This window comes from Zalophus californianus, chromosome 8 (assembly GCF_009762305.2).
Source record: "Zalophus californianus isolate mZalCal1 chromosome 8, mZalCal1.pri.v2, whole genome shotgun sequence".
In the NCBI taxonomy this organism is placed as follows: Eukaryota; Metazoa; Chordata; class Mammalia; order Carnivora; family Otariidae; genus Zalophus; species Zalophus californianus.
This window is the reverse complement of record NC_045602.1, coordinates 135,068,217-135,139,581: the sequence shown is the minus strand read 5'-3', so window position 1 is coordinate 135,139,581 and position 71,365 is coordinate 135,068,217. Positions and strand designations below refer to the sequence as shown.

At 48.8% G+C, this 71,365-nt stretch overlaps 1 protein-coding gene and 1 long non-coding RNA gene across 3 annotated transcripts; one reads left to right on the top strand and one right to left on the bottom strand.

Moving 5' to 3' along the window:
* Positions 1-22,048: 22,048 nt before the first annotated feature.
* Positions 22,049-51,249, top strand: CTCFL (CCCTC-binding factor like). Of its 2 annotated transcripts, none has more exons than XM_027622546.1 (11): positions 22,049-22,173; positions 22,782-23,326; positions 23,754-23,979; positions 28,358-28,528; positions 28,837-28,970; positions 31,413-31,533; positions 32,851-33,000; positions 34,903-35,063; positions 37,371-37,553; positions 44,981-45,101; positions 49,723-51,249. In XM_027622546.1, the coding sequence occupies exons 2-11, from the start codon at positions 22,790-22,792 to the stop codon at positions 49,827-49,829; spliced, it is 1,911 nt and encodes a 636-aa protein (XP_027478347.1). In that variant the 5' UTR covers positions 22,049-22,173; positions 22,782-22,789; the 3' UTR covers positions 49,830-51,249. The 2 variants fall into 2 exon arrangements, with proteins under 2 accessions (XP_027478347.1, XP_027478346.1); XM_027622545.1 differs by having other exon boundaries at positions 49,720-51,249.
* Positions 51,250-63,969: 12,720 nt separating this feature from the next.
* On the bottom strand, positions 63,970-65,019 carry LOC113936975. Its single transcript, XR_003524437.2, has 3 exons — positions 64,687-65,019; positions 64,360-64,457; positions 63,970-64,108 (listed from the first exon to the last, which is right to left on the bottom strand). It is a non-coding gene; the product is annotated as an uncharacterized LOC113936975 (long non-coding RNA).
* Positions 65,020-71,365: the final 6,346 nt, after the last annotated feature.

Here is a 71,365-nt window from a genome sequence, read left to right as displayed (position 1 = left end):
AATGCCAAAGAAGATCAAGTGTTCAGAGCGGCCCCACCCATTTCCTTTTTAGGGACATGACCAATGGAATCAATGTCGTCCAAGTCTGGGGATCCATGAAAACCCCTCCCTTTGTCCGGGAACCACCCTCTGGTCCTCATAGGGAAAGGCAGGTTTAATCACTTGGTCTGTGGCTACAGAAGGATGCCCAGGGAGGGAGAGGTCAGGGAGGCGAGAAGCACAGAGTCCCTATTGTGTGAGCAAGCAAGCTGCCTCAGTGTCCCCCTCTGAAATAGAGGGATAAGAACAGTACCTGCTACCTACGGCCATGGTGGGAGACCACCCGCGGCAGCCAGCGCTGGATGTACAGAGGCCCTCCATCATGGTAGCCGTCTTGACCTTTATCTGCTCTTCCCTTTCCCAGGGGAGAAGCAAGGAGATCCAGCAAAACCTCAGGCATCACCCTGGTCCTGCACTTCACGGACACCTGCAAACTTTGGCAAGTCCTGACTGTCCCCAGGGCCGAGTTAGAGAGGGCAACCCACAGGACCCCACCACACCACTCTCACTGCCTCCCCCCCCAGGAGTGCCAATCTCAGACTCTCCGATCATGTTTCCAAATGAAAGTACACTTATAATTTGTCTGGCTTCTTCATTTCTCCTAAGACAGAGTGACAGCCTCCTCTGTTCTCCTGCTCTGTGTTGGCTTTTAGCCTTTCTCCCTCTGGTTTTCCATCTCGCCTGCTCTTCTCTGTTGCTCAGCCCCCGCTGTATTCAATTGTCACTTCAGTATTAGCCCACTGTCTGCCTGGCAACCCACTATTATGCACTTATTTTATTACTTGGTTTCCTACCCTGATCTTGTGATTCATTTCTAACCTTTACTGACTGTAACGTAACTCCTTTGCTGTTCTTTCTTTCCCCCTCACCAGCCCCCTCAGCTTTTAACTTTCGGATGACAGCTTCAGTGAAGGCCTGGAAAAACAGTCTTATCTGCATCTCCCAGCTGACAGTCTTGTTTTTCACTGAGCAATCAGTTTAATCAAATGAAGTGCTATACTTAATGTTTTCAAGTCCTTTTGAATAAGATCGGAAGAGATAAACAGGCATCGAGAAGGAAAATAAGGTGATCAATTGGTCCCACAGGCACATATTAGAACCAAGACAAAAGTCAAGACACTTCCTGCGTTTAGCCTGAACTTGCTCCATGGTGCATCCAGAAGGTCACGCAAGTGTAGGTCAACGGTTACCATCCCCATGGTCCCTGAGTGTGGTTTCTAACTATTTTTAGAATCGTATGTGACAGTTTAAGAAGAAAAAGGAATCTTATTGTTTTATGGATGCCCCACCCAAAGGACACCCAAAATATAAACCATCACAGTTACACAAGGCAGGGGGTTCTCTTCCTGTGGGTACCAGCAAGAAGGTGGCGGGTGGGATCTTCGGGGGGGGGGATTTCTAAGGAAGAAAGGACAGCAAGAGATCCTTGGAAGTCGACAGGCAGTAAGGGCTGGAAAGGAGCGCATGAATCATCTTCCCCAACTCCCCGATATTCAGACGAGGAAACAGGTCCTGGGAGGTTGAGAAACTTGTGTGAAGACTGGAGCCAGGCAGTTCTCCTGGCTCCAAAACCCAGACTCTTCCCAGCCACTCAGCACCTGGAAGCAGACATTCTCTTGATTTTCTTTCATTCCTGTCTCACATTTCTGTGATCATAACGTCCTACGACACTCACCTGCTTTGCTTTCTCTCATTTATTTGTCCATGGGTTGCCTCTCTCCTCTCCGCCCCCCCACTCTATGTGTAACAGCTTTGTTGAGATATAATTCACACACCCTGAAATTCATTAAAAGTATACAATTCGGTGGTTTTTAGTATATTCGTAGAGTTGTGCCACCGTCACCCCGATCACTTTTAGAACATTGCATCCCCCAAGAAGGAACCTCTTCCCCATTAGCAGTCACTCCCCAGTCCCACCTCCCCCCAGGTCCCTGGCAACCACCAATCCACTTTCCATCTCTATGGATTTGCCTATTCTGGAGATTTCCTGTCAATGGAATCCTACAATATGTGGTCTTTTGTGATTGGCTTCTTGCCCTCAGCATCATATTTTCCAGGTTCATCCATGTTGTCACATTAGCAGTACGGCATACTTTTTTATGACTGGATAGTATTCCATTGTATGGATGGACCACATTGTGCTTATCCATTCCTCTGCTGATGGACACTTGGGTGGCTTCCATATGGGGGCTATTATGGATCGTGCTGCTGACCAGTCCCTTTTTGTCTTTTAATGATACTCCATAAACTTACTTAGTAACTGCAGCTGGCCCAGCTTTCTCTTGATCTTGCTTGTCTGGCCCTAAGTAATGATTTGACCAGACACCAAATATCACTAGGCTGACCTACTCACCCCGCACCACCATGCTCCTTAGCAGGCGCTGCTTCTCCTGTCTTAAACTTGACATTATCTCTAAATGGCAACACGTTTTATGAAATGTCCCTGGTGACATTTCTGTTTTTCTCTACAGCTCCCTTTCTGTAAACTCGCTTAAAGATCGTTTTAAAATTCTGATATGCCAACCCATCCATTTTCACTTTGCAGATCTGTGAGACCCTGTTGACAGGGTTTTGTACGGAAAGTTTCTGCTTTCCGTCTTTGCATCCCCTTGCTTCCCAAATCCAATCTTCACAACTGTGAGAGGTAGGAGAATCAAAGATTGTGCAAAAATAATGAAGCTGAATATCGAAGACACTAACATAGCGTGTTAGAGACAAAACCTGAATCTGGCCTGTGTCTGTTGGTGTCCAGTCTGGCGAGCTTTCCAGTAGAACTCACGGTGACAAATTCAACTCACCAGGAACAGAGGGAGAGTTGGTGCATGTGAAGGAAAATAAAATTTCCTTTTAAAATGATTTCTTTTCCAGGGGTGCCTAGGTGACACAGTCAGTCAAACATCTGACTCCTGGTTTCAGTTCAGGTCATGATCTCAGGGTCCTGCGATTGAGCCCCATGTTGGGCTCAGAGTCTGCTTGAGTTTCTGTCTCTCCCTCTTCCTCTGCCCCTCCCACTCATGCACTCACTCTCTCTCTCTCTCTCTCTCCCTCAAATAAATAAATAAGTCTTTTAAAAAATTAATTTCTTTTCCAATGAAAAATCAATAGATAAAACAGGACACAAACACTGGGTACCCCAAACTAAATGATATGAAGCATCTATAAAAACGGTGTCAGGATCTGAACATTGCACAGCTCAGAAATGTGAAATGATTGCCCCAGCGAGCAGTGAGCTACCAAACCACCTCAGTTCTAGACCTCTACTAATAATTCTGACAGACGCTGGGTTAAAGTTTACCTCTTAAGATCTTTTAAGAAAGGCTTTGCTAAGCAAATTAACAGTGTCAACAAGATTTCTGTCGACTGTTGAAGCTACTTAAGACCACAAGCTGTTTCCAAACACATTAGGCAGAGCAGGGATCACATATGTGCTTATCTCTTGGTGCATATTGAAGCTGCACGTAAAATGAGGAATTGATATAGAGTTCACAAAATGAAGTTCTGAGTCATTCTTATCTGTTTACTTACTATTTCCCTAAAGAGTTTTATTGTCATGGTTTCCTAGACCAATTCCTGCTTGGTTTGCAAGTAATAAAATATCTTCTTTTAATTGGAAAATAATTTAAAATTTTACTCATTGAGCCGGGCCTTCTCAGACATTAATCCAAATTACAATGGGACAAACTATTCCAGTCATGATATAGAGATTTACAAACCACTGAGTTCCGCTGGTAAGGAACACTTTAAATTGGACAGTAATGCAGACAAATATAGGCATTGGGGTAATAGAAAAAAAAAATGAAGCTTAGACACATTAAGTCAAACTCTGTCCTTAAAAAAAACCATTTTGCGATAAATATCAAGAGGCCAGAAGAAGTGCCGCCGCAATTTAGAATAAGGTTATCATTGGACAGGAGAGAAAAGAGGTAGGAACCCATGGAATCTCAGCTAATCCTCTTGCAAGCACCCAAAGCAGAGATCAATCACTGTCCCCATTTCACACAGGAATCCGTGATCCAGCCTGGTTGACCCATGTCCCCGAGGTTATAACGCTAGGACCTATGGTGGGCATCTACACAAGGAAAAGGAAGAGCCCTCTAAAGAAGGGCATCCATGCAGAGAAGTTTTGTCGCTGTGGGGCACGGGGGTGTCCAGCTCAGGCTGCAGGGAGGCTCAGACAGCTGTGGTCTAGACTGCGGGGTCGTGGGGCACGTGAGCAGGGGCGGTGCTGACAGAAGCCGGTGGAGGTAGAAGGTCTGTGGGCATGAGGGCAGAGGCTGAGCCTGGTCCCCCGGTAGCTGATCCCCCGGATCCTTGGCTCATCATAGCCATTTGGAATTTGCCATAAAGTGGAGGACAAAGGAGAGCACGGGAGAACAGGAGAAGCAAAGCAAAACACCAGGCAGGTGGGAGTCTGGACAGGTGTGGGCGATGCAGTATGCCAGGGAGGACCACAGGCTTCTCCAGCCTCTGGGTGAAGTGGTCACCTAACCCAGTGCTTTTCAGGTGGGGTGACATTTGGCAGTGTCCAGAGACATCTTTGGTTGTCACAGCTGGGTGGTGCTGCTGACTTTGTGCAGGCAGAGGTGAGGGACGCTCTAAACCATCCACAATGTGCAGTACAGCCCCCCCCGCCCCCCCCGCAGGAGAGCCAACCAGCCCAAACATCAGTCGAGCCAGGGTTGGGAAGCTCTGCCCTGAACAGTCGGCCTCTCCATTCGATTTTGTTCTCACTGAGCGACCTTCATCTCTAGGCTGTTTTGCTTCTGTGGCTGGTTGGCGCTCCGTAGCTGCTACAATTTCTATCATCACAGCTACGAATGTTCCCAGTAACCGTGGCCACCATTCAAAGGAGCCCTCACCAGGTCCAGGTACCATGGTCACCAGGCTCCCTGCTTTCCACACGGTGTCTCATTCAGCGCATCAGCATGTCTGTGAGGTAGATCACATTCTGATCCTGACGTCTAGATGAGGACACAGAACCTCAGAAATGGGAAGCAGCTGATTCCAGGTGACCGCAGCTGGGCTAGGAATCCATACACTGGCTCCGGAGTCTTGCTCGTCACCACGGCATTGGGCTGTCTCGTTAAAACCATTCCTGGTTTCTTCCTGGACCCAAACTTGAACATGTATTCTCCCTTAATCTCCCTTCCCACCTGCCCCGAAAGTGGGAAGCATGTGGTTACCTTACAACTAAGGAAACTGAGGCTCACAAAGGTTCTAGCTCTTCCGGGGCCCTCAGTGAAGCTGGGATTCTGGACCAGGTCTCTCCCCAACCCTATCATGGCTGTCCCTGCTCACAGTAGCTGTGAGGAACGATGCACCCTGGACGGTAGAAGTGGGGTCTGTCCCCCTAGAAAGGGAGCGTTTATTGCAAATAAAGACCTTGGTACCCTGGTCCACACACCAATACCTTCTGAGTCTGGGTTATTCCATCATGGAGTCCTGACAATCAAATTTCTGGGCATTCAAGGCTAGACGTCAGGCCCTGAGCCTACACGACAGCTCCGGGATGACCCCCCCATCACCCTGTGCCTTCGGTCACCCCGGGACTTCAACCCACATGACAAAACACAGCAATTAACAAATCCAAATGTCCCACAAACAGCTGCAGAGAAAACACAAATGCCACCTTATGGATATCAGCGCGTCTACGTTTGACATTTTTGTGGATAGCAACTGTACAGAAAAGCTTCCCCTCACAGATGAAAGCCCCGTGGTGTCTTCAGGCGTGATGACCTAGAGCAGGTCTCAATAGCTACCGCGTCCTTAACGTCTGTGCTGACGATTCCGACTCAGAGGCGTTCCATCAAGTGAGATGAACATTTCGAGTCTGCTCAGAGCACGTACGTCCTTGAAACTGGCTCCTTTCATCAGTTCTGCTAGCTTAACTTCCACGCCTGGCCCTGTTTGAACTCCACTCTCAAGCAGTCAAACCCTGCCCGGCACTGTCCCGCATGAGCGAAAGAAGCAGAAAGCTAATTGGTTTTTAAGCTGCTGATTCCCTGCATTCATCACTAAGACACAACAGCCAGCTCCTGCTGGCGCGAGGGCCCATCCGTGCCGAGGCAGACTCAGCAGTCTTTTGTCTCTGTTGCTTTGACCACTGCTGGTAATTGGAAAATCACCTCGGAATTCATCTTGCAAAAACAACGGAAGTCCAGTCTCATTGCTGAAGGGTGCTTAGTCTATAATTTCCCGGCAGATTGCTGGAGATGGGCCAGAGACAACTCTCGGGAAGAAAACAGGCCTCGAGCACGGAAGCAGAAGGACCAAAGGCGTGTGGGTACACTTACCTATGGGGTCCTGCACCCCGATCTCTGGAACGCTGCATGTCAGAGAGGGCTCGTTCTCAAGAGTTAAAGGCATGTACGGGGATAACAATGGGGAAGAGTGAGCTGGGCGAGTTAGACTACTGTCAAGGTCAAGAACATCACCTGTGCCTTGACTCCAGCTCACTGCAGGAACTCGGGGTTTGAAAGCACGTTGGTATTTGGACTCTTCCAGTTCATTCAGCAGATGAATGCCAGGCATTGTTCAAGGCTCTGGGGAACCGAGCTGAACAAGAGGGCCCTGCTCTCCTGGGGCTACATCCTAAACGGAAACCAAGAGTAAGCAGGCAAACAGGTAAACAAGGATTCAGATGAAGGAGATTTAAAAGCACGGGGTGTGCTAGAAATCCAGTGCTGGGGAGGGAGTGTTCTGGTTAGCAGCTACACTGGGAAAACTATGGCGGTGATGAGAGGAGCCACCACGCTTACATCCTAGGGAGGAGGCCTCCAAAGTCCAAAGTGGGCACGGGTTGGCATGGAGGAAGCACGAGGCCAGAGCCTGGCCACGCTGGGGCCGAGGGCGAGCTGGTGTGAGGTCGAAGTTACTGGCGGGAGCTGGGGCAGGGAGATGCTGCAAGCCAGGGTGGAACGTGCAGTCCGAAAAGAAGGAGCCAACATCTTGGCCTCCTTCTAGATCAAATGTTCAAGGTCAGCAAACCAAAGACGAATATCCTTACGCTTCAGCCCGGGCTGTTTAAAATTGTCAAGACTAAATAGGTCCCCAGTGAGCACCTCCGTAAATGGTAACCCGATGGGAAAGCAATCACAGCTCCCTCAGAACTGCAGACGTGGACAGTGACCAGTCCGGCTGTCACCCTCCACAGAGTGGCCCTTCTGCCATCCGCTGTCCCTGAAAGCAAATGGAAGTACGACAGACGTCCCCATCCGCTGTCCCTGAAAGCAGATGGAAGTACGACAGACGTTCCCATCTGCAAGGATTGCAGTTACCATGATGAAGTCTAAAGCACTGTACTGGGCTCTCCAGAGGGGACAGCCATGAGACCAGACTTAAAGGGAGAAAAGGACTTTCTAAAATGTAAATCGGCTCGTGTCACGCCCCCCCCCGGCTTGAACCCCCCACTCCATGGCTTCCTAGCGAACCCAAATAGAGCCCAACTCCTGCCCGTGGTCTATGCACGCAGCCCTGCAGGAGCCGCCCTCCCTCCTCCCTGCCCACTCAGGGGTTCTGACAGCAGGGAGGGGGAGGAGGAGAGGCTCAGAGGCGCCTGGCAGCCCCGGGCCAGACTCAGAAGGAGGCTGCTTCGGAGTTGGGCTCGCCAAGAGATGGGGCACGTGAGCAAATACGCAGGGAGTGCCTGTGTGTCCCTGTGGGTGCATGTGTGCGTGAGCTGGGGGAATGGCTCCGACCAGGTTGGTTTGAGGGCGCTGAGAAAATTTGGTTATAGGGGAGCGATGGGGCTTGGGCTCTGCACACAGTTGAAATGGTCGACTCTAAATTCCGTAGGAAAGTCCCTCAAGAAGTTGCAATAGCCTCCATCTCCATTCTAGAGGGCGAGCATAGTCAGCTCTTCCTCCCGAGTGGGAAAGCTCATCGTGTCTTCGGTTAGCCCCTCTGAAGTAGCAGTCGTGCAGCTGGGGGCTCGGGGGCAGGGGGGGCCTGGGCGCCCCGCACCACCCTGGCTCCGTGCACCCACCTCCCAGCCCTGTGCCCTCGGGGCAAGCTCTCCGCACCCCGGCCCCCAGGGGGTGATTCCAAGACATGGCTTTGGTGAGCCATAGAGCCCGATACAAACGTTCATTATTGTCATTCCAGAACTCTCATTTGGGAAAAACAATGACTTAATGAGTTAATCAATTGCTTCCCAGTGCTACCAAGGCGCCAACCACCCAAGTCGCCCTTCTGTGTTTTTCTCGTTCTGTGACTGAATACTGAGAACCAGCGGGAAAATGTCCCAGAGTCGGGGGCACCAGCTGGCTTGGGCCAAATCTGGTTCCAGCATCTATTTTGTTTGGTTGACAAGAGGGCTTAACATTTCTTTTAATTAGTTGCCACTGTTGAAAACTCGTGAGAATTTACTTACCCCTCTGGGCCCCGGCTGCAGGGGAGCTGGGAGCGCTATCCCCTTGGGGGAAGACACCCATCCCGCCTCCGGCTGCCAAGAGCCAGCGACTTGCCTGGTCCCTAAAAGCAAAAGGATGTGCAACCCTCTCCCTACATTTAAAAATACATGATTAGGGGGTTCCTGGGTGGCTCAGTTGGTTAAGCAACTGCCTTCGGCTCGGGTCGTGATCCCGGAGTCCTGGGATCGAGTCCCACATCGGGCTCCCGGCTCGGCACGGAGCCTGCTTCTCCCTCTGACCCTCTCCCCTCTCATGCTGTTTCTCTCTCTCTCTCTAATAAATAAATAAAATCTTTAAAAAATAAAATAAAATAAAATAAAAATAAAAATACATGATTAGGGCATCTGGGTGGCTCAGATGGTTAAGCGGCTGCCTTCGGCTCAAGTCATGGTCCCAGGGTTCTGGGATCGAGCTCCGCATCGGGTTCCCTGCTCAGCGGGGGGCCTGCTTCTCCCCTTCCCTCTGCTTCTCCCCCTGCTCATGTTCTCTCTCTCTCTGTATCTCTGTGTCTCGAATGAATAAATTTAAAAATCTTAAAAAAAAAAAAAAATACATGATTGACCCGAAACGTATCCATAACCTTGGGGCGCCTCACCTAAGCAGTCGCGGCCCCGGGGCACCAAGTAGGGTTCTGGGGTGCAGGGAAATGAATCTGACAATGTGGAGTCTCCGTGGGTCTCAGCGACCTGAGGCCTTGGTTCCCAGTCTGTAGGGACCCCTGACCTCAGACCCTCACCCCTGCGAGCCATCCCTACTCCCTCCCAGTCAGAGGCCCCTCCCAGCGCAGAGGGGGGCTGCGCCCCGCTGACTTTGTGAACCCAGAGGCCTTTGGAGCGTGAGCTCCCGGGCATCCAAATCAGTTACGGTTCAGTAGCACCCGCAGAGTTCCCGGGTTGTGGTACCAGAATCCAGGCGGTCTTCCTGTCTAGATGAGACGGGCGGGAGCCTCGGCCGGCGTCCTGTGGAGAAGTCCAGTGCCCTTCGCGGGAGGCTGGGCGGGGCCGCGAGGGGAGCTCGAGGGAGCCCCGTGGCGAGGGGACTGTGGTGTCCTGACTGTGCTGCCGGTTACGCAGGTCTACACGTGGGATAGGAGTGCTCACACACGCACACAGAGGAGCGTGCGTAAAGGTGAAACTTTAAAAAACCTGAGTTGTCCCGAGGGCAGTTTGCTGGGTTGGATATGGTGCGGTAGGCACGTAAGGTGTAAGCCTTGGCAGAGAGTGGGTAAGGGCACATTTCTTTGCAACATTCTGTGAATCTGTAATTACTTTCAACACAAAAAATTTAAAAACAAAACCAAAATCCTTATGGTTGGTGTCTGTGTCTGAGCCCCCAGTTCTGGGTTCATTCCACGCGTGGGTCGTTACCCGCCCCCCCCCCGGCCCTACAGATGCCTGCCCTGTGCTCACAGAGAAGTGGAGCCCAGCCTTCTCTGCGACTTCTGCACATACACACCGACCACATACCACAGCCACACACATTCACAACACACACGGAGCACACACAAACACACAACACATGCACACACAACTCACACACAACACACAACATACCCAACACACATGCTACACCGTACCATAGATACCACACACACATCACACACATCACACACACCGACACACACCACACACATATCACACACCACACACACATCACACACACCACACACATCACACACACCGACACACACCACACACATATCACACACCACACACACATCACACACATCACACACATCACACACACCGACACACACCACACACATATCACACACCACACACACATCACACACAACACACACATCACACACACCACACACACCACACACACATCACACACATCACACACACCACACACACCACACACACATCACACACACCGACACACACCACACACATATCACACACAACACACACATCACACACACCACACACATCACACACACCACACACACCACACACACCACACACACATCACACACATCACACACACCACACACACCACACACACATCACACACACCGACACACACCACACACACCACACACACATCACACACAACACACACATATCACACACCACACACACCACACACACACACATCACACACACCACACATACTGACACACATCACACACACACCACACATACCACACACATCACACACACCGCACACACATCACACACACCACACATACATCACACATACCACACACACACCACACACCACACACACACACCACACACATCACACAACACACACATCCCACACACATCCCACACACATCACACACACCGACTAAGACCACACACCACACACACCGACACACACCACACACACACATCACATACATCACACACACTGACACACACACATCACACACACACCATACACACCACATACACACATACATCACACACACCACACACACACCACACACATCACACACACCACACACATCACACACACACACCACACACATCACACACTAACACCACACACACATCACACACACCACACATACCAACACACACCACACACATGACACACACATCACACACACCGACACACATCACACATACATCACACACACCACACACACCACACACATCACACACACCACACACACATCACACACACCGACACACACATCACACACACCACACACACATCACACACACCGACACACACCACACACACATCACACACACACACCATGCACACCACACACACCACGTACACCACACACACATCACACAAACCGACACACACCACACACACATTACACACATCACACATGCATACAACACACACAACACACCGTACCAGACACACACTACACAGAACACACAACCATGCCCCAAGGTCTCTGTGTGTGCACGGAGCTCGCTGGAGGTTGGGAGGAGAGACACAGGGCTTGTCGGTGACCAAGCTCTGTATGCGATGTTTGAGCCATTTCGCAGTTTTGCCTGGCCAACCCTTTGCCCCCTTCCTTTCTGTTCTTTTCCTTCCATGCCCCACTCCTTCAAAAACAAATAAGCAAACAACAAAAAGCAAAAAGAAGGGCGCCTGGGTGGCTCAATTGGTTAAGCGACTGCCTTCGGCTCAGGTCATGATCCTGGAGTCCCGGGATCGAGTCCCACATCGGGCTCCCTGCTCGGCGGGGAGTCTGCTTCTCCCTCTGACCCTCTTCCCTCTCGTGCTCTCTATCTCTCATTCTCTCTCTCTCAAATAAATGAATAAAATCTTAAAAAAAATAAAATTAAAAAAAAAGCAAAAAGAAAACAGGTGCATTCTTCCTTTGTAACCAGAGCAGTCCCATTATACCGCGGAGGGGGTCTCCCCTTCTACCCACGGGGAGCTTGGCAAGGGCAGTAGCCCCATCAGCACGGTCAGCACCGTTCTGCCCTCAGGACAAGCGTGAGAGGAGCTGCTCCTCGCAGGGTCCCCTCCCCCTCAGGTCAGAGGCAGGTGCCTGGCCTACAGGGCAGCCTCTGGGAACCCCGGTTTGTCTGCCAGCCCCCCAGGCACTCACCCAGAGCTCCCAGTCTGCTTTTCAAACGGCTTGCTCTCTCCCTGCCTCCCTCCTTCTTTCTTCCCACAAACGTTTGGTTGGCCTTCCAAAGCACAGCCCTGAGGACCCCAAAGTGGAGGGGACACTGTGTGCCCTTCAAGAGCAGCATCTTGGCAGGCAGCCCACAAACATGAAGGGCAAAGCCACCTCTCCTGTGTCTTCTGACATCCTAAATGTAGAACTTTGCTCCAAATGAAAACTGTCCCTTCCCCTTTCCAGAGTAATGATTCTGACTTTTCATTCTGTAGAAAATGAACCTGGGGACATGTGTCAATCAAAAGCCAGAGCTACTCTGGGTGAGAAAGGTAAACTCTGAATATACCCTTAGCCCGGTGTGGGGATTCTATTTTATGCTGTTTCATCATGGCACAAGGCCTTTATAATTTCTATAAACGGAGAATTTGAAGAAACGTCAGACACCTATTATGTCAAATAATAGAGACAACCAAACGTAAGGCTAAGCCGAACCCACTACGCATTTATTTTGAACACTCAGCTCCTAGAACCAGGGAAAACTATTGTGTAAAATGATTGCACAGCTATTCATTCGCATCCATTCCTTCGGAAGACATGGGCTGAGGGCCCCGCAGGTGGCAGGCACTGATCTAGTCCCAGCGAGGGAGCAAACAGCCGGAGGTGACACAGGGAGGACCCTTGCCCTAGGGGAGCTCGCATTCCAGTTACACTTGTTGTTAGCGGACCATGAGCAGCGTTCAGTTCCGGGAGGACGTCCCAGCAGCTTTCAAATGCTGAGGAAAATTAAGTTGATGAGGGACTTTGGGGTTTCGGTTTTCAACAGGGAAGTCAGGAAGGCCTCAGAGAAGGGAGGGTTGAACAAAGATGTGCTGCGGGGGTGGTTGGAGAACAGCATCCTACTGTGTGGGGCAAGAACATTCCATGGGAAGAGAACATCGAGGCGCAGGGAAGGCAATATTTTCCTTGCCCTCTGAGGGTCTCCAGTGGGGCCTGAGAGTGGAGCTGATCTGAGGCAGATGAACGGGAGGCTCGCATGCAGCTTGTTACACGAGCCCGGCCCCCAAGGGGAAACGGGGACCCAGCCAGAGCATCTCCACGCCAAGCCAAGCAAAGAGAGGAAAAAAGAGTAGAAAAGCCACTATCACATCCAGGGAGACTGTGGGCAGATGGGAGTTATTATAACAGGGCCTGTGTGTACGGATTTCTCTTGGCCTTGATGACCAGTCCCTGGTGATAAGAACGTTCCTCCCTTCCTGGTACCTAGAGCCCATTGTCCATGTGGGGCTTTCACCTCCTGCTTTCAGGAAGAAAGGGGGCGATCAGACTGCCCTGCCCGCACCTGCTGTTTTTCAAGTGCCTTGGTCTCCAAAGAATCCTCGTGCCAAAGTGGTGTAGTTTGGGGTGGCACTTTCTGCCATCCTTCAGAGTCCAAAGTCCCTGAGGCACCAGCCTGCTTGGGGGGTGAGGAGCAGCAAGGGGCCATGTGGTGGGAGCAGGGGGCAGCCTGAAGTCTGGGGGGAGAAAGCGGGGCGGGGGCACCAGCCCTCATGGCGCTTGGAGGGGCCTGCGTGCGGCCTGGTGGCGTTTTGAGCCGAGATATGATCCAGCAGCAGTGGCCTGGGTTGGGAAAAGAGGACCCTTGAGGTTTTTGGCTGGAGTATCTACAAGGATCCCCTTAACTGCAATGGGAAGATGAGGGGAAATGGGATTTGGGTGAAGGGACTCAAGAGTTCTGCTTTGGACAAGTTAGGTTTGCCCATCAGTTGCCTTGACGGGGACAGAGAGAGCAGGCAGATGGGTGACAGAGTCTCCCGGCTGGAGACGGACGTTTGGGAGCCATCCTGCACTGAAAATGCGAAAAGCCCACCCCCCCCCCCCAAGACAGAAGACGTAGAGAGAGGAAAAGGCCGAGGACTACGCCCTGGGACCCCGCCCCTTGCTAAGAGGTCCGGAGGAGGCGGCAGCAGCACGGGAGGCCGAGGGCTAGCCCTGAGAGAGGGGAGGACCGGGGGGGGGTACCCTGGGTGCAAGGGGTACCATTTTCTTGCTACTGCTGGAACACATTGTCACAGACCCAGTGGCCCAGGGCAACACCCATTTGTCCTCCTACAGTTCTGGAGGTTGGAAGTCTAAAATGAGTCAGCAGAACTGCATTCCTTCTGGACGTTCTAGAGCCAAATCTATCTCCTGGCCTCTTCCAGCTTCCCAGGTGCCGGCGTCCCTTAGCTCATGGCCCCTTCCTCTTCCTTCAAAGCCAGGAGCACCTGCCCACCTCTCTCTGCTCCCGTCACCATGTGTCCCTTCTCTGGCTCTGCCCCTCCTGCCTTGTTCCCACTAGGATCCTTGTGACGACACAGACCCAGAGATGAGGAACATCTCCCCATCTCGACATCCTTACCTTCACCACATCTGCCAAGTCCCCTCTGCCCTATAACCTAACACATTAACACAAGCGAAGAAAGTATATGAAAGAGAAGTGAGTGGGGCACCTGGGTGGCTCGGTCGGTGAAGCATCCAACTCTTGATTTCAGCTCAGGTCATACTCTCAGGGTCATGAGATCGAGCCCTGTGTTGGGCTCGGTGTTAGCCATGGAGACTGCTGGAGATTCTCTCCCTCTCCCCCTGTACCTCCCCACCTCATGTGCACACACTCTCTCTCTCTCTCTCTCTCGTTCACTCTCTCTCTAAAAAAGAAAGAAAGAAAAAGAAAGAAAGAAAGAAAGAAAGAAAGAAAGAAAGAAAGAAAGAAAGAAAGAAAGAAAGAAAGAAAGAAAGAAAGAAAGAAAGAAAGAAAGAGAGTGAGTGGCCAACAGCATCAAATGTCCTGAAAGTCTGAGTAAGATGAGTCCTGGGTCCTGGGAACTGAGGACGGACCCATGAGTCCAGAGTCACCTTTGACCCTGGCAAGAGCAAGAATGGAGCAGCTTCTGCAGAAAAGCAGGACATCCTCAAACTGTCCTTGGCACCAGACGATGCCAAGTGTCATCCCTCTCAAGTTCTCAGCATATCAGCCTCTAGTTAGCATATAGTTAGGTGCGATCTAACTATACCCCCGAATCCAAACCTTTCTCTAATGCTAAACCTATTTGAGAAATTCAAAAATGTAATATCATACCTCTCTATCTGGCCTACGCCAGAAGATCAAGGGATGCCTGCCCTTTTCTTAAAAGGACGATTTAATGTTGGAACCAGCAAAAGAAATCTAGAAAGTGAAGTTCAGAAGACTTGCAGAATTCCAGTGACGCTAAATAATCTTATTATAAGTAACGATTGCTACACAAGTGAGTGAAAATAATAATAAAAAAGTTAACATTTATTTTGCATCTACTATATCCCAGGCACTGTGTTATTTTTAGGCACTTGACATGGATTATTGCATTTATTCTTCACAATCATAAAATTAGGAAGGTACTATTATTAGGCTCAAATTACAGAGGAGAAAATAGAGACTCAGAGAGGGTGAGTAACCCGTTGAAGGCCACACAGCTGGGAAGCTGAGTACCATTTTTATGACCTGGCATGCTGCCTCCTGGAGTAGGGACAAATGGAACACAGTCCATAAACCGTCAGAATTTATCATAGACACTTGATCCTCCAAGATTTTTTCCCAACAACATAAAAGTAGATCACCTTTTCCTTTGCACCAGCTGTATGTACTACTGAAAGAAATTATGCAGAGAAAAGAAAGTCCTTCACATCGGCTCATTTAGCACCCCAGCCCCCAAAGGTAACCACTGTTCATGGTTTGGAGTACACATACCCAGATTTCTCCCCCAAGATGCTTGTTCTCAGACTCCATGTAACTAGATTAAATGTAATAAAGCTTTTATTGATGATCTATTTATTTCCCAAATGCTTCTTCTTGTAGAAGCAGGGCAAGGCAGAGACTATAATGATAAAGTTCTGGAGAGTTCCGGAACACCTGGTCCACTTTCGCTTAATAGTCAAATTCCCATGCTTGGACCCTGCCCCTTCCCTTCTCATAAACATTCTAAACAATTTTAAGAATTTTTTCCTGGGCCTCCTTTGTCCCCAAACTCCTCACCCCTTGGCCAAGTCCATGAGCAATTCTGAATTGCTTATTAAATAAAAGTACACACTCTCTGTGTTCATACCAAAGTTCAAAGTATAATGATCCATATAAAAAACGTTTACCCAACAGCTTAACTGGCGTATTTGAAAATGGACACTCCTTTGCAACCCATTGGTTGAAATCAGTGACAGCAATAACGCTTTAGGCAAAAGAGCTGGGCTGTTTACGTAATTTTTGGTACAAGTTATCTTTATGACACTTGGGGAAGCCCAGCTAATCATTAAGAGTGGATTAAATCACAGTTTATGTGCCAGTTGTTATCAGCAGAGCAATATAAATAAATAAACACAGAACAACCAGCCAGGCAGAAGAAAAACCTGGTCTGATCCTAATATTGGACAAGGTGGTGTTTAACTTTTGGCTCTTTTCCTTAGGATTGAGGGGATTATAGCAGCCCACACAGCTGGGGCAGGTCCAACATATCTCAGTAGTACCTTCTAGTCTATTCTGTGTTCAATTCTCTTTAACTTAAAGCAGGCCCGTAGTCCATCCTGGGAAATGCCACATCCAGTGTCCAAGCTGGAAATTCTGGGCACTGGATTACCTTTAGAAAGGCCTTCTGAGCACCGTATTTCCTGACAGGGGAGCTAGCCGAGTTAGTTACAAATACCCACAGCATGAATGAACAACCGTTGCGTGGAGTAAAAAGTTTCCGGAAGGTTCCTTAAAATGAAGAGGTCAAAGATAATTGTTTGGGTAAATATCGCTACAGAGCAGCAAGAGAAAACCACGGTGACATTTACTTAAGACTCTAGGATATAAAAACCAACTTCACCTTTCCTGTATGCTAGAGGGGCATTGAAAAAGAATAGTTAAGGGGCACCTGGGTGGCTCAGTCAGTTAAGTGTCTGACTCTTGATTTTGGCTCAGGTCATGATCTCAGGGTCGTGAGATCGAGCCCCGTGTCAGGCTCTGCACTGAGCAGGGAGCCTGCTTAAGATTTTCTCTCCCTCTCCTTCTGCCCATTCTTATTCTATCTCTATCTCTCACTAAAAAAATGAAAATCTTTTAAAAATTAAAAAGAACAAGAATAGTTAAGGACTACAGACTCCACCATCCAGCTAGGCCACAAAGAGTTGTCAAGGGCCCTCTCTGTCCCAGGTACTTGGATACAACAGTCGGCAAAACAAAGATCTCCTGCCTTTGAACTACGTTATAGGTAGATAGACAGACAGATTTATTGCCCCCATGTGGCAATAAACAATACTATACACACTAAGGAGCCAATTAACACAGTATTTAAGGTAGAGACGCTCTGAATCACAGTTCCCAAGTCTCTTAGCCTTTCTGTTTCTTTCACTGTGAAAAGGGGATTATGACACTGCCCTCTGTAGGCTTTCTGGTTGATTCGAGAGAGAACACAGTCAAGTGCTTAGCATACTTCAGCTCACACCGGCTTCTGGTGCAGACTTGCTGACAATTTGGGTCTTCTAGCCCCATTTCACTATTGAACTCCTTTCCCACTGGGGAGCTTCAAATACTTAGGTGCTTACCACGTGCCTCAGAAAGATTCTGCACTTGAGTTAGGGGCCCGGGGAACTAGTAAGTGGGGAGGCTCATGACCCTTAACTTTGGAAGCACCGAGCAGACAGAAGCACCCGCTGGCCTACTTCGTTCCCTCCTGCCCCGCAGATCACTCATTTATTTTGAACTTTCTAAATAGTTTTATGTTGGCCATTTATCTCTCTCTGTTTAAATCTATCACATTCCTGAGTGATATCATAGATCCAGCTGTCCCACACACATCGTATACCTACTGGGTCAAAAGCATGCCCCGGAGAGGATGCTGGTTACCAAGAGAGCTGAGTAGAAGATACTAGAACATCTGCTTTCCACAGCCAAGCACCAGCATGGCCTTCCCAGTCATTCCTTTGTGTGGCATGCACCATATCCTTGGCCAGGGCCCTTCTCTACTATGAGTCACCCTGGCTGACCAAAAGCTGATGGCAAGGAGGTGCCAAGGAACACAATACCGCCCCAAGTGCTGACATGACAATGCTAGAGGGCTGTGAGAACCTTCAAGCAGCCCACTGAGCAGGCAGCTGGCCCAGGACAAAAGGCTTTTGCAAGCATCACTGTCGCCTGGAGGAGGCAAGTGACCGATAATCGTCGGACAGGCACTGGATGAACCCAGGCTGGCCCATCAGCGCCCTGGGCATTTTTGAGACCAAGCAGCATTTACGTCCAGCAGAGAATGCCGCCGAGTCTCCTGGCTCTCAGCAGGGACTCGCCAGAGCCATCGGCACGCTGGGGGACACCTACAACATGCCAAGCAAAGGTCTGGGCCTGAGGGTCCAGCAGCAAAGCTTACATCTAGCGAGCCTCCTTGAGGTCCTTAGTGAGTGGATCAGAATGGAGCAGGGACAAGGAATCGCAGGAAAAAGGTTTGGAAAGAGGGACATGGGAGGGCAGATCAAGGAAGGAACGGAGGCGCGTCTGAGGGAGTTTAGGTGTGACAAGAAGGTCGTGGACCCAAGAGTTAATTGTCTTTTTTTTTTTTTCATTCTAGACTAAATGCAGGCACCCTGCCTTGCACTCTATCTCCCCCTAAACGGCAGGGATCGAAAGTCTACCTGGAAGAAACTGCTCCACACACTCAGGGTCCAGTGGGATCACATCTCTTCTGTTTCTACTCTCCTGTGCCCCACAGGCCTTTTGGCAGAAAGCCGACGTCTCCTTCCCGAGGTGCCCCCCCCCAAATGTTCTATTATCCAAGAACGCAGGGAAGCTTCTGGAGTCCAAAGGGAAGGGTCGGGTCAGATTCCACAGGGAACGAGGATTGGATGCATCTACTCAAAGCCAGCCGCACCCCTAAGATGCTATAGCACTGCTGAAATGAGGTCCCGACTTTCCAGATTCTTCCAGGACTACCAGATGTGCCCGCTGCCTTGAGATCGAGGCCGGCCTACACGTGGGCTCCAAATACTGCCGCCCAGATCTTTTAAACCCATCCCCAGGCACGGCCAGCCCGGCAGCCTGCCACATGGGCCACCTCACGGCCCTGAGCATGGTTTTTCTTCATCGTGATCCACTCGTAAAGGCTCCTCTCCTTTCCCCGGTCAGTGGGGCTGTTTGGACATTCTTGAAGGAAGATGACCTTCTGGGGTGTCCCCACCTTCTCAAACAAGACCTCTTAGAAGCTCCAAAGGGACCCACCTTTCAGTGGCAGGCCCCCCAGTGGGTCCTGAGATGGCCCCCTCCCAATGACTCCCGGGAACGTCTGCTAAGAGTAAGGAAAACAAATATAATCTTTAGTGCAACTTTGCACTTCAGGAGCAAAGTTTGGAAAATTGCAGGTTTGTCTTCTCTGCTTTACCTCCTTCCAGTCCCCTTCCTCCACGTCACTCCTCCCCCCATCCCAGACGCTTTCCACCTGCTGCACCTCCCCTTCTCCCCCCTTCTCCTCTTAAGCCCTTACTTTTCCCCTCCAAGCCTACCTCGGTTTCCCCTCTCCACAACCATCCTCCCACGGGCCTTATGTCGCCATTAACAAATTTGTTTTTAATCGGTAGTTGGAATTTCTAATTACAAATTTATAACATAAAGAACGGCAGAACTTTCTAGCTGCACAAGTGTTAGAGCCATAAATGCAAAATTACCAGAGAAGGCACTAAATAGGTGGTGATTGTTCAGGCAGAAAAACTCATTTAAATGATTTAAAAGAAGTTATTAGAACACACCATTTTCTCAGTGACCTTCAAATAGTTATCTTCTCTGTAGAGTACACAGATTGTAATAGAAACCCCAGACACAGATCCAAGCATCTAACGAACAAATGCATTACTGCTGGTACATGAGTTCCTTTTTAAAAGTGAATTTAGTTCTTCTTTGTACCACCGAAAATGAAAAAAAAAAAGCATCCGCACTATGCCCAAGGATGTGAAGTAAAATCACAAGAACTATAAGAAACAATGTGGGGAATAAAGCGGTTGGCAGGTGGAAAGCGCTTTCATGGACAGAGAGCGTTCTCTGGCTGTGGGCGGGGGAGAAACTCATCCTGAGCTGGTGGAAGACATGCGCAGGCCAAAGGAAAGCCAGCTCTCCACCGAGGCTTTGGAAACCCATCACAGCCTCCTCCTGGAGACTCTGCTTTCTCCTCTGAGTTGCCTGGGGGGGGGGGGGTGGTTTTGTTTTGTTTTTTCCCCCGTCATCCAAATAAATTTATTCACAATCAGCAAACAAGAAAATTCCATTACAATTTTATTAAAATTTTGAAAAAAGTGAAAACAGAATAGAATGATTCCCTGGAATGTTGTAAAACCACACCTTTAAAAAAAACAAAAGTCAGGGGCGTCTGGGTGGCTCAGCCGGTTCAGCGTCTGCCTTCCGCTCAGGTCATGATCTCACGCTCCTGGGATTGAATCCGGGTGTCAGGCTCCCTGCTCAGCGGGGAGTCCGCTTCTCCCTCTGCCCCTCACCCCGCTCATGCTCTCTCTCTGTCTCTCAAGAATAAATTCTTTTAAAATTTAAAATTAAAAAAATAAATAAATAAAATAAATCAGTGAACTGCCAATGATTTAATCACCCCCTTAGCTCCAAACTTGTATTTATTTTGTAACTAGCTGGAGACACCAACCCAACTCTTTCTGGAGACCATCAAAATTGTAATAGAAATTAATAAAGAATGTATGGAGGTGAAGTTCTCACAACAGGCAGCCCCTCCTGTGACCAGTGGCGGGGGGGGACGTGGTGTTTCGCGGTGTGCCCCGCTCTTCTCCGGTTCTCCCTCGCTTTCCCCCAGGCGTTCTCCCGCCTGCCTTCAGGTGTTCGGGAAAGACCAAAGCGGTCCTGCAGCTCCCGACTTCCACCGCAGCCCTCCTTCCGCTCTGGGCTCCCACCACCCTCACCCCCATTCCGCCCCGGCCCCGCTCGGCATCCACGGCCCTTCCTTCCTGCCTCCTGCATCTCCTCCCCAGGGCCCCTTTCCGCCTCCCCACTTCTATCCATTGACGTCCACGCCCCACCCGTGTCTTGGGCTCCCTGCAGTTCTCGCCATGCCCCCCAGACTCTCCAGAGCCCCTGACAGGCTCCCTCCTCTCCGCCCCCCGCCCATCCCCCCCGCCTGTCCACCCACCCACTCCATCTTCAAACTCCTTTGAGTTCTCCCTCCCCGGCACTTCCCCGCCTTGCGGGAGCTCCTACCCCAAGTCTCTGGGGGCGCCTCCGCAGGTGCCCCCACTACTCCCCTCCCCATCCATCTCTCAGCACCCCGTGCAGGTCCCACTCCACTTCCCCTCCTCGTGCATTCCCCCCATGTCAGCGCCCCCTGCAGGTGCCCCCACTACTCCCCTCCCCATCCATCCGCCCCTGGGTCTCTCAGCGCCCCCTGCAGGTCCCACTCTCCTTCCCTTCCTCGTGCATCCCGCCCCCATCTCAGCGCCCCCCGCAGGGGCCCCCTCTACTTCCCCTCCCCATCCATCTGCCCCCACCCGGGTCTCAGTGCCCCGTGCACGTCCCGCTCCACTTCCCCTCCTCGTGCATCCCCCCCATGTCAGCGCCCCCTGCAGGTGCCCCCACTACTCCCCTCCCCATCCATCCGCCCCTGGGTCTCTCAGCGCCCCGTGCACGTCCCGCTCCACTTCCCCTCCTCGTGCATCCCCCCCATGTCAGCGCCCCCTGCAGGTGCCCCCACTACTCCCCTCCCCATCCATCCGCCCCTGGGTCTCTCAGCGCCCCCTGCAGGTCCCGCTCCGCTTCCCCTCCTCCTGCATTGGCCCCCCCATCTCAGTGCCCCCTGCAGGTGCCCCTACACTTCCCTCCACATCCATTCCCCAGGTCTTTGTGCACCCCTTGCAGGTGTCCCCCTGTTTCCCCTCCATAGCCGTCCCTCCCGGGTCTCAGAGGCTCTTGAGGGTGCCCCTCCCCCTTTGGCTCCCCCAGCATCCATTGCCCCCTCTCCCTGGCTCCGCCCCTTGCACGCTGAACCCCCTCCCTCCTTTCCCGCCCCGCGCTTGCGCACTGCCGCACTTGACCCTCGCGCCCAGGCGGCCCACGGGCTGCAGGCAGTGGCGGGCAGCAGGCCGCACGAGGCAGCGGCCACCGAGACGGGGTGGGCTGCGCGCCCAGGCCACGCCTCCCGGGTGAGGGGCCGCCCCAGGGACTAGACTCCTGCCCCCGCCAGAACACAGGCTGCTCCCACGTGGGCGGGTGGGAGAGGCCCCGGGCTTGGCGTGGAGGGAAGGGGCCAGGGAGGGAGTGGGAGTGGGGGCGCCCCCAGGCCCAGAGGGTGGGTGTAGCGGGTCTAAAGCCTGCTTGGCTAAGTTTGCATGAGCTAGAGGCTCTAGGCCCACAGCCCACGTGGCGCAGATGGTGCTCAGTCTGGAATTGTGTAATGGTGGAACGTTTGCTGAGGTCCCACCTTGCTAGCCCTAGTCCTGGCATGCGGGTTTGCTGAAAGCCCGCGCGGGCCCGAGCTTCCTAGGCCTAGCAGTGTGCACTGGCTCATCTGGGGCCCCACAGTGCTAGGCCTAGCATTTGCATTTGCTGAAAGCTTACTCAAGCCCAAGCTTATTAGTTCTAGAATCTTCTGGACTAACTCCGGTCTTCGCCTAAACACTGTTTAGGCTCAGTCCCTTCTAGGCCTAAGCTGAATCAACTTAGTCCTGACTTCTGGGAGGCCAGGACCTTGTCATGCCTTGCTCCAACCCCACTGTGCCCTACCAAGACTGCTCTCTTGTGTCTCACACAGGCCACGTCATGATGGCAGGCACTGAGATCTCTGTCCCTCCAGAGCAGTTTACCAGAATCAAAGCACTGGAGGTGATCCCAGAGGTCCTATTAGAGGAGGAGGAAGACGGAGGGTGCGGAGGGAGGGAGCCCCCAGGCCCCGGGGACGTGCAGGCCCCGTGCCCCTACGGGCCCCTCCCGGCCAGGGTGCCGGAGGGAGAGCAAGAACCGCCACTCACCACAGAGGAGAGCGAGAAGCACATTCTGACCCTGCAGACGGTGCACTTCTCCGAAGACGTGCAGCTGCAGGACATCAGCTGGCTCAGCCCGCAGCCCCAGGAAGGCCTGCAGGTGACGGTCCAGCAGGCCGGCGGCGGTGGGCTGCAGTCTCTGCTGTGGCCGGGCGAGGGATCCCAGCAGTGCGTCGCCATTAGCATCCAGGAGGGGGTGTACTCGCTGCAAGAGACGGAGGTGATGGAGCTGCACGTTCTGGAAGGCAGCATGGCCGTGGCCAGTGAAGAGAGTAAGTTTGTGGTGAGCCTGGCTGAAAGCGCTGGATTGCTAAAGGTATGGCTGGGACCCTCCGCGGGGTGGGGAAAAAACTCAGACTACCTTTTTTTGTTTTTTAGTTGCTCTTTGTGCACCATTAGGTAGGGACAAGCAAGTTAAAAGTTGCAGTTTAAATTACACACAGTAAAAAGACCACCCAGGGACAATCTTGGGAGACCTCCTGTTCTTTTCTAAGAGTTTAAAAAGTTACACCAAGGAGAACGCTACAAGGCGCGCTGTGTTTTTAAAAAACAGTGTTACGTTTCCTTCCCCAAACGCTGGATGCTTAACAATTATGGTGTCCGCATTTTGGTTGCAATAGATGATCTTCTGTGCTTCTTTAATTCTGGTGTTTCTGTGTTCTATGGTTTTATCAAGGCAAAGAGTCTAATGGATTGTCATTAAGAGTACAGTATTTGTCTGAATGCTCACTTTTGTTTATTAGCTTGCGAAAGATCAGGAGGAGGGCCAGCTGCTGGCTGAAGGGGGACCCGATCCACAGGTGGGAGAGCAGCTCTTTTTTGTGGAAGCGAAGCCTGGAGATGAAGGAAGAGACGAAATTGTGCTGACCGTTTCAGACTTAAACGTGGAAGAACAAGAAGATAAACCTGCATCAAGTCAAGGACATGTTGAGAAAGCCACCTCTACAAAAAAAACAAACGAGACGAAGGGTAGGCCAGCTCGTGTAGCATAGGAGATCGTGCATACGAGGGGGCTGCCGTTGTTCTTTAGGGGACCGAGATGGTGGTTAAAATTTTATGCGGTTGACTTTTAGGTCCTTTCCAACTGCCAGGAAATGGGAGAAACTTTAAACTAATGTTCTGTGTTGCGAATCCAATCCAGAAGAGTTTGTGTCTTGGACACAAATGTTTTTAAAGCAGAGTAGAAACGCTTCTGCTAAGTGCTGTATAGACACATAGAAGGTGGGCCCTGATCTGCGCCTGGTTTGCAGCCCCACGGAGTGGGGGAGGGATGGCGCCAGGCTGATGGAGGCAAGGGCAGGGGCCTCAGGACCAGAAGAAGGAGTGATGTCTAGAAGGCAGCAGAGGCACCCTGTAGGGAAGGGATGTTTAGGTGAGGCCAGGAAAGAGGACTCAGAAGCCATTAAGACTGGGGATCCTGTTCTAGGCAGCTGGAAGCGGCCTGTGGGGGTAGCTCCGAAAGTATGTGCCTTCTTACTGATGGGGGACAGCTCCTCAGATGGGTGCTCAAAGAGGGAAGTTAGGCCAGGTTAGGAAGGACCTTGAAGCTCAATTCAAGTCATATTAAAATTAAGATTGCATGGCAGCGGCAGCCCACGGGGGGAAGTTGGCCCTCAAAAATTACTTGTATAGCTGTTTAGAAAATACTAGTTTCTTAGTTTCTCACTTACTTAAAACAAGAGAGCTCACCCCCCAAATCTCAGTTTCTAGCTCATTTGCACAGTGGTCTCTGGTCACACATGGCTGTTTCCTCCCAGCAACCGGTGCCAGGGCCGGGAGGTGACTCTGTTTTAAAAGTCACACTGCGTGTTCTTCCTATGTGTGGTTCAAATCCTTCATTTAGGTTCATGGCCTCTGGCTTCAGTGGCTTCAGTAGGCGGCTGAGTTTGCAATCTTTGCTATAATATGTATACATATATATCATGCTTCTCTTGTATTTAAATCAAGAGATCGTACCCCCAAATTCTCAATTCTTAGCTCATTTTATTTTTCATCTATTCACAATTGTGTGCAACCGTCCCCACTAATTCCAGGCTCTTTTCATCCCCCAAAGAAAAGTGAGCCACAGGGACGCCTGGGTGCCTCAGTGGGTTAAGCGTCTGCCTTCAGTTCAGGTCAGGATCCCCGTGGTGCTGGGATGGAGCCCCAGGTCAGGCTCCCTGCTCCGTGGGGAGTCTGCATCTCCCTCTTCCTCTGCCCCGCCCCCCTGGTGCCCCCCCCCCCGCCAGATAAATAAATAAAGAAAATCTAAAGAAAAACAGAGAAGTGTACCCACTTAGTAGTCATCTCTGGACATTTCTTTAAATGGACTTATACACATAAAGTATGTGGCCTTCTGTGTCTGGATTTCTTCACTTAGTGTTATCAGTGCTTCATTCCTTCATCCCTGAGTAGCCGTGCATCACGTGGATAACGCAGGTTTTGTTTCTCCATCCATCCATCCATCACCATCTGGGCTGTTTCTATGTTTTAGCCAGTGTGAGGAGTGCTGCTGGGAGCATTCACATACAGGTTTTTGTTTGCACGCTTTTTTCCTATTCTTTTGGGTGTGTATATACGTAGGAACAGAAAGGAATTGCTGGGTCATACGGTCGGTCTGTATTTCAGTCTGTATTTCGGTCTATATTTCAGTTTTTGAGGAATTCCCGGTTTCCCCCAACAGCTACACCAACTTACATTTCCCCCCCAGCAGTGTGGGGGGGTTCCAGGGTCTGCGCACCCTTGCCAGCACTTCTTTCCATTAAAAAAAAAAAAAAAAATTAGAGTCGTCCTAGTGGAGATGAAGAGTGACCCTGTTGTGGTTTTGATTTGTATTTCCCTGATGCTAATGATGTAGGAAGATGGTGAAAAATTAACTGCAAGATGATATATTTTCATGTGCTTATGGGCCATTTGTATGTCTTCTTTGGAGAAGGGTCTACTGAAATCCTTTGCCCCTTTTTCAATTGGTACCTGTATTTGTTTCCTGGCACTATGGCAACAAAACACCACGCACTGGGTGGCTTAGAGAACAGGATGGTGTTCTCTCACGGTCCCGAAGGCTGGAAGTCTGGGATCATGGTGTTGGAAGGCTCTAGGAAGGGAGGTGTTCCAGGAATGTGTTTTCTCTCAGCTTCCGGAATTGTCCCAATCATGGCATTTTTTTTAGCTCGTAGTTGTGTCACTGGTCTCTGTCTCTCTTGTCATGTAAAATTCTCCTTCCCCGTGTGTGTCTACCTGTGTTTCTTCTCCCCTTCTTTTAAGGGCGCCAGCCATACCCACCCTCGTCCAATAGGATCATCTAAGCTTGATGACATCTGCCAAGGTCACCATTACAGGTATTTGCCAGTAGGACTTCAGTGCATCTTTGGGGGGATCACAATTCAGCCCATAAACCTTCTATTTCAAGTTTGTTGGGTGTTGTATCATGAAGGCCATTGGAATTTGTGAAGTGTTTTTTCTGAATCTATTGAGATGATGGTGCTTTTCTCCCCCTTCCTTTTGTTAATATGGTGTGTTGCTCTGATCGGTTGTTGTATGTTGAACCACCCTTCCATTCCTGGGATAAATTCCACTTGGTCCTGGTGCACAATACTTCTAATAAGCTGCTGGGTTTGGTTTACTAGTATTCTGTTGGAGATTTTCCCATTTATATTTATAAGTGATATTGGTCCATAGTTTTCCTTTTGTGCCTTTGGCTTTAGTATCTGAGTAATATTGCCCTCATGGAATGAGTTAGGAAGTGTCCTACTTTTTTGTGTGGGCACTTTGGAAAGGATTGATGTTAATTCTTTAAGCTTCTGGCAGAACTCTGCAGTGAAGCCTTCTGGTCCTGGGGCTTTCTTCGTGGGTAGTTTTTTTTATTAATGACTCAGTCTCTTTATTTGCTATGGGGCCATTCAGATTTTCTACTTCTTGAGCCAGTGTTGGTAGTTTGTGTGTTTCTAGGAACTTTCCATTCCATCTGGGTTATCTGGTTCTTTGGTATACAGTCATTCAAAGTGCTCTCTTATAACCTCTCTCATTCTGTACCGTTGATAGGTAATGTCCCCGCGTTCCTTCCTGATTTTGCTTATTTGACTTTTCTCTTTTGTATCTTGGTTACAAGTCTAGGTAAAGATTTGTCAATGGTGATCTTTTAAACGAACCCACTTCTGCTTTTATCGGTTCTGTTGTTTTTCTGTTTTCTATCTTAATTTATGTCCACTCCAATCTTCATGATTTCCTTCCTTCTGTTAGCTTTGGGTTTAGATTTCTCTTATTTTTCTAGTTCCTTCAGATGTAAAGTTAAGTTATTGATCTGAGATGCTTTTTCTTTTTCAGTGTGGGTGTTTTACAGCTAAAAGTTTCCCTCTGAGCACTGCTTTAGCTGCAGTCTGTAAGCTTTGGTCTCTCGTGTTTCACTTCCATTCAGCTCAGAGCATTCCACAGTGTGGTTTTTTTGTGATTTCTTGTTTGACCCATTGGTCGTTTGTGAGTGCGTTGTTTAGTTTCCACATATTTATGAGTTTTCCAAATTTCCTTCTTTTACTGATTCCTGATTTCATGTCATGATGGTCAGAGAGCATATGATTTCTATGCTTTTTTTAATTTATCGACATTTTTTCAAAGATTTTATTTATTTGAGAGAGAGAGAGAGAGCATGAGCCGGGGGACAGGGAGAGGGAGAAACAGACTCCCCACTGAGCTGGGAACCCAATGTGGGGCTCGATCCCAGGACCCCAACATGGGGCTCAGTCCCAAGACCCCGGGACCATGACCCAGCCAAAAACAGACAGACGCTCAACTGACTGAGCCACCCAGACGCCCCTGATTTATCAATATTTGTCGTGTGGCCTAACACACATGGTTTTTCCCAAAAAGTGTTCTGTATGCGCCTGTAAAGAACGTCCATTGTGCTGTTGTTGGGTGGAGTGTTCTGTAGATCCGTTATGTCTGTTTGGTTTATAATGGTAAGTCTTCTGTTTCCTTGCTGATACTCTGTCTAGTTGTCTTCTCCGTTGTTGAAAGTAGAGTACTGAAGTCGCCCACTGTTGCTGAAGTGCTTCTTTCTACCTTCAGCTCTGTCGATTTGTGCTTCAGGTATTTTGGGGCTGTGTTATTAGGCACGTCTATGTTTATAATTTGTCCACCTTTGTGATGAATTCGGTCTGTTCTTGTTGTATAACATTCTTGTCTCTTGTAACAGATTTTGTCTTGAGTTTGTTTTGTCTATTACTGGAGTTTGCATGGAATGTCTTTTGTTGGGTTACCCCATGACTCTAAAAAAAGGACGTGCCAAGTTACTTTGCTGTGTTTCAGTGGAATTTGAACATCTCAAAGAAGACTTTTACAAATCTGTAAACTCTCTATCTTCTTCTTCCTGCAGAAATAAAACGAACCTTCCGCTGTGATAGCTGCGTGTTCACCTCTTCTAGAATTTCGAGTTTTAATCGTCATATGAAAACTCACACCGCTGAAAAGCCCCATATGTGCCACCTTTGCCTGAAAGCCTTCCGCACTGTCACTCTTCTGCGGAATCATGTCAATACCCACACAGGTAAACCAGAAGAGAAGGATCTTTCCCGTTAAGGATAAGTGTTAAAGTTATATACGGATGCGAGATCTACCTATCTGCACATCAAAATAACATGTTTGGTTTCACTTCAGTTTTGTCTTCAATTTTGCCTAAAAACATCAAATGTTATAAAGATTTTTCTCCTATATGTCTGGGGTATTTGTGATTATAAAGGGTCTCTTCTTAATTTTTAAAGCATTCTGAAACTGAGTCTAATTTATAGGTTATAAATTCCTCGGAAACTGTGTGGTTAAGTCTTGCTTAATAGGATAAACTATGGGATTTTTCAGGAACCAGACCCTACAAGTGTGGTGACTGTGACATGGCATTTGTCACCAGTGGAGAACTTGTCCGACACAGACGTTATAAACACACTCACGAGAAACCCTTTAAATGTTCCATGTGCAAGTACGCCAGTGTGGAAGTAAGTTCACTCATGTACTTAAAGCTTCGTGGCGCTCTTAGTAAGAAGTTGACGTGGAAGTTAAGCTACGCTAATAGAATCACTTACAAAATAGGTTTCCCTAAAGATACTATTCATACAAAATCTATGCAGGAAATAATACTCATTCTATTTTCTAAATTTAATATAGGAAATTAGAGGGGCACCTGGGTGCCTCAGTAGGTTAAGCGTCTGACTCTTGATTTCGGCTCACGTGACGATCCTCGGGGTTGTGAAATTGAGCCCCGCCAGGCGTGGAATCTGCTTAAGATTCTCTCTCTCTGTTGCCTATCCCCTGCTTGCCCTTCTCTCTCTCTCTCTCTCTCTCTAGAAAAAAAAAAGAGAAAAATAGAAAATTGAATTTTTTTCTTTGATTCCGAATTAGTGAAACTACAGCAAAATTACAACTGAAATTACTTATACTTGAGACATGTTTCTCAAATGTGTTAGAAAGTCCTATCTGGTGTTTTATGGAGTGTACTCTGTTCTACAAAATCCAAGGGTATTTGCTCTAACAGAACACAGGACCAATCTGAGTTTTCACTGCAACTTAGGACCTTTTCTCAGTGGCACCTGGTCAGATACAAAACAACTTGTGCGAAGAATCAGACGTGGCCCATTTCCTTTCTTAATTATAGAGAGACCACCTTTCTCAAACTTCAGTGATATGTCATGGTCATTTCAGCCAGACTGTTTTATTTATACCTTCCGGCTGGCTCAGCACCACTCCAAATGGAATGACAGCCGCCTGGGACACTTACTCTGCAAAGTCAGCTCCCTACAAGGAAAGGTTAAGGGCTCCGTCGCGCTCTGTTCGCGCACACGCCGGGTCCTGGGTCCGAGCCCAGTTGGGGACAGATCACACACATTGGGAACAGAGTTAAAGGGGAGGTCTGGGGTTTATATACAGTCGTGATGCAACCGCGTTTCGTAAACGAGGGACACTCACAGGCGGCGTCAGGATTTGGTTCCAAGAATTTTTTCCCACTATTACTATTTTTAAAAATTACTTGTCATTGGAGTTAAAGGTGGTGGCTGTGTGTGGAAACACACAGTGAAGGTTTCAAAGCACAAAGCCACCTGAGACTCCTTGACTCGAGTGGCCCCCTTGTTGGTGCCCTGCGCGTTCTCAGCACAAGCTTGCGTGTCGGCGGAGACCCTTCTCGGGGGTGGCCCATCCACACGCAGGTCCCTCACCTACATTGAGGGACGCTCTGCCACTGCTCTCACCCCTTTTGTGCAGTTTCCAGGCCCTGCCCTGCTGCTCTGTTGTAAGGGACAGGGGTAGTGGCCTCAGCTCCCCCAGCACCATCCCTTGGCGCTGGGGCCAGCAGCAATGTATCCAAGCTGCGGGCAGGTTACCACACTCCCAACGGCTTGTGAGCGCCCCTCATTCCCTGCTCCCTCTGAAGCCACAGAGGACGTTTCTGCACAGCTGCTTTTGCCGCCTGGCTCAGCAAACCTTTCATGCTGCAGTTGTTCACACTTTCTGTTTTGCCTTCTCATAGACTCAAAGATGCCCACTTTGCTTCTTTAAATTCTAAGCTGAAGCTTTCCATTCGGACCTTGTTTTCTGTTCTAAGTCTTCTGTTGTTCTCGAATGTTCTCCAGGCCTATGAATGCTTGTCCTATACTGGGGAGTCAGACTGAGCCTAGCCTTCCTGAGATCGCAGGCAGGGCTGATGCTGGCTTTCTGACAACAGCCGCCCAAGGCAGATAAGGGCCTGCAGTAAGTGCGTACAGAAAAAGAACGGTTCTAGAGGGTGATCAGTCAGGCAAAAAAAAAAAAAAAAAAAAAAGATCAAACGGAGGGAATATGCGGTTTGCCTTTTAATTAATCGCCTGGGATGTGTAATTAATCAAATTAGAAGTTGCTTCCTTTTACTTAAAAGTTTCTTCTTATAAAGAAACCACTAACACCTAGAACTTGGCCTTACTAGAAAAGGAGGCCTCTCTCCACTCATGTGCTGTTTTGGGTCCACAGAACTCGTAACTGTGAGATGCTTCACAGGGATGGTGTAGTACATTGAAGACCCGCTGTTTCAAGGCTCCCGCTTTATTTACGCCAACAGATGTCTTCGGGCCTCTGCGAGCTGATCTGAACTTGCTTTGGAAATGAAAACCAAATCCTGTATGGCTCTGAGCCGCTAGATTTCAGTGTTCCCTTTGTAAAGTGAAGTTGAGTCTGAGAGTCTCTCAAAATTACCGCTCATTACCCACCAAGGACCTCAGATGCACACATCAAATGGAAAACATCAGGGTGAAAAATAAAAAGTCATGACCGGTTCACCATATGGGGCGCGTGAAATCCGCGCTGACGTTACCGTAGGAGCAATTTCCAGATCTTTTATCATGCTGATTAATGGAAGACTCTCGGGACTCTTAAGTGTTGATGGTGCTCCGTGCCCCTTGTTTGTTTTCCAGGCCAGTAAGCTGAAGCGCCACATCCGTTCACACACGGGGGAGCGCCCCTTCCAGTGCCTTCTATGCAGCTACGCCAGCAAAGACACCTACAAGCTGAAGCGGCACATGAGGACGCACTCAGGTAATGCCGGCCCGCGCAGGAGGCCCCACGGGTTCGGCACAGTGTCCCTGTTTCAAGGGATCCTGGACAGAATGTTCCTCGAGGCCCATGGGAAGCTCAGATGTCAGAGCAAGTGTCTTCATTCTTTCCGACGTGAGGAGTTTGATCCGCACCTTTACGTGTGCTTAGCCTTGGGGTGGGGGGGCCGTGGGGAGAAGCAGACCGCCGCCCCGTGTCTGCCTCTGTGGGTGTGTCGGGGATTTGAAGTCCCCTGGTAACTGACCCTCCAATTTTAAGGCAGAACGTAAAGTGTGCTGGTTTTGTAATGCGCTTAATTTTTTATTTATTTTTAATGGATCTATTGTTGATACATACACTAGTTTCAGGTGTACAACAGAGAGACTGTCCTGTCACATACTGTACCCGATGCTCATTGTAAGTGTGGTCCCCTTCTGCCACCGCACAAGCTGACGTGTACAATGTGAATACCACCGACCACGTGCCCCACGCCGAGCTGTTCGTCTGCGTAGCTTCTTTATTTTGTAACTGAAAGTTCATACCTCTTAATCCCCTTCATCTCTCGGCCCGTACCTCAACCCCGCTCTCCTGTGGCAATCCAGAGTTCTCTGTATTTACGAGTCTGTTTTGTCTGTTTTGTTACGTAGATCTCACATGTAGGTGAAATCCTATGGTCTCTGCCTGACTTTTTCACTTAGCGTAACCCCCTCTAGGTCCGCCCATGTCGTTGCAAATGGCAAGATCTCATTCTTTTTTTGATGGCTGAGCAATATTCCATTTTATATATAAATATGTATATATACACCACCTCTTTTTTATCCTTTCATCTCTCGGTGGATGGTCGGTCTGCTTCCGTATTTCAACTGTTGTCAGTAACGTTGCAGTAAACACGGGGGGGCATATATCTTTCCAAATTACTACTTTTGTTTTCTTCGCGTAAATACCCAGAAGTGGAATTAGTGGATTATATGGTATTTCTAGCACTTACTTTATATATTTTTTTTGTATGAAGACTATGTTTACGTGTATGTCTCGTTCTGTACACCAGGGTGGGAACCGGGTGGCCCACCAGTAGCCCCCAGATGGGCGGAGGGCCGCCTGTCTGGGCCACTGTCCACACAGCTGTAGCTGATGTAACGTTGTCTGGGCTTGATTTGGGCATCGGGCTCCAATCGTGGGGCTAAATGTACAGGGAAGGGGTTGAGAAAGGGGCCTCAGGGATAAAAGAAAGGCTTTCAGCTCCAGGGAGCTTTGGAGAGGATCCAGGCTTGCTGGGCGAAGCCACCGTGCAGAGGGTCACTTTCGTCGTCCCTGTCACAGGTGAGAAGCCGTATGAATGCCACGTGTGCCACGCACGCTTCACCCAGAGTGGCACCATGAAAATACACATCCTACAGAAGCACAGCGAGAATGTCCCCAAATACCAGTGTCCGCACTGTGCCACCGTCATCGCAAGGAAGAGTGACCTGCGTGAGTGTCTGGCTTAATGAACTTCCTTTAAGGACAGTATTGGTTGGCTCTTAGGGGGACAAAGCCTGGAACCCGTGGAGCCCTGGGCCTGATGACAGGGAGGCCCTTGGTCTGCAGGACCAGCTCCTCAAGAGGGTTTTTTTCCAGAGGTCCTGCGGTGCCATCTAGTGGCGAGATTGCAGAAGTACGGGTTCATGGCTTGTTTGGGGAGTCCTGGCCTAGAGCCTGTTCAGTTCCAGGTGCACCTGCTAAGCAGTCACGGGTATTTAAGCTCCTAAAGCACTTCCACGGATACTGTTTCATTCCATAGTAGGCCTGTTTTTACAGATGATGGAGGGGCTTAGACAGCATGCATTGCTCCACGGTCCCCTAAGCTGGGCGGTGCCAGGGTGCCAGGAGGTGGCCTGGAGGTAGGTTCTGACTCTGTTAGTGTTCTCATCAGTGATACTCTGCAAACCTTTCTTAGACTCTTGCTGTGATCCTAAAAAGTTCAGGGAGCCGAGGTTACAAAAGGAAGAACTTCAACAGCCCTCTCTTTAGGGAACTCACTTCAGTAAAAGAGGCCAGCCTATGGTCTGAAATCCTTGCTGTGATATGGTACGCCCTCTCAACGGCAAGAAACATCACAGAGCAAAAATGGAATGTACCGTGAGTGACTCTGAATGCCAGATTTAGTAGTCTGGGTTTTGTCCTGCCCACAGGGAAAACCGGGCAGTATTTAGGAGTGGGAGCAACCTGTGAGTGAATGAGCCTCCTTCCTATGTTTTGGGGCTTCTAGGCTTCCCATTTTCCATGATCTTACTTCTCTTGCCAAAGCGTGTAACACTCAGAACATGCTGGCACAAATACAAGTCACCGATTTGCCCGGAGAAATTCTGGAGATGAGATACACGGTTTTGAGAACATTTCTGAAAGAGTGAGGGTGTTTTATGAAGCCTTAACTTTTCTTTTTTTTTAATCTGGAACATTCTGTCAATGTTACTGTAGTTACTGGCATGCCACAAAACACAGCCCAGTGGGACTTTGTAGGGTACAAGAGCCACAAGCCTGTTGCCCAGAAAGGAAACAGGGCTTTGACAACACGAAATGATGTAGATCACACCTCATTTCAGTAGGCAGCCCACTCCGCATACCTGGTAAGATGCTTTGTGAACCAGTGAAGTCTTCCTGCCCCCATTGGAGAGATCAGGCTCCTCAGTGACTGAGTGAGCACATCGCGGGTGTGCCTCCTCCAGGTGTCCATTGGGGTTAGCCTTTTCCACAAAGGACCACAAAACCACCATGCATTAGACTCAGTTCAACAGAAATTATTCTAGAGCATGTCCAATCAGACTTCACTGCGAGTCCTAGGTCAGTTACTACAGAGGAAAGAACCAGGGCATTGACTTCCAACAGAACATCTGGGCTTTTTTTTTTAAGTTAAGATACAGAGGTTATATGTTTTTAAGGTGAAACCACCTTAACATTATCCTAAAAACCCGCCCGCACCATGATAAGGTTCTCGAGGTGCTTTGTTCATTGAACACGTTGGGTCCGATATGCCCCAGCCTAAACGGCGTCTCACTCTGTGGTGAAAAGGGTATTCAGCGGACTCGTCAGCATGTGGTGCATTCTGAGCAGCAGCGCCCAGTGGGGAAGGATTTCGTTCCCTGGGAGGCAGTTGGCAGTATCTAGAGGCATTCTGGTTGTCACACCTGGGGAGAAAAGGATGCTACTCGCATCTACTGGGCGGAGGCCAGGGACACTGCTAAACTTCCTACAGTGCCCAGGACGGCTCCCCCAAGAAGAAACCAGCTCCAGGTGCTAGTAGTGCTGAGATCCAGAAGCCCCAACACGAGGCTCGGGAGAGCAGCTAACAGAAATAATACGGTTTCAGCACCTACCGTTCTGTCGCTATTTTAGGTGTCCATCTGCGCAACCTGCATACTTACAAGGCCACAGAGATGAAGTGTCGCTGTTGTTCTGCTGTCTTCCATGAACGCTATGCCCTCATTCAGCACCAGAAGACTCATAAGAACGAGAAGAGGTTCAAGTGTGAATACTGCAGTTATGCCTGCATGCAGGTACTAGGTTTTGGGCAATTTGGGGAGGCAGAGGAAGGCAGCGGTGTATGCAAGAAGGGCGGGTCAGGAGGGGATCCTCTGTCACTTTGAAAATAATGAACAAGGTCATGCTTTCTTGAAAGATGGTGTTCAGAATAACCAGAAAGCAGCCAGGAGCCAATACGTCAAAGCCACAGTTCTTAAAAGTATGGTTGACAGGGGTGCCTGGGTGAGGCAGTCGGTGAAGCATCCAGCTCCTGGTTTCAGCTCAGGTCATGATCTCAGGGTCATGGGATCGAGCTTCGAGTCAGTCTCCACACTCGATGAGGAGTGTGCTTGAGGATTCTCTCTCCCTCTGCCCCTCCCTCCCTGTGCGTGCTTTCTCTTTCTCCCTTTCCTCTCTAAGATAAATAAAATCTTTAAAAAAGAAAAAAAGGTATGGTTTACAGACCCCTGCACGTCCTTGAAACCAGTCAGGGCCGTAAATCAAGATGATCATTAACTAACTAATTCATGCCAACACAGTATTTGCCCTTTTTTGCTATGTTGACATGGGTGGTGATGGTGCCAAAGCGGTGGAGGTGCGTCAGAACCAAGCTGAGCAGTGACACGAAGCAGGACTGGTCTCTGCTGTGTTCCTCACAGTCCTATTCTGGCTGCAAAGATAAAGGGCAGTTTTCCTTAAGACTGTTCTCGATGGGGCGGTGACAGTTACCGGCTTCGTTCAGTCTTGACCCTGAATACTTATACCGATAAGGTACCACTGCCATCTCCCGACAAACCCAGTGGCTGTCGGGAGGGAAGCTCCTGGCACATTGTCCGAGTTGCCAGCTCAACTAGCCATTCTTTCCTGAGCTGCTGTTTTCACTTGAAAGAACAGGTGACAAACTCTGCTGCTTCCATCTCAGACATGTGGCAACACCCTGTGCCTTTTTGGAAAGTAAATAAAGTGAGTCAGTCACTTCAAGGAAGATGTGTTGGCAAAGATATGATTTCAGCTGTCACGAGGAAATAAACAATTAGAAGTTTGCATTTCCACCACCACGAGCTTGACAGCTTGCTAACACTTGAAGACTTTTTTAACGAGACTTGAGCGATTTTAAGAAAACATTGCTTTATACGGTGTCATGAAATGTGTCAACAGTTAGAAGATCTCCATAGCTCAATAAACTGAGATTTACCAGATGACCAATCAGTCCATTATTTTACAAAATCATGCATATAGGTAAAAGATTCACTCAAAGTATAAGAAAGATCAGTGGATTGAAATGGAATGGAATACAAAAAGGACCCTCTTCCCCACATGCCCTTCCACCGACCCTCTTCCCAGGACAGCGTCACTCAGTCCCACCCTGGGAGTCAAGGTCCCACCAGGGCCACGCTGTCCAGGAAGGAAGGTGAGGGGAGAGGCAGGTGGGGAACAGGGTACCCATAGGAGGGAGCCTTGGAGGAACACGGTCAGTTCGGTTACGAACAGTAACAAAGAAGTGGGCATGTGTCTCCTCTGCGTGATCCTAGCATTTTAAATAAAACGGGTCCTTTTGCTTGACCTTATATATATTTGTGTCCTGCTTCTCCAAATTATTTACTGATGTAAATCTTAGTTAAAATCTCTGGTTGTTTCTTTGCTAAGACAAGTTATTATCACTGTTATGCTTTTAAATAGATATTAAGATTTGTCCTAATATTTATCAGGAAGCAGGAGGGGAAATATTTAGAGGCTTAATATTCTTCCAACCCCAAATAGCCACTGACTTGAAACTCTGACATTAGATTTTTTTTTTAATTATTTATTTGAAAAAGAGATCTCGAGTGCGTGAGCAGGGGGAGGGGCAGAAGGAGAAACTCTCCAGCAGACGCCCCACTGAGAGCAGATCCGAGGACCCTGAGATCATGACCTGAGCCCACACCAAGAGTCGGATGTTAACCAATCAAGCCACCCAGGCTCCCCTCTGACATTAGATTTTTGTGTTCAGGCTCTATCTGCCCTTTGTAAACTCAGGTCATTGCAAATAGTTACAGAAGTCGGGCTGCAAATCCCTGAGCTCTCTTGGAGGGCCAGGTGATTATTGTTTCACTCTGCAAGGAATGTTCCACCGCATGCCCCGAGCTCGCTGGTGGCTCACAGCAGGGTGGACGGGTTTGGTTCCTAGATGGCCAGACTGTAACCCTAGCAATGCCATCCTGACAATGTCTGTGCTGTCATTTATCTTAATCATATGCTCATCGTTGGGGAGGGAGGAAAGGTATATAATAAATAATGTCAAGGACTAAAAAAAAATCCCCATAGGTAGCTCAGCTGCTTGTCTTCCTTCCCATCCCTCCTAGAAACGTCATATGACCGTTCACATACGCACCCACACTGGAGAGAAGCCGTTCCCCTGCCTCTCGTGTGATAAACGTTTCCGACAGGAGCAACTTCTAAATGTGCACTTCAAGAAATACCATGATGCCAATTTCATCCCGGCCGTTTACGAATGCCCCAAGTGTGGCAAGGGCTTCTCCCGCTGGGTAAGCTTACTTAAGTCACAGTAAGTCCTCCCCGAAGAGGTTCCTCTGTTTCACGGGCGCTGACACACTCAGGGGTTTAAACCCAATTATAGAAACTTGTCAGGGCTGAAGGCAGCATCTGTCCTGCCTTAGGGAAGTGGTTATTAGTTTTTTGGAGTCACAGAGCTCTTGAAAATCTTACCAAAGTGTGGTCTCCCCTTCCGTGAAAAAAGACAATTCTGCAAACAAAATCTTACAAATCGTTCTAGGGAATTCTCATACTCCCCAGAATCTTCAAAGACTCCTGCTTTAAGTGTAGCATTTTAACATTGTTCCTGTGAATTAGATTTAGGCTATTTCACAGAGAGGATGCAATTTTCAAAATATCTCAGAGATGTTCTTAGAGCGGTGTTGTTGGTACTCTGATAAGAAATACGTTTAGTCTTCCGTGTTTTGTTTTTTTTTAGGTGCCATATTATTTATCTGTTGCTATCTAACACATCACCTCAAAACTTAGTAGCTTAAAAAACAACAAACATTTATTACCGCACATTCTCTGTGGGGCAGGAATTTGGGAGGGGCTTGGATGGATGGGTCTGGCTCGGCGTCTCTCATGAGGTTACAGTCAGGATATTGTCCGCTGGGGGCCACATCACCCAAGGCCTGGAGGGGCTGGAGGCTCCACTCCCAAGATGGTGCCCTCCCATGACTGTTGGCAGGAGGCTTCAGTTCCTTACCACGTGGACCTCCTCATTGGGCTGCTCGAGTGTCCTCATGACCCAGAGCAAGGGGGAGAGGGGGAGAGAGCAACTGTGCCCTTTGTCAGCTAGTTTTAAAAGTGGCCCATTACTTCTGCTCATTAGAAACGAATCACTAGGTCCAGCCCACATCCAAGAGGTGGGGGGCGGTGTTCCTTTTGAAAGGAAGAGCGTGGAAGAATTTGTGGTCATTGCAAAACCACAACAGATGATGAGCCAGGTCTCTAGACAATGTATGCGCTCCCGGCTAGCTTTTATAAAAGTTTTGAATTATCTGAAGTTGACTCTTTACGGGGAGAAAGCTTTATCTTTTCTCTTTGTGGTTTCCTGGGTAATTCTGGAGTGTTAATACTCCTAAGTTCAACTTTTCAAATACAAGTAGTGACAACACTCCAAACACAGCGTTCATACCGAGTTAACGTTGTAAAGAGTCAATATTGTAAAGAGCCTGCCCTTTGGTGTGAAGAACCAGAAAACAGAGAAAAGAATGAGTCTGCCTCATAGAATTCCTCAGAACATACAATCAGAAGTTTTGAAAACTTTTCTTGCGTTCAAGAAAGTGTATTCGGACTTGCATCTAGAATACAGGCGTACCTTGGGGAGGGTGTAGGCTTTAGTTCTCCAGTAAAGCACCTCAGATAAAGTGAGTCAAAGGAATGTGTTGGTTTCCCAGTGCATATAAAAGTTACAGTTACACTATTGCTATAGTCTATTAAGTATGCAATAGCATTATGTCTTTAAAAAAAAGTACGTACCATAATTTAAAAATACTTCACAGCTAAAAAGTGCTAACCATCATTTGAGCTTTTGGCAAGTTGTAATCACTGATCACAGATCACTATAACAAATACAATAATGATGTAAAAGTTTGAAATATCGCGAGAATTACACAAGTGCGATGCAGAGATACAGTTATGAGCTTTCTGGAAACAGCATCAGTAGACTTGCTCGATGCCAGATTGCTACAGACCTTCCATTTATAAAAAATGCAGTGCCTGCAAAGTGCAGTAAAGCAGAGTATGGTAAAATGAGGAGCACCTACATATAAAACCTCTTACAGTGTAAGGATAAAAAGACAAATACCCAGTGAAAAATAGGCAGAGGATCTAAATAGACATTTCTTCACACAAGATCTACAAATGGCCTATAAGCACATGAAAAGATGCTTAGCGTCGTTTGTTGCTCGGGAAATGCAAAGCAGAATCGTAGCGAGAACATGTAGGGCCAGCCATGGAGGTGGCTACAGTCAAAGGAAACCGATAACAAAAGATACGGGAACATCAGAGCCCTCCCACAGCGCCGGTGGGATCTGAAAATGGTGACGCCACCTTGGAAGATAGTCTGGCTTTTTCTCAAAAAGTGAAACATAAAGTTAGTGCACAATCCAGCAGTCCCACTCCCAGGAATATACTCAGAAGGACCACACAGAAACTTGTACGCGAATATTCAGAGCAGCGTCATTCATAAACAGCTCCAAAAAGCGGAAACTACCCGAAGGTACATCAACCGATGATGAGATAAAACATTGTACATCTGTGCGATGGAATATTACACAGCCATTAAAAGGAATGTGTACATGTGACAACGTGGCGAACCTTAAAAGAAGCCATATATTCTGTGATTCCCTTTCTAGGAAATGTCCAGAATATTCACAGAGACGGAAGGTAGCTTAGTGGTTGCCAGGGGCTGAAGGAGAGGAAGACGGAGAGTGACTCCTAAGAGCGTAGGGTTTCTTTTTGAAATGTTGTTCTGAAATTGATGGTGGTGATGGCTTTACAACACTAGGAATAAGCCACTGAATTACACAATTTAAATGGAAGAATTGTATGGTATATGAATTAAATCTCAATAAAGCTGTTAAAAAAATTAAATAACCCGTTTCCAGTTCCACTTGGAAGTTGCCACTCTGTCCTAACAACAAGTAAACACCTGAATAGATTGAAAAATCAACTCTTCTAGGATCTGTAGGGAGAGGGGAGCACACAGGGCCAACCACCGCCCCGAAGAATGGAGACGGACAGGTGAACACTGAGTCACGGGTTCCAGAGCAGCGACTCGCGGACAGAAGCCTCCACGGGAACCAGCGCCGGGGCGGGAAAACCTGAATGGTAATTGAGGACTTGCTGGAGGCTCAGGTGGACAAGTCCGAGAGTTAGAAACTATAGTCAAAGTCACAGGGGCCCCCCACTGTACGGGGGGTTTTACCACCAGGAGCCCGACCAGGTTCCCACAGTGAACGTCAGAAAAAGAATCCCCTTCTGCTTCCCTCCAGCCGGGGAAAGGGGAGGAAGTGATCTGAAATACCCCAGAACCTTCTGTTCTCTTTAACAAGGTCTCCCTCTGGGGAAACCAGTTGACCAGAGCCTAATCCGCTGGGGTATCATCAGAACTAAGTGACCCGGTGGAAGGGAGATACCTGACTCCAGCCCACAACAGCCCTCTGGTCCCACCTGAGATGGGAAATAAAAGCGAGAAACACTTGTGAGGTTCACGGTCCAGAAGCACAGCTCACGGACACAGTGAGACCCGGTCCCAGGCTACAGAGCACGCCCCCTCCCCCCACCTCCCCTCCACGTTCCCAAAGCTCTGTTTACAGCTGCTCCTTTTCCCCAGGGCGTCAAGTCCAGCTGTCAGGAAAACTTAGTAAGTCATCCCCAAAGGCAAAATCACAGTTTGGAGAGACAGAACAGCAAAAACAGGCATGGCAGGGATGTTGGAATCATCACGAATTTAAAACAGCCCTGATTCCCACGCTAAGGGTGCTAGTGGATAAAGTAGACGGCACGCAAGACCAGGTGAGCAACATGAGCAGAGAGATGGAAATCCTAAGAAAGAACCACAAAGAATTGCTACAATGGAAATGAAAAAAGGTTTGATGAATGAAATCAAAGAAAAACTGTATAAATGGAGGAAAATAGTCCATGTTTATGGATAAGAAAACAATGTCAAGATGTCAGTCCTTTACAACTTCATCTGTAGGTTCAGTGCAATTCCCATCAGAGTCTCCGCACATTAGGGACACCTGGGTGGCTCAGTCGGTTGAGTGGCTGGCTCTTGATTTCGGCTCAGGTCATGATCTCAGGGTCGTGGGAATCCGTGCTTAGCGAAAATGAAAAATCTAGAAGGAGACCTGACACCCTTCACTAAAATGAATTCAAAATGGATCACAGACCTAAAGGTAAAATGCAAAACTATAAAACCCATGAAGATAACAAGAGAAAATCTTGTTAGGGTTTGGCAGGGACTTTTCAGGGACAACACTAACGGTGCCATCCATGACAGAAATCATCCGTAAGCTGGCCTTCACTAAAATGCACGACCTCTGACTCCAGAAGACAAGCTACAGGGAGAAAAGATACGCAAAAGTCACATCGGATAGAGGACGGTCATCCAAAATACACAAAGAACTCTTAAAACACAACCCTAAGAAAACAGATAACCTGATTTAAAAAATGGGCCAAGGATTTTTACAGACCCCTCACCAGAGAACATGTACAGGTGGCAGGTAAGCACATGAAGAGATGCTCCACGTCGTACGTCATCAGGGAAATGCAAATAAATCAAGACACCACCACACACCTATCAAAAATGGCCAAAAATCCAGAGCCCTGAGGATACCAGACACTGGCCAGGATGTGGAGCAGACCAAGCACTTGGGCGTTGCTGGGCGGCATGCAAAATGGTGCAGCCACATTGGAAGACAGTTTGGTGGTTTCTTATAAAACTAAACATACTCTTACCATGCAATCCAGCACTCACACTCCTATTCACCCAAAGGAGTAGAAAACTTACGTCCACACAAAAACTTGCACCTGGATGTTTATAGCCGCTTTATTCGTAATCACCAAAACTTGGAAGCAACCAAGAAGTCCTTCAGTAGGTGATGGATAAACAGGTCCATCGAGATAATGGAGTAGTGTTCAGGACTACAAAGAAATGAGCCATCAAGCCATGAAGACATGAAAGAATCTTAAAAGCATATTACTAAGTGAAAGAAGCCAATCTGAAAAGGGTACACACTGTACGATTCCAGCCATAGGGCATTCTGGAAGAGGCAGAACTACGGACACAGTAACAAGATGGGTGGTTTCCAGGGGTTGGGGAGGAGGGATGAACGGGTGCATCACAGAGGAGTTTTAGGGCAGCCAAACTAGTCTGTGTGATACCAGAATGGTGGATATGGTCATTATACATTTGTCCACACCCACCGAACAAACACCACCAAAAGTGAACCTCAGTATAAACTGCAGGCTTTGGGTGATTGTGATGTGTCCATGTAGGTTCATTGATTGTAACAAAAGCATCTGGTGAGGATTCGGATAATCGGGGAGGCTGTGTGTGGTGGGGGGGGCAAGGGGCGTAAGGGAAATTCTGTCTCCCTCTCAATTATGCTCTGAATCTAAATCTGCCCTAAAATATGAACTCTTTAAAAATAAAGAAATATGTGCGTATCTGGATACTTGAATCCAACTTAATTTTTAGAAAGTGCGTCATTCACAAACTCCCATTCTTTAACACGCGATGGTTTCCACACCAGAATGTTGTAGGGCCGTGGGCGCCTTTCTTCCCCAGTGAGGACCCCTGCTCTGGATTCCAAATGCTGGATCCCTCCTCTCCTGAGAAATAGTCTTCTGACGCGTATGTCTGTCATATCACTCTGCCCCCTGAGTCCTAAATAATCTAAACGTCATATTGGTTTACTTAAAATCTTAGTGCACTTACGTTTTAAAGGCTGGATGTGTTTTTGGCTGTTTATTAATCCAAAGCTGATGTCCAGAGTCGTTAGCCATGAGCTTCATGAATTTGGAGGGAGATTGTGTGTATGTGTGCACGAGTGTGTTCATTGCTGGGGGAGAGGCCATTGCGATCATCATATCCTCAAAACAATCCTTGGCCCCAAAAGGCTCCGTTTGTGCATGATCATCGTATACATCAGGGGTCGGCAAACTTTCTTCTGTATAGGGCCAGGTAGTAATATTTTCAGCTTTGCAGACCAGTTTCTGGCCCAACTACTGTTGTAACACAAAAGCATCCGTAGATGGACAATTCATAAACAAATAGACATGGCAGTGTTCCAGAAAACTTTATATATATATATATATATATATATATATATATATATATATATATATATATATTTTATTTGAGAGCGAGAGAGTGAGTGAGAGAACACAAGCAGGAAGAGTGGCAGAGGGAGAAGGAGAAGCCGGCTCCCCACTGAGCAGGGAGCCTGACAAGGGGCTCCATCCCAGGACCCCGGGATCATGACCCAAGCCGAAGGCAGACACTTAACACACTGAGCCACCCAGGCGCCCACCCCCAGAAAACTTGTTTTTCAAAAACAGTTGGCCGACTGGATTTGACCCATGGACTATCATTTGCCAACCCAAAATGGAAGAAGTTTCAGTAACCTGTAACAGCCCCCCTCCACTTACACATGAATCCTTCCCCTTCTACAACCAGGACAGTCCAGCGGAGCACCATGCTGAAGCCAAAGTAGAAATTAGGTGCAAGATTTTATATCATCAGCAAATTGACTGACACGTCACCAGGATCTTACTTTCCAAATGAACTTCCCAAACAGTGAAAGATTCCTAACTTAAGTCATCCTAAGTGTTCCTATGTAAGAATGCATTGTTAATCGGCTTGACCGGGAAATCCGTGACTTCCCTCTTAATTTTGAGTGTTGTGTATACGTTCAATAACTCCATGCATGATAGGCCAGGAGAGAGGTTGGCAGGGCAGTGAAATTCATACGGTGTATGATTGATTTTCTTAAAATTGACAGTCTATTGAATTTCTGGGTCAACATCAAGCCTCACTTTGGAGAGTAGATGCATTCTAGAAGAATAGATGTTGTCTTCTCATTGATTTCTATGATAAAAATATATATATTTATTTTTATTTTATTTTATTTATTTATATTTACTTATATATAAATATTTATATACTTATTTATATAAATTTATATTAAATTTACATATTTAATAAATATACTAAAATAATAAATATAAAATGTATATATATAAATAAAAATATATATATTTAAAATAAGCTCGCTTTTGGCTAGTCCTAAACACAACAGAGGGGTCCCCTTTTTTAAAAAGCCACCTTTTTTGTACAAGAATATACCAGGCATCGGGCGCCTGGGTGGCTCAGTCGGTTAAGCTTCCCGCTCATGATTTTGGCTCAGGTCATGATCTCAGGGTCATGGGATCAAGTCCTGTGTTGAGGTCTGTGCTCAGCGCAGAGTCTGCTTGTCCCTCTCTCTCTGCACCTCTCCCCACTTGAGTGCGCTTTCTCTCTCAATCTAAAATAAGTAAATATCTTTTTTAAAAAGAAAGAAAGAAAGAATATACTAGGCACACGTTTCCCCACTTTCCAGCGCCTGGGTCTTTACCTGTGGGATTCTAAATGGCATTCCGGGGGCGCCTGGGTGGCTCAGTTGTTAAGCGTCTGCCTTCGGCTCAGGTCATGATCCCAGGGTCCTGGGATCGAGCCCCGCATCGGGCTTCCCTGCTCCGCGGGGAGTCTGCTTCTCCCTCTCCCTCTTCACCTGCTTGTGTTCTCTCTCTCGCTGTCTCTCTCTCTGTCAAATAAATAAATAAAATCTTTAAAAAAAAATAATAATAAATGGCATTCCGTCGGGGCTGCTGACTCCCCGCGCGCCCCGTGTCATTTCTCCAACAGAGTAACATGCAGAGACACTCGGCGAAGTGTGGCTCGGGGCCAGGAAAGCCAGCTGCCTTGGGGAAAGCGAGAAGAACCAAGAGAAAGCCAGCCGTGCCAAAAGAGGCAGTCCAGGAAGACGGTAACTCTTTTTCAACCAATGGGGTTCTAACCTGGGAGTGATTTTCTTGGTATCACGTCCTGGGTGCTGCGTGTTACCGTGCAGGGGACGCACTGGTGTGTCCTGGGCCCCACTCTGTGGCCGCCCCCTGCCACCTCGGACAGATTTTGAGCTTCATTTTGCCCGGGTGGGTCCCTGGCGCAGTGGGCTTGATGGCTTCTGCACCTGTCAGAGCGGCAGAGTGCCTCCCCCCCCCCCCGGTTGGCGTCCACACCCCCCGTCACGGGGGCTCCTGGCGGGCCAGGCTGCCTAGGCGGAAGGCTACCCCCTCTTGAAGCTGGCGGGCTGTCTCCTGTACCTGGCAGGTGCCGTGTAAATGTCCTGGGGCTGCTGCAGCAGTGACCACAAACTGAGTGGCTTTGGAACAACGCAGGCTTACCGTCTCTTAGCTCTGGGGCCCAGAAGTCCTAACTCAAGGTGTCAAAAGAGCTTGTGCTCCCTATGAAGGTTCTGGGGAGATGCCCACCCGCCTCTTCCAGCTGCTGGTCTCTCCAGGCATCTCTTGGCTTGTGGACACATCACCCCAGCCTTCTTCCCTGTCTGTCTCTCCTCTCCTTTCCAAGGACACCTGTCCCTGGACGTAGTAACTGGAAAATCCAGGATGATCTCATCTTGAGACCCTTGACCTAATTATATTTTCAGAGATCCTTGTTCCACATAAGGTTACAGTCACAGGTTTGGGGGGATTAGGATGGGGAACCTCTCTCTTTTGGGGCCACTGTGGGCATCAGAGTCTTTATCATTGGCCTCAGGGGGGCAGACGTGGGTTCCCAGGTTAGAGCAAAAAGGGCCTGTGTCCAGTCTGCCCTGTGAAAGGCTCTGCTCCGTGAGGGGACAGACCTGACTCTTCGGACGTGTTCTGTTACGGTGTCCATTCCTGTCCTATGAGAATCTCAGAACTGAAAAGCATGGCTGGAAACCACATGACCTTATCGCGTAAACAAACGGAAAATGTTTGCATGACATCCTCATTCTTAAATGCCCCGTATTTTGATCCCAGCCCCAATCCTTGACTAGTGAATGTTCCCCCGGATAGCAGCCAGGCGTTTCCTTGCTTCAGAGTTGCCAGATAAAATAGGGGTTGCCCGGCTAACTTTGAATTTCGGATAAACAACGAATACTTGTTTAGGGTGAGTATATCCCACCTGCTACTTGAGATATACTTGTACTAAACAGTCCCCCTGTCTGGGAAGCGGGTGGTGGGCCTGGAGATCTTCTGAGCAGGACACAACGAGCTGTTCAGACCTCCCTCCACGTGTCCGCGTCTTCCCGCCCCGGGCTGGAGTTCGGACAGGAGTTCAGACTGGTGTTCCAGCCGTCCTCTCCGAGCTCCCCGGCTTCTCCGTCTGCAGGCACAGGTCGGCCCGCCGTGCTTGCGGGGTAAACGCAGAAGAGAAATGAACATCCCAATACGAATATAAAAACGACGGAGCCAGCCTGGACCAGACTGGTCTTTACACTGACAGTGTCGTAAAACACCACTTTTTCATGGTTTTACGGAGGAGTCCCACCGCCACCGCCCCCCCCCCCCACGGCCTTCTGAGGTCTGAGGCCCCGTGGTGACTCCGCCTGGCACCCGCCTCCCTGTTCCTACCTCCGCATTTCCCCTCCCTCGCCTGCTGGCCTGTTGCCCGCACCCAGCCTGCTCCCACCTGCCAACCTTAAACACACCCAGGTGTCATAAGAAAAAAAATGAACCCCCGCACGACGCCCACCCTCCCTGGTCCAGAAACTCCCATCATGTTCCCGGGGGGCTCACTCCTGCCCCTCCCGGGCCCCTGCATCTGCCTTCTGCCCCGTCACCCCACTGAGGTGCCCGGAGGCTCCCTGTTAGCACGTCCCACTGGCCTGTCCCTCCTCGGCAGCCGTGGCACCACTGACTGGTCACCCCTCTTGACCATGGCTCCTCCTGCTTGCCCCACATGCCTCCATCCTCCTGGCGTTTTCCCTTGTTCCCCCAGCCGCTTCTCCTCCTCCTCTCCTACCCACAGCTGCTCTCACCTCGCCTTGCGTCCACAGTGGCGCCCCTCAGCGCCTATATGACTTGCGCACCTGCGCCCACCCCACACCTGCATGCAAGACCCTCACCCTCTGCCGTGGCAGGGCCCTGGTGATCTGGACTGCCGTCCCCGTGCCGCCGCTGCCTGGCGAGCGTCCCCTCTTGGCGGTCTCCAAGTCCGTCCATTTAAAACTGAAGTCTTGCCACCTCTCTGCTGTCCCTCCCACCCCCGGGCTCGTTCTCTCCTGATCCGTGCTGGTGTTTGCAGCCATGACCCACTGGCAGCGCCCCCACCCACTTCTCAAGGCCACAGGTGTGGGACCAGGTCCACCCTGTCTCCCCAAGATGTCCGGGACCCCCGTCTCAGCGCCTCTCCCCTCTGTTCCTGCTACCCACCACCGGAAGCCCTTCCCTGTGCACCCCGCACTGCGAAGGCTGGGACCTCGGGTGTGGCTTACCGCCTCCCACCCTCTCGGGCACCTAACCATACTGGCCAGACTCACCCTTTGCCTGGAATTCCTGCTGACTCACCCACGGATCCCCAAGATCTCACCTGTGGATCCCGGAGATCTCAGCTCTGCACCCCGACCGGGTCAGCCCCACCTCACGTACACCCCAGGGCTGTGCCCCTGCTCTGCACACCCCCATCTGGTGCTCGGGGTCACATTTATCCGATTCTCTCTCGCCTGCGCTGAGCTCCCCTCCAAGGCGGGCCTGGCCCTCGAGCCCACACCAGGCCTGCCGTTAGCAGGGTTCATTCATTCCCACTTTTCATTCATTCCCTGTCCAACCGGACAGGCAAATAATGAACACAGCCCTTTACTGGAGAAGATAAACAGGTGAGATCCAACTCAAATCTTCCGACCACCATGAAGAGATCCAGAGGCCAGGCTACGGAGATCCACGCTCTTAACTGGGACGGACCCAAAAATGTCCGTATAAATGTATGACTTCTCGGCTAATTAGACGAACCTCCTGGCTCTCTCCTGAGACCTAAATGCAGTATTTTCTTTTAATTATCTATTCAAGCCTCTAAAAATCTTTGGCCAACTCCTATCTGAGTAAGAGTAGCCTTTGTCAGAAGACCAAACGATTGGAGACGGAAGGGTTTTTGAAAATGTCGCCCTTGGTTGGTGACCCGTTGGCCGTGGAGCAGAGTTCAAGTGTACCAGCTTCCACGGTGGCCATGGGCCTCCACGACTGGGTGGCAGCACCTTGCCTGTGTCGACCCTGAGCCTCCCGGACACTGACCCTGAAGTAAACAAAGAACAAAATCAAAGGGGTAAGAGGTGGGTCCGCGTTGACACCCTCTCCCGCTCGGCCTTACACTGGTGTTTGAAACAGGAACATCACTTGGACCAGGTCATGAAGGGCATGCGGAATGCTGCCTGCCCCGAATGCTTGCCTTCCAGAAGGGCAGGAATGGGAAAGTCCTTGTAGGTTTAAAGACGGACAGTGATAAGATTGGGTGTATTAAAACATGTCTCATATTTAGGATGGTCAGCTGTCGCACCCTAAGCGAACATGAATGGAAACAAGTAACTCGGCTTATACTAGCAAAAAATACTTAATTTGCATTTCAGGGGTTTTTAACCTGTTTTATCCAGATAATGGTCTGGCTTCTACTTTGCTGGTGGGTCAGCTGTAGGTCACCCAGCGTTTCGGGGTAGGTCTCTACAAATCAGAGTTCCTTGCGTATGCACGACCCGGGTCTTAGTGCTCTCCCCGCTCTCCCCGCAAAATGCTTCCGGAAACCACAAGCAAGCCTGTCTTCAAACAACCTTGAACCCACAGGAGGTGAAGCTCTGGTGAGTGTGGGCTCTTTGTCTGCCCTTCTCACGGGCAGGCAGTGAAGTTGCGTGGGTGTTCTTGGGGAGTAATTTGGGAAATGGGTGGAGGGATGAATATCATCGGATTTACAGCGGTCTGTTTTTAAGCTCCCAATGTCATACTGGCGAGAATCTGCTGGAGAGTGGGCAGGGTTGGTTATGGACCCAGGCGTGGCTCACGGGGGTGCCCGGCACAGTGCGTGACCCCGAACCGACTGCATGGGCTCCCTGGCAATAGGGACAAATGCCCTGTGAGCAGCTGGCCTTGTCATTCCGGAGACGTCATTCCCTGAGCTCCGAAACAAGGCAGGTGAGCGGCTCGGCCACTGTCGAGTTCTGCAGGGCCTGCGTTCAGCGTAGAGCACGGGTTCTCAGCCAGGGGCGGGCCTGCTTCCCAGCAAACATATGGCAGTGCCTGGAAACATGTTTGGTGTCACAAGTGAGGAGTGGCATTCTTCTGGCTTCCGGTGGGTAGAGACCAGGGGATGCTCCAAATACTGTGCAACACACAGGACAGCCCCCCAGCAGAGAATCATCCGGCCCTAAAAGCTTAGGGGACCAAGGTTCAGAACCCCCTGAAGCACATAGGTGCCATCAGAAATACTTACATGAGTGTCTTATAAATGGAAAAAAAAATCATTTTCTAAAATGTTTGCTATGTTAAACATCAAGGGATTATTTCCAAAAGGTACGTGCACTGTTTTCTTGACTTTATTTTAAATTTGCCTAAACCCTGTGCCTTTTCCCCAAGAAGCTGCCGCTAAGGAGTTGCCCGCCGTGAGGCTGGAGCAGTGCCCGGGAGAGGTGGTTCCTGTCCCCTACGGAGGCGTCGCGGCTGAAGAAGTGACCTGTGATGGCTAAGCGACAGAGATTCAGAGTTCCTGTTTGCAGCGGTTAACTCTTCAAGTTAGAAGTTTGTAGCGTCTTCTTTGAAACAACTAAGTTCGTGACAGTGGAAGGTCTCGATTTTTCCAAAGTTTGGGGTTAGTACTAGGAATTGTTTGCCTATTTTTTTTTTCTACTGGATGGTTCAAAAAGCATGACAACTATTTTATAAAAGGCCCGGATCTTGAATTGGGAGGATAAAACCTCTAACCTATGAATTCATTCACCTGATACTGGTAGGGTGGCCTGCAATGAATGGGCAGTGATTTGGGAGGGGACACTAGTTATCTCAGCTCTAAGTACAGACTATTTAGTGCTTCAGCCAACAGCCAAAGCTGGGATACTTTATGTTAAATTGTACACACCCTTTATATTTCTAATATGATTTTTTAAACCTGAAAACGTAATTTTATATCCTTTTTTAATACAGATGAATTTTCCATAAAATTTAAAGCTACCCTAATACTCTTCATTAGTTCTAAACTCAACAAGAAAGATCTTAATATTGTGGGGGAAAAAAAGCTGAGTAGAAGATGGAAACCTCTAGATTAGACTAGATGGTCATGCGTAATTATTTTACTTTGGTCTACGAGCAAGGTTCACTTTTAGAGTTTGTATTCTTCCTAAATTATGTTTTCTGGCAGGTATGAAATTTCCCTGGTGACAGTCCATTGTCACCTACTAGGATACAGTTCATCACCCTTTTGTTTTGCGAAAACTTTGTTGATACTTTTTTAAATAAGTGGCAGAGTGAGGAGAAACATAATGAAATGTGTACTGATAATGAAATGTGTATTTGTGAAGAAATTGTACTTCGCATGTCATGCCCTGTAATTGGTGAGTATTTCTCCTTTGCCAGTTGAAGAGACTTTTCTCAGCTTCGAGCAACATGCGAAATGCCTCTTTGGTACTTAAAATTCACTAGTACCCATCTTTATAATGATATATTTTTCATACTTTCCTTCTTAGTCAGCAGCTGTGTTTGCTCTGAACTTTTCTCCCCCTAGTTTAAAATCATCCATAGGTCCCAAATTCCGTTTTTTCGCCTTTATTGAGATATGATTAGCAAATAAAGTTGTGAGATATTAAAAGCGTGCATCACGATGATTTGTTACACAGGTGCATTGTGTAAGGACTCCCCCCACCCCACCACCCGGTTAACTAAACTCAAATTCTTAAAATGCTGATCTGCTGATCTTCAAAGTCCAAAAGCCCTGTATAAAGTGAACACGTAGAGGCACTCTCCAGCTGGAAGGGCATTTATTCTTTTCATCAGAGCAAATTAATTGAGTTCACATGATGAGGCTTAAATTCTCCGTTGTGGGCTATTGTGACACTTTGACTTTTTGTAACACCTTATTTGTTGTTTAAAGCTGTTTTGCATAACTCAATAAAATGAAACGACTTAAATTGCTATCTTTGTTTTCTGTGAATGATGGTTCTAAAAAATGTCCCCTTTGCCTGGTAAGGATGTGGAGAAATTGGAGCCTTGTGCACTGTGGGTAGGACTGGAAAATGGTGCGACCACTGTGAAGAACAGCGGGGTCCATCAAAAAATTAAGAATCGAATTACCGTATGATCCAGCAATCTGGTTATATACCCATAAGAACTGAAAGCAGGTTCTCAGAGAGAGACTTGTACACCCAGGGGTACGGCAGCATTATTCACAGTAGCCAAAAGGTGGAAGCAACCCAAATGTCCATCAGTGGGTGAGTAGATAAATAAAACGTGCACTATCCATATGGTAGAACATAATTCAGCCTTGAAGGAAACTCTGGCCCAGGCTACAACAGGGATGAACCTTAAAGACATGATGCTCAGCGAGGTAAGCCAGACCCAAAGGGCAAATACCATATGTTTCCACTTACATGTAGTAGTTAGAATCATCAATTCATAGCGACAGCAAGTAGCATGGTGGTTACCAGGGGCTGGCGGGAGGGAATGGGGAGTCAGTGTTTAATGGGGATAGAGCTGCGGTTTTGCAAGACAGAGCTCTGGAACCACTCGCAAAACAATGTTAGGAACTCAACACTACTGGACTGCATACAAAGAAATGGCTAAAAGAGTACATTTTTTACTGTATGTTATTACAATTAAGTTTTTTTAACTTAAAAAGAAACACGGTCGAAAATGCAAGCCCAGTTTGTATCTGAACACCATCACAAACACTTCAACAAGATCTTGTAGGTCATTTGCAGTGCTTTGCACCAGCACGCCTGGATGAGCTATTACATAGGGCTAAATGCGCCTGCTCAGCTTTGATTCAGCTAAGTGCCCAGACTCCCCGCCCCCACCCCAGACCGACACCCGGACAAAAGGAGAAACTCATTTGGTCCTCAAGTGCACGATGAGTGCATTGGATTTCCGTGACAGGAGCAAGGACAATCGTACCCACAAGAGGGCAGGCATTTCTTCCTTTTCCAACATCGGGACAGGTCGGCTATTGGAGACTGATAAGAACACAGAGGTATAACAAAGTCTCGGCGGTTAGTTGGATCGATTTTGTACGGTACAGAAAGATGAACCAAAAGCAGGTCTGTCTCCAAGAGGAGCGGGAGGATTTCTTGCCCGCGAGGTGGCTAAGAAAGGGGTGTTTGCAAAACCCGCGCGGGAGGACACCTTGCTCGGCTCTGCGTTTTAGAACGCTTTACAATGGTTTTGAGATCCAGCAGGAAACCGTTCTGGAATGTACACCTCTTGCACAATTTAACGTCTCTGTTTTGGGGGAAGGGTGTTTAGATTACAACATTGTTTGACAACAGCGTTACTGTATAAAGGCCTGACGGATGCTATTTATTGTTCGAGGTCAGTCAGTGAAAGGCTTGGGGAGCGGGGAGCAGTTCATATTACAAAGTGCCCACCTTTTGAAAATGGCAAGAAACTCTCCTTTCCCAGGTGTGGTTTCCCTTAGAAATGTTAACTCCTTTTGATAACTATTGAGAAGCTTACTGAACAGCCCCCGTGAACGAAGTCTCTATGACAATCCAGCGTTAATGGGTAGCGCTATTAAACACGTCCAGTCAAAGCCTCAAATAATCAACTAAACGTTTCCACATGACCCCATCTCCTTATGGCAGTTGATTTTTAATTGAGTGTATCAGACAAAGCCCGGATTTTAAGTGGCAGCCTAGTTTATGATGCTACTTTAGCAACTTCTGTATCATTTCCAAGGCACGGCTATGATTAGGAGCTTTGTTTCAATAAATCCTTGTATTACAAGCAGGCACAGTTTAGGATTTCCAAAGGCGCACATGCTGATTCTTCTGTGCATTTGCAGAGAGAGCCCTGCACGGGACACTCAACTGTGCTCACAGGGACCAAAAATTCGGTAAAACAAAACAAAACAAAACAAAAAACCCTCCTAACTGAGCCACCGTGGCTGGAAGCCAGCCACAGGAGACCATATAGGAAGGCTACAAAGAGCTCTCGTGGTGCAATATTCCCCATAGGAGCAAGCAAGGAGCTGAAACAGCGTGTTGCTGTCACTTCCTGCTAATGAAATATGACAGTTTGTATATGAGTCCAAAGGTCGCTGATTAAAAGACTCATCCTAATAGTTACTATAATTACATCCCGAGGCCTGAACTATCAGAATCGGTCAAATGATAACAGAAAAGATCATGCTAGACAATGAATTACTTTAAGTCAATCATCATCAGTCACTATATTGGTAGAAAAGGCTGTGTTTTCCCAAGGCAGCCCTGTTCCTTAATGGCCACCTGGAAACTGGAAACACGCACTTGTTTGTGGGGAGAAGCTCAGCTAGTATTTCAAAGCCTGAGAACTTCTTTTCCCCCTAAAAAAATGAGAGTAAGGTGCATGCAGCATTGAAATTATATGGGAATACTGACAAAATAATTTTTAAAGAGAGTCTAGGATTTTTCTGTTTGATAAAAACAGCCAGGTTGTCAGTTAAATAATTTGTCTCGAGCAGGAAATAGTTTCATTACAGAGGCATGCCCGGGTTTGCTGCTCGTATAGAAGGATTTAAATACAGCTGCCCTCAGGAGTTCAAAAATTGATTTTAAAGGAAATCCAGAAATAAACACTTTTGTTGTGTTCCAGCCATGGAGCGTCATTAAACCGGCCCAGAGTTCTGATGCTAGTTCTAACTTTAAAGAGCTAGTATTTGAAAGCAGGACCCTTTGGGAGGAGGTGGAGAAAATTAGACTTCACGGATGGATGTGTCCCACTTAGCAGTGAGACCCCTGGAACACTTACCCCCAGGACGAACCCTGGAGACCACAGGGTCAGCCCCCCATGACTTCCCCTAGAAAGGGGCCACAATGGCTGACTTCGATCCTTTTTTTGACTTTGTCAGCCTGGAATTTAGAACATGACCCCAAAAATGCAGATACACAATCCCGTACGAATGCTCCATGTTCTATCTGACTACTGAACGTCCAATCCCTCAGAAGAGCCAAATCTCAAGGCAAGTAAATTTTTAGGAAACTGAGAAGAGCCCTGTTATGCACGAGCCGCCAGGTTGCAGCCTGGTGCATTTGCCGTTTGCCAGAGGAGCTGGGAGAGTGGGGTGGAGTCGGCAGGCAGGGGAGGAAGCTGCTGGAGCCCCTGTCCCCGCCTGCAGCAGGAGGGGGGGGGGGGCACGCCCACGTTGTCTTCCAGGGACGCGCCAGTCCTCTGGGGGTGCTTCCTGCTCTGGTGGCTGCCTGTACCGAGTGCCTGGGTCCTGCTCAGAGCAGCGTCCCCTGTCATTTGGATATGTGCTTGTCACTGTGCCGGTCACCTGGTCACTCCATCTGCCTTGGCGAGTAGGGCTCCTCCTGAATCGTGGCTCTGCGTGTGTCTGGCCACACAACATACCTGACCTTCATCTGATCCCATCAACCTTGGGGGAATTTCCAGTGACCCCAAGGCCCTCAACAATGGTGGTTCAGGAATCTCTGGGTGTTGGGATGATCTAGGGAGCTTGTGAAAAATACAGACTCCCAGACCGGACCCCTGCAGGCCCACAGAACAAGACTCTTGGGGGAGTGGTGCCCGAGAATCAGCATTTTCCATAGCCAGGTTTGGTGCAAAGCCAGCCCTGGGAGTATGGGAGGGGGGGCAGAGGGCACCTGCTCTCCAGGCTGGTCTCTTCCCTGTTTTCACAAATGTTGGGAAAACTGAAGGTGTGTTCAGTCTCCAGGCCCTAACCATCTCATTCTAGGTGGTTCTACCCAAAGAGAGCGACTCAGCATCTCTCTGATGACCTGCCAACTGGGTTTTGTTCCAGAAGGAATGGAAGAAGGCAGAGCTCTGGGAGTGACACGTGACCCATGTTGCAGAATTTGCCAGACCTCCTCCGCACTTTAGCACTGAGATCACACACTCAGGTGACTGGGGAGCAAATGTGATAGCCTTTTTACGGTGACAGAGCATAGCCCGTGGGAAGGGGAGGGAGACAGGAGTGACCCCTCCCGGCTGACAGGACATGTATCACGCAGAGCACACACAAGACAGATCGACCGCTGGAAAATGCATTTGTCTGACCTGGCAAGCTGTTTTGTCCTGTGTCAGGGCAATGTTCCACTTTGAGTCATCCAGACCCATTTCCGAATAAGAACAGCTGGGTCTTCTTAAAGAGTATTCCTACCTTTGAGGGGACACCTGGGTGGCTCAGTTGGTCAAGCGTCTGCCTTCAGCTCAGGTCATGATCTCGGGGTCCTGGGATCGAGTCCCACGTCGGGCTCCCTGCTCATCAGGGCGTCTGCTTCTCCTACTGCCCCCTCCCCTGGCTTCTGCTCTCTCTTTCTCTCTCTCTCAAATAAATAAAATCTTTAAAAGAAATTATTCCTCCCTTTTATTTCAACAGGACGATCTCAGCATGGAGGGCTGGATGTGTACAGATAGATACTTGCTTATACTTTTCAAATTTTTTGTTTTAAAAAAATTCCGTGAAAAACCAGAAATCTGTCATGGGAAGGTGAGGCCTCCACGTGGAGGCCAAATGCAAATTAGTTTACTAATCATACTTTTTATTTAAGTGAAATGGATACCAGAATCCTTCTTAGTGCCATTTTCCAAGAATGCCTTTTTTTTTCTTTTTCTTACATTTTTTTTTTGAGGTATAACTTACCTACAGAGTAATTTCCCCTCTGTGTACAATTTTATGAGTTTTGACAAATGCATGGTCGTGTAACCATCACCACGGTCAAGACTCAGAGCAGGTCTGTCACCCCATGTGGCTTTGGAGCCAGCCATACCCTACTCTCCACCCCCGGCAACTACTGACTCCTTTATGTCCCCAGTTGTCACTACCAGCGTGTCACAGAGAAAGAATCATACAGTAAGTATTGGGGTCTGCCTTCTCTTATTGCATGGAATGCCTCTGAGAGTCAACCCTGCTCTTGTGTGGATCACTTGCTCCTTCCTTTTTATTTCTGAGTCATATTCCATCGTACGATATTCTGCAATTTGCTTATCCATATACCAGCTCAAGGACATTCGAGCCGTTCCCAGTTCAGGAAGATAATGAATGAAGCCATCGTCAACACTGGTGCACAAACATGCATTTTCATTTCTCTCGAGGTGAGAATTCAGAGTCCTAAGGGAGATGTATGTCTAACGTCACAAGAAACTGCCAAACTGTTTCCCAAAGTGGACGCACCGTTCCGCCCTCCTACCAACTTGGGATGAGCCTTCCAATTTCTCCACAGCCTCACCATCACTCAGTTTTGTCAGGGTTTGCACCGTTTTGTTTTTAACCATCCTAGTTGGTATGTGGTGATATCTCGTGGTGGTTTTAATTTGATTTGCATTTCGCTAGTAACTAGTGATTTTGAAAATCCTCCCATGGGCTTCTTTGTCATCTGCGTATCTTCTTTGCTAAAATGGTCAGATCTTTTAACTCTTTTTTTAAATTGGGTTGTTGGAGGGGCGCCTGGGTGGCTCAGTTGGTTAAGCGACTGCCTTCGGCTCGGGTCATGATCCCAGGGTCCTGGGATCGAGCCCTGCATCGGGCTCCCTGCTCGGCGGGAAGCCTGCCTCTCCCTCTCCCACTCCCCCTGCTTGTGTTCTCTCTCTGTCAAATAAATAAATAAAATCTTTAAAAATAAATAAATAAATAAATAAAAATAAATTGGGTTGTTGGAGAGTTATTTAGGAACTCTTGATCAGACAGAGTTTTGCAAGTATTTTCTCATGGTCCGTGTCTTGCCTTTTCCCTCTCTTAATGGTGTTTTCAAAAGAGCAGATTTTTTACAAGTTTTCATGAAATCTAATTTATCCTATCTTTGATGAACCATTCTGTTAGTGGCATAGATAATCTCTGCATAACTCAAGGTCACAGGATATTTTCCTAGGTCTATTTCTAGAAGTCTTATAATTTTATGCTTTGCAATTAAGTCTGTGATCCATGTTGAGTTAAATTTGCAAGGTGTGGATCAAGGTTCATTTTTTCACTGTGGATGACCAGTTGTTCTGGTGCCCCTTATTGAAAGAACTATCCTTTGTCCATTGAATTCCCCTTGCAGCTGTGCCGAAAACAAATTGGTCACACATGTGGGGATCTATTTCTGGACTCCATTCTGTTCCACTGATCCAGCCTTTCATCAGTACCAGGCTGCCTTGATTACTATAACTTTAGAGTAAGCATCGAAACAGAAAATGTGAGTCCTCCAACACTGTTCTTCTTCTCCTAAATTGTTTTGGTTATCTGAGATCTTTTGCCTTTCCCTATAAACTGTCAAATACGCTTGTTGATTTGTACAAGAAAATGTTCCTGAGACTTTGCGGGGATATACATTTATAGATCCTTTTGGAACGAATTTAGCATTTTAACAATGTAGTCTTTCAGTCCATGAACACAGTATATCTCTCCATTTAGTTAAGTCTTTGATATCTTTCATCACTGTTTGTAGTTTTCGGCATATAGATCTTGCACAGATGTTGGATTTATACCAAAGTTTTTCATGGTTTTTGGTTTGTTTTGATTTTTGGTACTATTGTAAATTGTACTATTTCTGAAATTTTGGTTTCTTAATTGTTCATTGTTAGTATAGAAACATGCAGTTGAGTTTTGTATATTGACCTTGTATCCTGCAAACTTGCTAAACTCACTTATGATCAGTTCTGGTAGTTTGTAGATTCCCTTATGTTTTGTGTATAGATAATCATGCCATCTGCAAATAGAGACAATTTTATTTCTCCCTCTCTAATCTGTCTCTGTTTTTATTTTCCTGCCATATTACAGTGTCTCGGACCTCCAGTATGACGCTGAATAGGAGTGGTGAGAATAGACAGCTTTGCCTTCCTCCCAATTTAGGGGAATTACATTGAGTGTTTTGCCAGTAAGTATGATGTTAGCTATAAGGTTTTTGTAAAAGCCCTTTATCTCTTTCCGTTACCAGTTTGCTGAGAATTCATCATGAAAGAGTGTTGAATTTTGTCAAGTGCTTTTTCTGCATCAATTAAGATGATTATATGCTTTTTCTATATCTGCTGATATGATGGATTACATTGGCTGATTTTCCGATGTTGAACCTGCCCTGCATTTCGGGATAAACCTCACTTGGTCATGATCTATTATCCTTTTTATATTTTGCCAAAGTTGATTTGGTAATATTTTGTTGAGCATTTTCTTCATTCATGTGCACAAGCAATATTGGTCTATAGTTTTCTTGTAATATCTTTGGTATTAGGATAATGCTAGCCTCATAAACTGAATTAGGAAGTGTTTCCTCCTTTCCTGTTTTCTAGAAGAGTTTGTAGAATTAAGATTATTTCCTCCTTGATTGGTAGTATTTACCAGTGAAATCACCTGACCTGGAGTTTTCTTTATTAGAAAGTTGTAACTGTGAATTTCATTTCTTTGATAACTATTTGATAACCAGATTATTCCGGTTATCTATTCTTTCTTTGCTTTTTTCCTACCCATCTCCCCACCCACCTCCCCTCTGGCAACCACCAGTTTGTTCTACGTAATTATTTAAGAGTCTGGTGTTTTGGTTTGTCTCTTTTTTGCTTTGCTCATTTGTTTTGTTTCTTAAATCCCACATATGAGTAAAATCACATGGTATTTCTCTTTCTCTGACTGACTTCGCCTAGCATTACACTCTCTAGATCCATCCATGCTGTTGCAAATGGCAAAATGTCATTCTTTTTTATGGCTGAGTCTTCTTGCCGGAGCCAGCTTTGGTAGTTCATGTCTTTCAGGCATCTGCTCATTTCATCTCAGCTGCAAATTCTAGGGAATAAAGTTGTTTGTGATATTCCTTTATTATCTTTGTTATGTCTGGAGTTCCTTCCTAACACTGTTGATTCTGTCTTCTCCTTTTCTGCCATGGTCAGTCTAGCTGGAGGTTTATCAATGTTGTTCATCTGTCCAAAGACCCAGCTTTTTTGTTTCATTAATTTTCTTTCTCGTTTTCTTAATTTTAAGTCCGTTGATTTCTGTTCTTATCTTTATCACTTCACTCTTTCCGATTACATTTGCCACTTTTTTTCTGGTTTCTTAAAGTAGGAGCTTGGGTAATTCACTTGAAACCATTTTTTGTTTTCTAACGTAAGCACTTGATGTTATAAAATTCCCTCTTGGTACTGCTTTATTTGCATTTTATAAACCTTGATATGTTGTGTTTTTATTTTTAGTCAGTTCAAAATATTTTCTACTTTCCCTTGAGATTACCACTTGGATCCATGGGTTATTTAGAAGTATGTTTAACTTTCAAATCTTTGGGAATTTCCCAGATACCTTTCCGTTAGTGATTTCCAGATTTATTACATTATGATCAGAGAACACTTTGTCTGATGTCATTTCTCTTCAGTCTGTTAGGATTTGTTTTATTGTCCAGAGGAAGGTCTACTTTGGTGAATGTTCAATGTGCACTTGAGAAAAATGTGTATTCTGCTGTTGGGTGGAATGTTCTAAAATGCCAGTTAGGTCAAGTTGATCGGGTTGTCCAGCGCTTTTATATCCCTACTGATTTTCTGTCTTTTTGTTCTTTCAACAGCTTAGAGAGGAGAATGCTGAGGTCTTCACCTATAATTGTGGATTTGTCTATTTGTCCTTTTGGTTTTTGCTGCATGTATTTTGGAAAAGCCATGCCCCCCTCAACTTGGGATTCCATGTTATTAAATGCTATGCCCATGCACTTGCTAAAATCACCTTGCAACGTTGCAAGCTGCCAAGGAATGAGTGCTCAAAACAGAGGCCTTGAACATCAGGGCTGCTGGGAGGAGCAGACTCTCCTTCATTGCTGACCACAGAGCATTTTGGCCCAGCCTCCCGCAGGGCCTTTCAGTCAGCAGGGTGTCAGAGAGCACTGCACAAAGAAAGAACTGATCCCAAGGTGGGGCTCACGATCTGGAGTAACTGTGCTCAGGTCCTTACCCCACCCCAGGTGACCTTGGGCAAAGCCTTTGACTTCTTGGAGCCTCATTTCCGCAAGTCAATCAACACACATAAATTGAATGTCTCAGCTAGATGCTGGGAAAACCACATGAGACAAAGCATGGTTCTTGCCCTGAAGATGCTTACACACTCTCCTTCCTATTACTTGGGGTTCCTGAAGAACAGACGAACCCCTGCACGTGTTACCTGGCCTCCTTTCTGCTGGTAAGTGTTTAACAAGGGCTTTGGGTGGGAGAACCCTATTGATGGCATTTGCCAGATCCCATGGTGTAAGTACCCCCTCCATGACAGGTTCCAAGCTACCAGTGTGACTCCATGGGTGTGGAGTTGGGAAGAGACCCCCCAGGCACACACCATCATAGGGCATTTCCACTGTAGAGAAACAGGAGGAGGTAAATCACCCCAAGGGCATAGAAAGTAAAGGGTAGTGAATTAAGCCGGGGGTGATACGTTCTGGGTATTTACCACCTTTGGTTTTAATATAATTCATTTAATTATAAACTTATATCATTTAATTTTAATATTGGCCCTGTTTAACCCCCTATATCAACATTCCTGGTCATTGAGCCATCAGACCTTTGTTCACAGAGACCCAATCCCGACTCAGACACGTCTCAGACAAGCTCCGCCAACAGGGAATGAATTGGTTCGTAGGGCAGGAGCTTCCACAGTAACTCTTCAGCAAAGGGTTTTGGGTTTTCTGTTTCCAGTTATCTCCCTGCTAGGGGCCAGCCCCAGCCCTGAAGAGCCAGGGACATGCAGTGCTCTGATTGGCCAGCCATGGCCACGCCCCTCCCTGGGGCTGGCGGTGGAGTTAGAACCCGGGGACCAGAGCCCTGAGCGGGAGCCTCCGGGGAACATCTGGGCGATTAGGGATGGATGTGTGGTTGTCAGAAGCAGTGAGGGTCTACCACTGGAAGTCTTGGAAGCCCTGGGTTCACTGAGATTCCTTAGAAGCGTTCAGGTTGATGCCCTTTTCAGTCTTGGGATGTTTTTAGACCTTTGGTGCTCAGGGTTTTCAAATTTCAGAAGTAACACATACTTGTTTTAACAAAGGAAATGGTTAATATAAACCGCTGATAAGAGCACACACAGTTTCTCATCTCCCAGCCTCCAGCGCCACCCCCTCCCCCACCCCACCCCCATTCCCGTTGTTGGCAGTCTGTGCAGAGGGGGTCCCTCCCACACCCCTCTCCTGGCTCCGCAGCCCAGACACGCTTTCACGTGGCGGATTTTGTTGTGCTTTCGCGGCGGTAGTCCCAGACCGCACACATGATTCTGCAGCATGCTTTCTCTCACTGGTGGATGAATCCTGGGCTTCCCGACCCGTCCAGAGAGAGAGCCCTGCAAACGTTAGGGTTGGCTCTAGCTAGGCTGAGAGCTGGAGGCCTTTTCATTCATTGCTCCTACTGAGGGCGTGGAAGTGCAAAGACCTCTTGAGATTTCTAAATTTGGTCAGAGTGTAGGAGGCTGTGCAGGGTGCCGGTGCGCTAAAAATACCAGCCCTGGTCTGGGGTGGAGGCTGCCCTGGGTGGCAGCACACCCAGGATTCGGGACAGGTTTGTGCAGGCTCCTCCTATGACCCTTGGCCTCTCCACGCCCACTTGGTGCCCCAGGCCACAAGGATGGCCACAAGGATGGCCACGTGGCCCTGGACTCCAGGCAACCAGCCTGCGATTACAAAAGCTGCCCCACACTGAGTTCCTTTCCCCTGGGGTCTTGTTACCCCGTCGTTCAATACCACTGCAGGAACTGGACCAGACCTCCTGGGTACCACTTCACTGATATTTACTCATTTTCAACTCATTTTTAATAATCAAGGACGTTTATTTTCAACTAAAACCCCACAACACGACCGTAAATGGAAAACCAACATCACCTGTCATAAATGGTGACTATATGTGGATAGACAATATATAGCATGATAATAAATAACGTTATTGACCTTTTTGAGCGTTTGTTCTGAGCCAGGAACGGCTCCAGATGCCACAGTATTAACTCACTTAGTGAGTTGCAATAGTGTGGCTCCCTTCCTCTGTTGTCCCATTTTGTAGAGGCTCAGAGCAGCGGCCCTAAAAAGAGACACATCATCACTGAAACCAAAGGCAAGGACCACCTCAAGCACCCGGGGCACCTCAGCTATGCTGGACCCTGGTTCTGACTTGCTTTCCGCATTCACTTGCTCCACTCATCTACTCAACGAGTGTTTGCTGAGCCCCCACCGTGTGCCCTGGCTGGGGAGGGGGAGTGGGGGGACTCTGTCCCTGCCCCGGAGGAGCCTGCCTGCTGAAGGAGAAGGGTGCATATGGACAGGCCTGTGGTGGGTGCCTCCGAGCTCCAGAGGTGGGAGGGGAGAGGGCCTCCTCCAGCCTAGGCTGGGGGCGGAGAGGTGACACTGGGCAAAGTTTCTCAACTTTTAAGGATGATAGGAGGGCGCCCGGGTGGCTCAGTTGGTTGGGCGACTGCCTTCGGCTCAGGTCATGGTCCCGGAGTCCCGGGATCGAGTCCCACGTCGGGCTCCGTGCTCAGCAGGGAGTCTGCTTCTCCCTCTGACCCTCTTCCCTCTCGTGCTCTCTATCTCTCATTCTCTCTCTCTCAAATAAATAAATAAAATCTTTAAAAATAAAAGAAAGGTTGATAGGAGATAGGTGAGTGGAGTGAGGGGCGGGGAGAGGGGAACTGGGCAATTCAGGTGCATTAAAAAGATGGATCGAAGTAGGTTTCCTGTCTTCATTGACACTCCTATCGTTAATGTACTAAGAGGACTGGACCTCAGTTTCTTCATCTGTCAAATGGGAATAATGGAGCCAGTCTCCTAGAGTAACATCCACGAGGAGGAACCTGTCACACAGTCTACAAAGCATTCTGGCAGTTCCTGCCACGGGGTGAATGCTCACAGTGTCCCCACTAATAATAACAATGATGATGATTGCTTCTGGCAAGCAATAGTGTTTTCCATTTACTCTAGCAGCATGGTAAAGATTTTTTTTTTTTTTTTGACGTATTGGATTTTTCAAAGTGAGTTAAGAAGTGGCACACTCGCGGCAAGTTTAAGCTAATATCCGCATCCCCGTGTTTGTTCTCATTTGCACACACCTTGGAATTTTACAAACATACAACAAAATTCATCTGTAATGTCCACCTGTCCCTTTTCTCTCCCTGAGACTTTATTTAGAAAGAAGTGGAAAGCCAAGGCCATTCTTTTAAATTAATAAATTTAAATTATGGGGGATTTAAATTCCTTACCAAATGGTAAAAGCAACCTAATAATGAGCAATATTTGTAAGTAGCACAACTCCCAGCGTGGGGCTTTCTAAATCTGATCTAGACGGGCACAACATTCATCTTTTACAATCGACGTTTCTCTTTGCAGAGTGATGTGGCTCTGCAAGGACATCTATCAGAGTAACCAAGCCTCAACTAGGAGGCGGTGACTTTTTCCCCTTCTCTCCCCACGTCCAAATGTGCTCAGCATGGTGTCAAGGAGGAAGACGGTGCTTTGGGGGAAATTAAAAATCTGGAATTATTGTTTAATCAGGCGACAGAAGAAAGAGCGCAGGCTGAGTAAGACCAGCCTGGCCTTGGATTCCTGCTACCTCCTCCCATTTGTAAGGGATGCCAAGCCAGTTCTCGCTCTGTAAGACAGGCCACCTCTTGGATTCTTGATCGTGCTTGGCACAGACCCTGGTACCTAGGAAGTGCTAAGCAGCATCTCCTACCATTATTACTATCTATATAGACTGAGGGTAATCCCACCTTTTCTGCAAGGGGCTTTGAGGATCACATGGGTTAGCCCTGAACGGCATCTGCCCTTTAGAAAAAGCCTTTGGCCAGAGCTGTGCCTAGACACCCCTGGCGCTGAGCGGGGCGAGATCCAAGGTCAAAGCCATCTCACACGGCCTGTAAAAGAGAAACAGAATCCCAAGTAAAGAGAGTTGAAGTTGCTGCTTTTTGAACTTTTCTTCAGAGGGAGTACAAGCCTGGGAGAAACCCGTGCCAGCTCCTTGTCCCCGCCAAGCCCCCTGTCCCCTGCCCACATGATGCCCACACAGAGCCTCGGCTGCTCCGGGACGCCCACCGAGCCCACAGCTGCAGTGCGAGTGCGGAGCATGTGCTGACCCCATGACAGTAATAACCGTGGGATTACCAACCCATGGCGAAAGTTCCAGGCTCTCCCCGGCACGAGCAGTTGGCGCTGATTATCTCATTCAATCAACCATCCCTTGAGGGAAATGCCATCATTATTCACCTTTTACAAGAGAGGAGAGCAAGGCACAGAGAAGTCAAGAAGCATGCTCCATGCTCCCTAGCTCTCACATGGAGCCAGGATTTGAACCCGGGCAGTGTGACTTGGAAGCCCGGGTGCCCGAGCCCCCCTGGCCTGCCTCCCCAGCCACTGCCAGAGCTGAGGGCTGATGTGGGCACCCCACCATCTAGGCCTCAACGAAACGACCACCCTTGGCAACTTGGTCCTTAACCTCAGATGCGGCGGAGCTGTCCTCTGCGAAAGCCGGGCGGAGGGTGGAGAGAAGAGAGGTTCTCTGCCTTGGGCACATTTTAGGAGGTATCGTGGGATGGGGAAGTGTGTTCCAGAAAGAGTGAGCTGGCCTTGGCGAGCTGTGCGTTCGTTCGGGCAGGAGCTAGCCGGGAGGCGGGGAACCCCCGAGGCCGGAATAACAAAGACCCGTCCAGGACAGCTCAGAAGTGGGGAGGAAAATGACCCAGTGGCCTGGGGCTTGGCCGGGGCCTCCCGGCCCCCCTGCTCACACCTGACCTCCACCTGCCTGGCTACATGCAGGCCGAACACAACCAGGGGCCTAATTGCTAAAGGACAATTCAGTTTCTGGCAACAAATCCATTCGTGACCTCACGGACACCCAGGACTTCGTTCCCGCGGTAAGCAGACGGCTGCCTTCCAAAGATGTCAGGCCTCCAGCCACAGGACGCTGGATTCTGCTGACGACCTGAGGAGCAGGAAACGGACTCTCCCCCGGGAGCCTCCAGAAGGAACGCAGCCCCTTGAGGCCCCTGTGGGACTTGTGACCTCCAGATCTGTAAGAGGAGAAATCGGGGCTGTTTGAGCCGCTAAGTGGATGGTCATTTGTTACAGCAGCAGGACGAAACAGACCCAGTTCTTATTTTATTTGGGTTAAAATGTTGATCGGCCGGTGGAAGGGGCACTGATGCAAGGTGTGCTGGGTACCTTGTAGTCATTTGGTCCAAAACCTGCATCTGCGTTTGGCCAGGAGGACGGGAGCCAGGAAGGCGGCTTCCCCCGGCCCCTCAGGACAGGAGACCGGGTCAGCCGGACACCAAAGACGCACCACGCATGCCGTGCGCCCATTTTCTTTGACTATCACGATGTCCTCTGTGCCTAAAAAGGAGACGATTCTCAAACTTGTAGAACAGGATTCTGCCGAAAGACACACTAAAGACCATGTTATTCCACTTTAATTATTTTGAAGGTGAGCAAAAGAGGCCCAGAAGGGTCAAGCGGCTCATCTAAGGCCACACAGCCAATCAACTTAAATGGAACAACACGGTTATCTCAAGCTCCCACCTGTTGTCAGACGGTCCTTCTGAACAGATCTGATTTGGCAGAACATAGCAGAAAGTGTGGGGTGTCCCCAGTATCTGTGTTCCTCCCTCAGCTCAGTTATACTTTTAGCTGGTCGCAGGACCACCCAGGATAAAGACACTTTTTCCTTGCCGTGAGGTGTGGCCATGGGACACAGCAGTGTGGAAAATGTTCTTAAAAGGAGCAGAGGAGGGGCGCCTGGGTGGCTCAGTTGTTGGGCGTCTACCTTCGGCTCAGGTCATGATCCCGGGGTCCTGGGATCGAGCCCCATGTTGGGCTCCCTTCTCGGCGGGGAGCCTGCTTCTCCCTCTCCCGTTCCCCCGCTTGTGATCCCTCTCTCGCTGTCTCTCTCTCTGTCAAATAAATAAATAAAATCTTAAAAAAAAAAAAAAAAGGAGCAGAGGAGACCCTTCTCTGTTCCTTTCTCCTCCCCACCCCCAGCTTGGAAAGGAGATCGGATGGCTGGAGCTCAAGCAACAATTTTAGAGCATGAGGATGGCAGAGTCACAAGTTGGAAAAGGCGGAGACTCCAAAAACTCGGTGAAGCCTCTCTAGCCAAAACTAAGTTAACCAATAAAGGAGGGGAAATTCAATTAGCAGGTTTTCTGGGAGAGCAAAACATGATTATTTCACAGACAGCTTTTTAGTAAAGACCTCGCATGCCCTCCATGCCTATTGCTGACCCTTCTAAATACCCACCCTGGGGAGGAGCCTGTTGGGTCCCTTTTCTAAGGTGATGCCCTGTCTGCAAGGTCCAGGATGGCTCAGCCTGGTGCACCCCTTGCCTCAAAGAGTGCTTCCCATTGGCCTATGCCAGTCACATGACCATACCTAACCCCAGGGAGGCTGGGAAGTGTCGGGTATATTCTGGGCAGCCCTTGCCCACAGTCAGGGGTCCGTTACTATGGGGAGAAAGGATGTTAGAGGTTACGAAGGTCCTTGCCACGTGGGAGTTTGACAGCTACTGAGGAAAAATAAATTCAGGAAGGAAGTTCCTTCTTGTCATATAGGCACAGAGCTGCGTTGTCCCTAGCTCTTACGCAGAGACGAATACTGAAATCAGGGTTGTCCCAGAAAATCCAGGCTGTGAGTCCATGTTTTCTGCTGCCACAGAGTCAGGCTGCCTGCATTCAGAGCGCAGCACCGTCACTTACTTAGCTCGGCGACCGTACAGGTTTCCGACAGCTGCTGTAACAAAGCACCACAATGTCAGCGTCTTCACACAACGCAACACACAACTGTCCTCTTACGGTTCTGGAGTTCGGACATCTGGAATGGGTCTCACTGAGCTGAAAGTCAAGGTGTCGGCCAGGGTGCGTGCCTCCTGGAGGCTCTGAGGAAAAATCTGTTTTCTTGCCCTTCCTAGCATCTAGAGGCAGGCCGAACCCCGTGATGGATTGCCTCTCCTCCCGTCTTCAAAGCCAGGAAAGGCCCATTTTACCTTTTTAACTCCGACACTGGCCCTCCCGCCGGGCTCCGTCCAACCCCTGGGCAGGACTGGTCCTGCCCACCTTCTTTCATCTGAATCAGTTGCTGATGTTGTTAAACTGGCTCCTTTCACGTGAAATTTCACAGTTCCTATCTCTCTTGACCTAACAGAAGATCCCACAGCCTGGGTCTGCTCCCCAGGACGATGACGTGGACTGCACTGAGCCACAGTTACCCGCAGGCCCCACCATTCCCTAGCACCTGTCGCCGGTCTGCTGCTTCCATCAGACCCCCGCAGGGAGTGCAGTTTGTAACATTTGCAAAACACAACAACACACACAAAATAAAACAAAACAAGAAATCATCTAGTATGCAGAAGGCGCCCAGTAAAGGGTAGTTCATACTACCCCTCCAGGCAAAGATGCATTAACACGCTGACTCTCAAGTCTGGATGTGCATTAGAATTCCCGAGGGAACTTTTAAAACTCTTGGTATCCAGATCAGTCACACCAGAACCTCTGGGGTGGGGCCCGGCTGAGTATTGCTCCAGCTCCCCAGGGACCCCAGCCCGCAGCCGGGGCAGAAAACCAGGGCATTTTCAGACCTCCACTGGCAGTCGGAGCTCAGGCAACCTCGAGCGTTCCTCAGTGTGGCTGCCGAGCAGACCTTCCTCCCCAGCCGTCGCTGTCAGAAAGAAAAAGAGGGCAAATGTGAGCCTTGCGAAACCATTCATGAAATGCCTGTGGCTCTAACAATGAGCCTTCACTGCCTGAGCATCCACTTCCTGCCGCAGATATCTGAAGGCTGGCGGGAAGCTTCTGGAAGCTTCCAACACTCGGGCAGTCCTTCACAGTGACTGGTGTGGGCTCCTCAGACGAATGAGGAGCAGATTCCAGACTCCGTAGCTCCCTTCTGTCCTAATCACAGACCCCCGGATGTTAGAGCCTGAGCATGGGCCCCTGATACCCCTGGAGGCCCGTTCTGGCTGCTTCCCCGGTGATTACAGGTCCTTTCTGCTCCTCATTCCGGGATGGGAAACCCCGGGCTGCTATCTCCTTGCACACTTTGGGGAGACGCTGACATCTCGAAGTCCCAGACGCAAGATCAGAGTGTGCTTTCGGCATTAGTAATGAGAAAGAAGCCCACCATTTATGAAGTGGGTTGATTGCGTCGGCAAACATTTATGGAGCTCCTACTGTGTGCAGGGCTGTATTCTAAGTGCTAGGGACAGATACAGTCTGATGGTAGGAACGGACTCCAAAGAAAGAAGCAAGAGGCTTGCCGGGCAGGGTGGGTGGGGGTCATGGTGCCGGGGAAAATAAAGCACGGATGGGGCGGGTGGGGAGAAGAGACCAGACTGAATATGTTTTCTCTGAATATGTTTCCCCAAAACATTCTAATGTTAGTTTCACGGAGAAAGAGACAGAGTCCATCCGAAGGGAGAGGTATATAAACGGAAGAAAGAACTCTCAGCTGGGCCTTCGGAAGGGACCTCGCTATTTTACCCACCAGAGCCCCGCTGCCCTCCACTACCCAGCTAACGTGTGACCGCGTTCCTGCTACGGAAGCCCCCGCCCCCCACAACCAGGCCCCCACGGGATCGAGCCCTCCCAGGGCCACCAGTCAAATACCTTCCAGGCCGGGCAGGCAACCAGGATGGGCGGCAGAGAGAGGCTGACTGCCTTTTCATGTGAACATTGCCCATTATTCTTTTTTTTTTTTTCCCCATTATTCTTACACACCGGCCGCTATTTTGTAATTTTTAGAAACATTCCCATTTCCTAGAAAACGCCATTTGCGCTAGCTTTGCCCGTGGACCTCCATCTCCCCTCTCAGCTGGCTGCTCTGGGTTCCCTCTTGGTCCTCCTCAGAACATGGAGTCTCCCCGAGGCCTTCCCATGACCCAAAATAGCCACAGGCAGGCTATTTTTACAGGACTCTGATGGCACAGGTCTGAGGGGCCAAGTGCCAGGGTGGTGCCGGGACTGGAACCCTTTATTATCCTTTATCATCCAGCACTGCATGGACTCGGGGGCGGGGCGGGGGGGCTGGAGGCATTCAGAAGCCCAGGAATGTTCCCACTGGTGACTGCCAGGGTGGAGGGAGGGCAGGCAGGCCTTGGTGGCTATAAACACGACACCCCACGCAGGTGGAGCCCAGCAGGCGGGCGGCCACGGGGAGGAAGGCAGTTTCCTGCCCCACATCCACTCAATCTGGTCCTCTCGCGGGGCCCAAGGAAGACATTTCCCTAAACATTTGCATGGCAGTTGCCTGGGTCCTCAGTCAAAATGCATGCAAATCCAAGTGCTGTGCCCCAAAGCTAATCCTTGACGGGCATTGTCTCTGAGATGCCCTGAACTGAATGCTCCAGGAAGAGGGATTTCATGTTCTTTCATCCCCCAAATGCATACTAAGCACCGGCTTTGTGCGGGCGATGTGCTGGGGGCTGGGCTGCCAGAAAGAGCCGGAGGGCCAGGGCACTCGTGCCGGGCAGGGGGAGATGGTCATACAGAACATACCCCGTGCCCTTCCAGTAACTGGTGATGTCTGTCAAGTGTGAGGGCAAAATTTAAAGCAGGTTTGTGCCAGAATATTCTTCGCAGCTCTATTTATAAGACCCTCAGACTAGAAATGCCCATCAACAGGGGATGGGGATACAAAGGTGCTGTATCATGATAGAATATTCTAGATCGCTGAGAACAGATGAGGCACCCAGCCACAGGGACGCAGCTCCGAACAGGCCATGAGAGCATACTGTGTGCTTCCACACATAGATGCCCCCAAAGCAGGAAAGTCAATGCATGGGGCTGGGAATACAGACAGTGGTTAGCTGCGGGTGGGGGGCGGTGGGGCCGTCCATCTCTAGCTCTGGGCGCTGGTTACCCGGGGTGTGTACTTTGTGAAGTCTCACGCATCCGGTCAGTTAAGATTTGTGCCCTTTTTTTCACGCCTTCACAAAAAGTTTACATGAAATAATAAAGCAGGGAAGGGAGGTGAGGAGGGGAGGGTGGTCCAGGAAATAGCACTGAGATAAGACAGAGGATGCCCAGTTACATTTGAATTTCAGGTAAACAAGGAATCACATTTTAGCATAAGGAGGTCCTGAATATTGCCAGACCCACTAGGCGTGTAAGCAGGACCGTGTCCCTGGAACTGGGACCCCTCCATCCCACCTTGCGGCCTCTGGGTGGAGGTTTGCAAACAGCACATCTGTTCCCCAGATGGGCCGTGCTGGCGTGCTGCCCAGGCCATGGACCCCAGCGGGTCGGCGACCCCCCGGGGGCAGCCCGGCTCTGCGCAGAGACCTAGAACTTGCGGGCAGGGAGCAGAAAACAGGAGCCCACAGCCGCGTCAGAAGACCTCGCTGCCTCCCAAGGCAAACATGGGGAAGACACATGGTGTCATCAGAGCCCGATGGATAACGGCCACCATAGGTCCTGAGTGCTCCACAACTATTCTGTACCTCTGTTGTGATCAGCAGCATTTATCAGATGCCTGCTGTGTGCCCCACATGCCGACGGGATCCCAGCACTTACCCAGAGCAGAGGTTTCGTAAAATCGTCAGTGCACTGAATGAACGAGCTGTTGGTTTGTTACCATAATCCTCGCGGGGGCTGTCACAACCCCCACGTACCACATGGGGGCGGGCTTCAGAACCCTCCCCTCCAGCCTTGGTCTCCTTCTCCACAGAACAGATAATGACAGTGACTGGCCCACGAGGCAAACAGTCCTGTGGGCTGGATGACTCTCTGCTGTGGGGGCTGTCCCGCCTCGGATGGGCTGCAGCAGCCCCCCTGGCCTCTCCCCGCAGACGCCAGCCACACACCCCTCCCCGCTGCAACATCCAAAATGTCTCCAGACACCACCAAGGGTCCCGGGGGAGAGAGAATGCTGGTTGAGGGCCTCTGGGTTGTTATGAAGATGAATGGGATGGGTTGATGTCCTGATGAGAAGGTCGCAGCAGGACACCCCCCTCCCTCCGCACTTAATAATCACTGTCAAACAGGGCCGTCTGACCTCACGCCAGGGCTGGCTTCTGAGCCTCACTGTGCACCCAGACGCGCGCGGGGCCTTGTTGGAGTGCATGCTCTGAGGTGGCGGGTCTGGGGCAGGGGAGATGCGCCCTTGCCCTTGGTGGCCCCCCCAACGCC

Excerpts from the sequence above, each read along its gene's own strand:
- CTCFL (XM_027622545.1), top strand. The coding sequence starts at position 22,790 with ATGATGGCAGGCACTGAGATCTCTGTCCCTCCAGAGCAGTTTACCAGA. Across the intron at positions 23,980-28,357 it reads AAAAACAAACGAGACGAAGG|AAATAAAACGAACCTTCCGC; the intron begins GTAGGCCAGCTC and ends TTCTTCCTGCAG. Across the intron at positions 37,554-44,980 it reads GCAAGGGCTTCTCCCGCTGG|AGTAACATGCAGAGACACTC; the intron begins GTAAGCTTACTT and ends TTTCTCCAACAG.